Source organism: Lethenteron reissneri, chromosome 61 (assembly GCF_015708825.2).
Source record: "Lethenteron reissneri isolate LAM-NWPU_2019-01 chromosome 61, ASM1570882v1, whole genome shotgun sequence".
Lineage (NCBI taxonomy): Eukaryota > Metazoa > Chordata > Hyperoartia > Petromyzontiformes > Petromyzontidae > Lethenteron > Lethenteron reissneri.
Window position 1 is genome coordinate 898866 of NC_083839.1, and position 72089 is coordinate 970954.

Below are 72089 nucleotides of genomic sequence, written 5' to 3' on the forward strand. Positions count from 1 at the left end.
GGTTGCTACTGGAGGGTTAGGGAGATCTTGGCGTACGCGTCGATCACCACGCGACGCGGCGGCCATCACCGCCACGCCGGTGAGCCGAATGTTTTACAAGGCTTCACGTTAGCCACAAAAGGACCGACGGACCAATGCTGGTTCCTCTCGTCCGTGACGACGCGGAGGGAATGGTGGCGGTGAGTTCTAGCGGGGGTTAAGAGGAACGAACTGCCCTCGGAGCGAAGCCTAAAACGACCGCGATGGCCGCGCATCGTACGTAGCGCAGCGTCGCCCCCCCCCCCCACCATCCGCCACCTCACCCGACCATCGCCCGGCTCCGTGAGTGGGGGCGAGGTGTACCACCCACGTCCGTCACCTAAGCCACTCCGCGAATCCTCAGGGCCCCCCCCCCCCGGGCCCCCCCCCCCCGGGCCCCCCCCCCCGGGCCCCCCCCCCCCCCCCCCCCCCGACGGCCAGGGTTGTTGCCGCGATATCGCGATACTACGACACGTCGCACGATGTCAAGAACTGCCGTAATCGTATCGTCTGTTTGGATTTTTTTTTTGCCTGCTGCACAATACCGTCACCGATTTTTATATATATGTATACGTTTAAAAGTAAAAATTCCTGACCCCCAATGTTTACAAAATACCAATAATTGTTGACAACAGCAATTAAAGGTCTAAACAAAAGAGCTGTTGCCCAGGAGACCGGAGCACTGTAAAATGTTTGCTGGATACACTCACGGCGTTTTCTGACAGCGTATGCATTGCAGATTGTACAGCTGCAACGACGAGAGGGCTTCGGTTGAGCGAACCGTCGAGGAACAACCCTTTAAGTGCTCTGTAATCGTGCCTGGAAGTACGTCGGAGGGAGAGCAAAGTCGCGACGTAAGCAAAAGGCGGCTCAGTCGCAAGCGCCGAGGGAACGGGCGTCGCGATCGTCGCCGGGGGGGGGCTCATGAAATTCAACAGCCGCACCGCATCGGCAAAGGGATTCTATCGCAGCAAACCCCCGCTTGGAGCGGATAGGACGGAGAGGCTGACCCCTTCCGTGACCCCAGCGGACACAGCAGGGCTCACATTCTGTGGGTAGTCGCGCTGGAACTCCATTCGAATCGCACGCGGTTCGGTGGTGGTGGAGCGGGTGGTTCTGTGACAAATCGGGTGGTGGGTGGGGGTTGTTCAACCCCGACCCCAACCCTTGACCCCAAACCCATCCCTCAACTACAACACCAAGCTTAACCGTGAACCTAACTGCAAACTTAACCCGCGCGAGACTCTAACCCCCCAATCCTCTATTCCCAGCAGACGCAAAGCGACAGCAATGCCTACGTGCAATTCTTTGCTTTGGCCACCGTCGGTTAAGCGCATCGCGGTCCGCTTGCTCACATTGGCCTATTGCGGCATCGCGTATAAAGCAGTCCGAAGACTCAGGGGTGCGTGCAAGAAGGGAAGATGGGAGTGGTGGGGTGGGGTGGGGTAGGGTAAGGGTGGTTGGGTGGGGTAAGGGTGGGTGGGATAAGGGTAAAGTAAGGGTGGGTGGGGCAGGGTGGGTGGGTGGGTTGCAGGGGTGGGTGGATTGCAGGGGTGGGTGGGTGGGGCAGGGGTGGGTGGGTGGTTGGGGTGGCGTTGGGTGGGGTGGGTGGAGTTGGGTCGGTAGGGTGGGGTATGGTTGGTGGGTGGGGTAGGGTGGGTAGGGTGGGGTAGGGTGGGTGGGATAGAGTGGGGTAGGGTAGGTGGATGGGTTGGGGTGACAGGAGTGATGGTGGGGGTAGGAGAGTGGTGGTCGGAGAAGGCAGTGAGATGTGGGTTGAGTGGCTGCGCCGGGAGGGCGAGCCAACCGGCTCGTGGTTAACGTTGCGCGGTGGGTTGGTGGCGAGACGAGTTGGGGGGGGGGGGTGCCACGACGTGGTAGTAGGAGGTGAGCGGCGGGTGATGGTAGTCGCGGGGTAGATGAGCGTCGGGTGGGTAGAGGAGCCCAAGCGGTGGGGGGCACGGTGGAGCGCGGCGGCTCTCAGAGGGGGGCGGCTGTGAGTTTGGCGGCGGCCTCTTCCTCGGCGTCGGCGCGGTTCGCCTGCAGCTCCGTGAGCGTTTTGGCGAATGACGTCCACTCGTCGGGCCGCGGCACGGCCACGTGCTGGGGTCGCCACGCACAAGAGACAAAAGGGCCCCCCCCATCCCCCCAGGCAGCCCGTCAACACACAACGTATTGTCTGGAGCGAGCGCCAAGTGCCGCCAACGGCCACCGCCAGCACCGCCGACACCGCCGTGGAGAACAGTTCCCGGCAGCAAAGATGCCACACGCACAAGTACAACGCAAGCACCGGAAATGCCGACATCGAGATTGAGAACTCATTTTTTGAGAACGGGTTTTTGTGCGTTCAGTTTGTTGTCCATCCCCCACGCCACCGACTTGGCGCGGTTGGCTACGTACGGCGCGAAAGAAGTTCAACGTACACACACGTGCATGCAACAGCAGCAATAACGGAATCTGCCGTGATACCACCATCACCACCACCACCAGCAGCACGACCAACAACACAAGCAGCACCACAATAACTAATGCAGGCAATAACAGCATCATCACCAGATTAAACTATACAAACTATACAAACTATAAACTGATGGATAACTTTGAGAAAAATCCACTCGACCAAGGGGGGAGAGACGCGCAAACTCCAAATATACAGCAGGCGTCAGAGTCGGGAGCGAGCCCACGGCCTCTGACATACAAGGCGAGGGAAGTAACATCTCGTCACCGTGTCGAGATTTGATCGCAGCAAAGGGCAAAAGGCTCACAAGGGCTCGCGTGTATGCATGTGTGTGTGTGTGCATGTGTGTGTGTGTGTGTGCATGTGTGTGTGTGTGCATGTGTGTGTGTGTGTGTGCATGTGTGTGTGTATGCATGTGTGTGTGTGTGTGTGCATGTGTGTGTGTGTGTGCATGTGTGTGTGTGTGCATGTGTGTGTGTGTGTGCATGTGTGTGTGTATGCATGTGTGTGTGTGTGTGCATGTGTGTGTGTGTGCATGTGTGTGTGTGTGCATGTGTGTGTGTGTGCATGTGTGTGTGTGTGCATGTGTGTGTGTGTGCATGTGTGTGTGTGTGCATGTGTGTGTGTGTGCATGTGTGTGTGTGTGCATGTGTGTGTGTGTGCATGTGTGTGTGTGTGCATGTGTGTGTGTGTGCATGTGTGTGTGTGTGCATGTGTATGTGTGTGCGTGTATGTGTGGGGAGCGGTAGTGTAGCGGTTAGCGCGCTGCGCTATGAACCTGGCGACCCGGATTCGATTCCCGCTCACAGCTAACACCAGTGACGATTATCTGAACCGGTCCTGAGCCTCCCCTAGGTCGACTCAGCCTTAAATGAGTACCCGGTGCGGTGTGTAAACATCGCCACTGGGGAGACAAAGGCGGTCGGGCGTGATGTTGGCCACCCACCCCCTCGTGTGCCGTGCCGGCCTTCATAGGTGCTCGCTAACAGCACTTGCCCCTACAGTCTGTTAAGGCACAGGTGGTGCATCAGCCAGGTGGTGCATCAGCCAGTCATCTCGGTCAGTGGACCCGTGGCACCTGGGTCTGCCCCGTGACCTCCTGCCAGCGGGCGTTCGACACTTCACGTGGCCTCAAGGTGCACTTGGCCTGGCACAAGCGTCGTGGTGACGTCACCACTTAGTGGCGAATGGCGGTTGCTGTTGTTGTTGTGTGTGTGTGTGCGTGTGTGTGCGCGTGCGCGTGCATGCGTGTGTGCGTGCGGGGCAGCGAGGCCTCACCTCTCCCACGTCGTAGATCCACAAGCGGCCCTCTGCATCACCGACGGCCACCTCGCGGCCCGACTGGGCCCAGCGCACGCGGTTCAGCGCCGGCGCCCCGTCCAGCACCACGCTCGCCGTGGGCACCTGCAGGAGGACAAAGACAAAGATCCCCCATGTAGCCTTTCAACGGACCTGGGGCGAGCGCTCTTAACGAGTGGCACCTATGAAGACCGGCACGGCACGAGAGGTTTGGGTGGACAGCGCCGCGCCCGGCTGCCTCTGTCTCCCGAGCAGGCGATGTTTACCACACACCGCGCGCCAGGTACTCATTTGAGGCCGACTCAACCTACGGGAGGCCCAGGACCGGCTCACATAATCGTCACCGGTGTTGGTGGCCATGGGCGGGAATGGAGCTCGGGTCGCCGGGTTTTGCAGCTCGGCGCGCTAACCGCTGTCCCGCCGCTCCTCCATTGCGGGAGAACTTAAGGCCAAGGTCGCAGCCAAAGCCGCCGCCACCACCATCGCACTCCGCCAATGCTTTGTATCCTGCAGCCATTGCTACTGCTACTGCTGCACGGGAGTCGTGCGGCAAGCTCCAGCGTCTGCCCTGGCAGTCTCATCCCACCATCTCGTCTGCTCTCGGATCTTCTCTTCCCCACGGTCGCCGGACTCGGGGAGACCGCTCCGGTGCCCGTGTCTCGGTAACGGACCCAACATGCATCTAACCCACCAACCCACCAAGCGCATCTACGACACTCACTTTCGCCACGTTCTCTACCGGGCAGTTTATTTTAATATTCATTAAAGTGTTAATTGGGCCACTTCCAAATGATACCAATGATTACCCATAACTTGAAAGTGTCTGAAATGTACGCCCAAAGTCGCAGACCCCCCCCCCCCCCCCCACACACACCACCGTCACCCGATCCCACACGGCTGGAGATCAGTCGTGCTCGGTGACATACGATCACGAGAAGAAAACGTAACATAATCCTCAGTGCTAGACTAAACGGACTTGTGTTTTTGTTTACATGCAGTCATTTGTGACTTTGGCCATGACCATATGGTTGAGAACCCGGTGAAATCACCTGCTGCCGAAACCCGGATTCGAAGCCAGGTTCTCAGCGATGCCGGCACAGTATCTTTGACACGGCCATTATAAATAAACTATTAAAACTATTTTTATTTTACCAGGTCAGGTCCCAGCGAGCAATATAGGTCTTTCAGAAGCGACCTGGCCACAAATGATAGCTCAACGAAGTTGTTTGTCACGTGGAGAAAAATCCACGTGACCACGGGGAGAGACACACCGGAAACTACAAATATACAGCAGGCGTCAGGGTCGGGATCGAACCTACGACCTCCTGTATACCAGGCGAGGTAGTTAACATCTCCTAGCCACCGTGATAATGACGATATGAGAGAGAGAGACACCACAAACTACAAATATACATCAGGCGTCAGGGTCGAGATCAAAACCACGACCTCCTGTATACCAGGCGAGGTTGTTAACATCTCCAAACCACCGTGATAATGATGATGAGAGAGAGACACCGCAAACTCCAAATATACATCAGGCGTCAGGGTCGGGATCGAACCTACGACCTCCTGTGTACCAGGTGAGGTTGTTAACATCTCCTAGCCAGCATCGCGAATCCCCCGCCACCGAGCCTCCCCAGCCCACTCCTCCTCTAGAATCGCGCTCCAAACGCGATTGGCTCGTGCCGGCGGCGCGTGCCGGCTCGGCGTCTCCCGGCACGGCCGATACGACGGGGGCCTCCCGGGGGAGGGGGGGGTGGGGGCGCGCCGACCTCGGTGTCGTTGCTCAGGTTCCAGAGGTCCAGGCGGCCCATGCCGTCCACGCAGGCGAAGAGCGCGGGGTGCGTGGGCGACCACGCCACGTCGTACACGTAGTCCGAGTTATCCTCAAACGAGTACAGCGGCTTGTTGCTCTGCGATCGCACGCACGCACGCACGCACGGGGGTGAAAAAACGCGTCAAGCGAAAAACTGTTTGGGCACAAATAATGGAGTAATGATGAAGTTTGGCAAGATAAGACGTACTACTGCTACTACGCACACGTGCGGCGAGATGGCGGGACTAATAACCGAGGGTACGTCGCCGCGTTAATGTACCGCTCGGCTGCGCAGCTCAACAAAGTAGTTTCTGTCGACCGCTCAGAAACCGCGTTATAACGGTGCGTGTGCCATGTTACAATGGAGGGGAGGGGGAGCGCTTTCCGCAATTTATCGGAGCGCGTCCCCCGTCACTGCGGCGCGCGTCCTGTGTCACGGCGGCGCGCTTGCCGCGTCAAAGCGTCCCCCCCGTAACAGCGGCCCGCGATAAGTGCTCCCTTACAGCACGAACAGCACTGCGCGATAAGCAAGGACTTAGCGCAACACGCACACAGGAAGCGCACCGAGCGCCGATCTAGCCCGTGGATATTTCGAGGGTCCGCGCCGTGCGACGCACTCTGGCAGGAGGGCACTCACCTTGGTGCTCCACAGCTTGACCGTCCAGTCGAAGGACGACGTCGCGAAGAGGTGGGAGAAGTCGACGGGCCCCACGGCGGCATGGCAGGCGATGCCCGTGATGGGGCCCTGGTGGCCCTCAAACATCTCGCAGATGCCAGCCTTGCTGCAAGAACAGCGACGGGGCGGGGGAGGGGGTCAGGACGCCATCCGTGGTTGCTACGCCGCCACACGTGGCGGTCTCCAATCCATCGGCGAGGGTCAGAGGTCGCAAACGGGTTTTGATTCCTTACCCGTACCCGGCCGCACCAGGGTCGCAAACGGATACCCGCACCCTACCCGATACCCGGCTACCCAGCCTACCCGTACCCGTACCCGGCCGCACCAGGGTCGCAAACGGCTACCCGGCAGGGTACGGGTAGCCGGGTATCGGGTAGGGTACGGGTATCGGGTACCCGATTGCGACCTCTGGCGAGGGTTGGGTTGGATCACCGCACACGGATGCCGTGCGGAGACTCCCTGCCCGCCAGGTGTCGGGGAGGAGCCGTGTATCCTGGCTCGCTGGGAGAAGGCGGCACGGCAAAAAAATGTGGACTAAAATCCGTTCTGTGACGTACGGGATAGAAGCGTTGCCCCCTCGCACGCGAGGGTTTTCTCTGGGTGCTCCGGGTTTCCTCCCACATACATAAACACATTAATTGGCCAAAACACCTTCATATATAGAGGACTGCAGAGCTTTGGGGGGGGGTGGGGTAGGGAATTTGCTGTTGGCTCATCGCCTGGCTGCATTTCCCGCTTGTCTCTGGTTCCTTCTCGCACCCACGGAGTCGTTGTTCTCACTCTCCGAGAGGTAGCGCATACCGTGCTGTGCGTTACAAGTTTAAATTATTATAATTATCATTATACAGTATTTACTTGTTATTCACAAACTTGCTATCCACAATCTTGGCTTCCCGCGAATCGCATCCGGAAGACTACAAGACTGCGTTGAGAGAAAGTGATGAGAGATAAAGTGATGAGAGAATAGGTGATGAGATAAAGATATTATAATGTTCATGTATTTAATAGCCTATTCATGCACTTATTTAAGGAAATTCATTTCAAAAGATCGAGGTTTTCCTAGGCCAATATCATTCTCCGTGAAATTTCTATTCACAATCATCTCCGAAATGTTATCCCTCGCGAATAACGAGAGAATCCCACATACAATTATAATAACGAGGGAATCCCGTGTACAATTATAGTGGCCGAATTCCACGCACGGCCAGTGCTCTCCAATCACCGTAGCCCAACCTCTCACAGCCCCCGTCCTCCTTGCTCATGCGCGCTCATGTTGCTTGGCGCAACACTGAGCCAGCAGTAAAAAAAACATTCCACATTCCCATAGCAGGGGCCAGGTTTCTCTTTAGGCCTCTCTCCTGATGGATGATCTGCTGGTGGCGCGTTGATTCACCCCACTGATTCAACGGATTTGTCCAGATTCAGGGCTCAGATTCCACGCCAAAAAAAAATCGATTCTGGTGAATGTGGCAGCCTCTACTGCTTTGCTTTTGGGAGCGGGGGGGGGGTCGCATGAATCTATTACCAACAACATATGAAACAGCGAACACATTTCCAACGGCAATCGGCAAATGTCGCGTAAGCTTCGAGAATCGATACGTAACGACGAAGAAATGCATCGTTGCACTCCGTAACAACCACCTTTGACCTTCTACGAAGAGGTCCTTAAAATTGATCAACCCCAGAGGTGTGATGGGCCGAGCAGCCCCGAAGCAGGAAATGGAATCGGGCCCTTCTGGCTTGAGACCCGGAGGCGTTCACCGTCACACGACTGGAGGATTGACGGCCGGGGAACCAGGAAACTCGGCACGGTTCCGATATAACTCGCCACCGATATTAAGCCTCGGCCAGGAATCAAACTCAGGTGGCTGGGGTCATCGTGCCGTGCGCGAACCTCTGATCTCCCACCGTCATTGTGGGAAGTACACATCAACTTAAATTAAATGGGGCCATTCGAACCCCTGGTCATTTGCTGATCAATTTCCTAATCTATTCAAATAATTAACAATATATTCTTAGGCACTACTAAGTAACTTTATTACCCATTAGCAGATTGAAGATCGCTGCCTTCTTGCCAAGGAAACGCTTGACAATGAGACGTGAACTCCAAGGGCTCTTCCTGATTAAACGTGAGATTAATTGACTGTATAACCACTGCTCTTACTTAATTGGAACAACCAACCTCACCCCCCGCCCCTCAACAGGCAGACAAATGCCCACTTGCTGTGTTCACCTTGTGCCACACAGGAGGGCAAAAGATGACATTGGGGAGGGTTCCTGAGGTTAAACACAAAAGTCTGGTATCGTTACTAATCCTTCCTAGGTGTCAACGCACCACGGTCAGAACCCTTGCCACACTGCATTCAGAACCCTTGCCACACTGCATTCAGAACCCTTGCCGTACCGCATTCAGAACGCTTGCCGTACCGCATTCAGAACGCTTGCCGTACTGCGTTCAGAACGCTTGCCGTACTGCGTTCAGAACGCTTGCTGCGCCGCTGGAAGTTTAAAAGCTCAAACTCTGTTCGTAGGGACTACTCAAGACTTCATAACCATCGCGCTCACACCAGAAAAGCACCACTTTGCACCAAGCTAATAGGACACAGTACTCACTTGTCCTGGGACTCATTTCCGATTGGGGCCGGCTCCTCCTGTGACCTACCCAGGGACTCGCTGGGCCCCGGTTGCTTCGTATGTATGTTGAACTTCTTTCGCACCGTACTTAGTCAACCGCGCTAATCCGAAGTGCGATTAGCAGTTCTAAATAAATTAGTTTTCAATCTAGATTTCTAAGTGCACAGATCCAGTGGCTTCCTAATATCGGAAAAGCATTCCAGATGGCCGCAGAGGCGCACCTGAAAGCCACTGCTGCGAGGATGACCGGAGTTTGCGCGATGATGGTTTATGCTCCTTGACAAGATCGTCGCCCTGTACCAGGCCTCGTCGTGAATGTCACAACAACGATGCAAAAACACCGCCGGGCTCCGCGGAATGCCGAGGCGGTGGAGGTGTGGTAGGGAGGCTGCGGTGGGGGGGGGGGCTGCGGTGGGGGGGGAGGGGTGGCTCACCTGCCGTGCCGTGACGCCGTGTACACCGAGCCCTCCTCGCTCCCCACCACGAAGTTGTTGACGTCGCCGAGCGGGAAGGCCATGCACGTGACGGCCACCGCCTTGGACTGCTTGTGAGACAGCTCCATGCTGTCCTGCATCGGCCAACGATGATGACGATGAAACGCAAAGTGGGGAGCGGTAGTGCAGCGGTTAGCGCGCTGCGCTACTACCCTGGTGACCCGAGTTCGATTCCAGCTCATGGTCACCAACACCGGTGACGATTATAATTATCTGAACAGATTCTGGGCATCCCCTAGGTCGACTCAGCCTCAAATGAGTACCTGGTGCGGTGTGCAGTAAACATCGCCACTGGGGAGATAAAGGCGGCCTGGCGTGGTGCTGGCTATCCACCCCCTCGTGTGCCGTTCCGGCCTTCATAGGTGCTCGCTAACAGCACTTGCCCCGACAGTCTGTTCAGTCTATCCGGGGGATCTTTGTCGTTGTGCGAAGATAAAGACAAAAGTGCTACAGCACTATTTTTTTTTATAGGTAAGGCCCCAACTACTGAGCTGCATGACTCGTTTTCAGAAGCAACAACGCCAGCAGCAGCACTACCAACAACACAAGCAGCACCACCAAAACCAGTGCAGGCAGCAACAGCACCATCACCAGATTTAAACTTTCCCAACAATTTTTATTTTACCAAAAAAAAAGCCTCTATTATGGATGATATTGGTCGCGAAAGCCTACGTGTGAAAAAGGCCCACTGAGCAATATTACTGATTTTCAGAAGCGACCTGCCCACAAACGATAGCTCAACAAAGTGGCTTATCACGTGGAAATTTATAGCAGCCAAATAATCTAAACGCGTGATGTTGATTGTATATGTGGAGGGAAAAACCGGAGCCGGAGAAAAATCCACACCACGGGGAGAAAGGCAACGTTGGAATTGAACCCACTACCTCCTGCATACCAGGCGAGGTAGTTAACATCTCACCACCGAGGTGCCCATACAAGCCACGCAAACTCCAACCTCGTTATAGCCCTTTTTAAAGACGTGTGGGGGCAAATGCTGTTTCACGCTGACCAGCGCGGTCAAATATGGTCAAACAACTCCAACAAATTTCGATTTAAAGCTTTCGTGACTGCAGGGATTCATCTTCTTGGTTCTTTCGGCAAAGTGACGTAGAAGGGAAATATTGTATCTTCTTTACGTACCTTCTGCAGCCAGGCCACCAAGATTATATGGCTTGCCAAAGATACATAAAGAAGATACAATATTTCCTTCTACGTGACTTTAGCGAAAGAACAAGAAGATGAACTCCAACAAAGATAAAGTCCCTCCTCCACGTACAGCCTTTGCAAGACCGTTGGGGGCAAGTGCCGTTCGCGAGTAGCAGCACCCATGAAGGCCGGCGAGGTACGGGGGGGGGTGGGCGGCCAACACCATGGCCGGCCACCCTCACTGCTAATTGTTACTCAATTTAGGATGAATCGACCGAGGAGAGGCCCAGAAGCAGTTCACATGTTCACCAGCGTTATCAGTCGTGAGCAGGAATCAAACTCTGGTCGCCGGGTTCGGGTGCCACCACCAAAGAACCGACCGGCCTGAACTGGATTCCCAGTCACGGCTGGCATCAGCTGCGAGTGATATCTAAACGAGTCACCCCCCCTCCGCCCTCCAAGGTCAACTAAGCCTTCAATGAGTACCTGGTGCAAGCGTGCAATACATCAGTGCTGGGGAGACGCAAAATGTGGAAAGGGCGTGGTACCGGCTAAACCTCGAATTGGCAGACTCGGTGATATATTTATGACTAGCTTTACGACCCGGCTTCGCCCGGGACTTGTGGATTCACCACGCCCGGCTGCCTTTGTGTCCCCAGTGGCGATGTTCACACACCAACACCAGTTACTCGTTTGAGGCTGAGTCGACCTAGGGGAGGCTCAGGACCAGTTCAAATAATCGTCACAGGTGGTGGCCGTGAGCGGGAGTCGAACTCGGGTCGCCGGGTTCGTAGCGCGGCGCGCTAACCACTACACTACAATGCGTGACGCTTCCACATGCGCGGGTCACGTGACAGATTTGACGTCACAGCTCACTTGCCGTGCAAAAAATATATGTATTTATTGAACTCCCCCCCCCCGCCCCCCCCAATGGTGTACAGTCTGAAAAGTACCCACATGGCAAATTTCAAGTTTGTTGCATGTCGGGAAGTACGCGAAACATCTTGAACAGACACATAGTCACAACTTTGCCTTTTATATGTATGGAGATTGATATGCGATACACCGCTGACGTACGTGGTGTACGGACTTGGTGCTTCATCAGCGTCGATGCGCATCACCTGCCAGCGTTACTCGAGTGCCGCATGACCTGAATGTTGTTTTTCCTCGAGCGCATTTGCTACTCGAGCTGCCGCAGTGCTACTATGTATTCGCTGTAACAAGGTCCTCCGTGGGACATTCTTGCAAAACAGCTGACGGCTGAACATTTTGTTACCCGCGTCAGCAAATAAAAACTAGCAAACAAACGAGGATATTCGTGTCTAGATTCTTTGGGTGGTAGCATCACAACACATTCCTACACTATACTCGTGTGTGTGTACGGTACAACAACAACCGCCGTTCACCACTAAGTGGCGGTGACGTCACCACGGCGCTTGTGCCATGCCAGGTGCACTTTGAGGCCACGTGAAGTGTCAAAGGCTCGCTGCTGACAGGCGGTCACGGAACAGACCCGGGTGCCATGGGTTGACTGACAATTGTGTGGTGTTGACAGTCCATGAGTGGGGAAGGGGGGGGGGTCTCACCTGGGGCTGAGAGAGCATGTCAAGATTCCAGGAGCACATCTTGCCATCGGTGGAGACGCTGATGAGGTTGTGAGCATTTTGAGTTCCCAGGACGTTGACACAGTAAACTGGATGCTGTACACACACACACAAAGACCCCCCGTATAGCCTTGACAGATTCTTTGGGCAAGTGCTGTTTGCGAGCACCTATGAAGGCCGGCACAGGACACGAGGAGGGTGGTGGCTGCGGTTGGCGTGGTGGCAGAGGCTGTGTTTGCCTTGGCTGTTGTTGCCATGCTGGGCGGTGGCTGTGGTTGCTGTGGTGGGCGGTGGCTGTGGTTGCTGTGGTGGGCAGTGGCTGCAGTTGCCATGGTGGGTTGTGGCTGTGGTTGCCGTGGTGGGCGGTGGCTGCGGTTGCCATGGTGGGCAGTGGCTGCGGTTGCCATGGTGGGCGGTGGCTGCAGTTGCCGTGGTAGCGGTGGCTGTGGTCCCCGTGGTAGCGGTGGCTGTGGTTGTGGTTGCTGTGGTGGTACCAGCTGCAGCGGTTGCCATGGTGGGCGGTAAATGCAGTTGCCGTGAAGAGCGGTGGCTGTGGTGGTGCGGTGTGCCTCCCGTACCGTGTGTGCGGCGGCCGAGAGAGGCGTGCGCTGCACGGGCGTGCGCTTGTTGGAGCGGTTGTCCCACAGCACGATCTGTCCCGAGTAGGTGCCGCCCACCACCAGGTTCGGGTGGAAACGCGCGAAGCAGGCGGACATCACCGACGACTGCACACACGCACAGTGGCACACACGCACAGTGGCACACACGCAGGCATGCACGGGTGGCAGGACACACACACACAGCGGTACACGTACGCACAGCGGTATGCATGCACGGCGGCACACACACGCATGGCGGCAGTACACGCACGGCGGCACACACACGCACACACACACGCACACACACGCTGAAACACACACACCCAGACGGCGGCACACACAGACACACATACAGCGGCACACACGTACGCATGCATGCACAGCGGAACATGCACACCCACACGGCTGCACATGACTACTATAATGTAACGCGCGTGAAGCCACTCCACATGCCGCACTCCCCCACCCCCCCCCCCCGTCATTTATATTCATGAGCGGGTGGATTTTTACACTCGCGCAGAATGTCGAGCGGAAATCATTCTTTTTGCAAATTCGCTTAACGTTTGACGTCCAGCACTTGAGACAAAAGGTAAGTCTCATTTATGCTTCTACATTATGGTAAAATAGACATTTCCCGGTGATTTTCCAGATATTTGATCGAATTCCAATTTATTTCAACTCCAGCGACCGAAAGCAGAAGAGAATAAAGTATCAGAGCAGTGAATTTGAGCAAATTGAAGGTCAGTTATATACTGTGCTAGTGACATGAAATCAGGTGTTTTATGACATAGTTTTGTGCAAGATTCACTGCCATTACCATTTACACAAGATACAATTATACTCTGCTCAATTTTTTCGTAAATATCACAGCTTCCGTCCTAGGACGGGCAAACAGGCTGGCACATAAGACACCAACAACAACCGCCATTCGCCACGTAAAGTGTCACAGGCATTGTGGCACACACACACACGGTCAGAACAGACAAAGATCTCCCATTAAGCCTCCTAGACTTGTTGGGGAAAGTGCTGCTAGCGAACACACAACTAGGTCAGTACTGCGAATAGCGTTGATTGTTTTAACCAGAAAAGCACCGCCGATTAAGCAAGAATCGTTCTCAGGAGGGTCACGTTCGATTGAGGTTTCAGCACAATTCCACTCGTGTTAGTGTGGATTAGCGTGCGTGCAGACTGGAGGACCTAGACAAAAACCCGCCCACTCAACTCTGACATTTCCTGGGCCACCCCACGGCACACGCCTGGTGCACCTGATAGCCGCCATGGTGGTGAAATGTTAACTACCTCGCCTGGTGTACAGGAGGAGGTCGTGGGTTCGATCCCGACCCTGACACCTGCTGCATATTTGGAGTTTGCAGTGTCTCTCATTATCATCATCACGGTGGCTAGGAGATGTTAACTACCTCGCCTGGTGTACAGGAGGAGGTCGTGGGTTCGATCCCGACCCCGACGCCTGTATTGTTAGAGTTTGCACGTCTCTCTCCCGGTGGTCGTTTTTCGTTTTTTCCCCTCCACATTTACAATCGACATGTGTAAAGAGTATTTGGCTGCTATAAATTCCACGAGATGATAAGCCCCTTCGTTGGGCTATCATTTGTGGCCAGGTCGCTTCTGAAAAAGAGCTACATAGCTCAGTGGGCCTTACCTGGTAAAATAAAAATCGTTTCGATCAAATAGTTTATTCTAGATTGAATTTAGAGATTTAGTTATTTTAATTTTTAGTTTTCACCTACGTGACTTTACCGAAATAACCAAAGAGTATGTTTCAATAGTTTAGTTTATCCCCAGACAGTGTGCCATTCCAAGCATTGCACATTGGCACGGTGGTCGCACGCACGCTGGCACGGTAGCACGGTGTGGCACGCACCTGGCAGTGAAAGATGTACTCGGGTGTGGACTTCTTGAACTTCATGTTCCACACGAGCGCCACGCCGTCCGGCTCGTTGGGCGCCGCCTCGTTGTTACTGTACGAGGACACGAGGAGCTCCGGGTACTGCGCTCGCGCGGAGAGGAGAGCACGCACACACACACGCACACACACACGCACGCACACACGCACGCACACACGCACGCACACACGCACGCACACACGCACGCACACACGCACGCACACACGCACGCACACACGCACGCACACACACACGCACACACACACGCACACGCAAACACACACACACGCACACACACACACGCACACGCAGCCCGCCATGGTCACCACAAGACCGTGCCGATCTTGTCAAGGAGTATAAACCATCAAAGCGAACTCCGGTCACCCTCGCAGCGGCGGCGGCTTTTGGCTAACCATCGAACAGACGGTGGTCACCGCATCGCGTGCTTTCAGATGCGCTTCTGCGGCCGTCTGGAACGCTCTTCCTTCCGATATTAGGAAGCCACTGGAGCTATGCACTTTAAAATCGTCTAGATTAAAAACTCCTTTCTTTAAAACTGCTTTTGTTTTGAGATTGTTGTCCTTTCCCAGCACCTCCGATTAGCAAGGTTGACTACGTACGGTGCAAAAGAAGCTCAACATACATACATTACGAAAAAAACTATTTTTATTTTAGCTGGTAAGGCCCACTAGGCTATATAGCTGTTTTCAGAAACGACCTGGCCACAAAAGATAGCTCAACGCAGTGGCTTATCACGTGGAAATGTATAGCAGCCAAATACTCTAAACACACGGGGAGAACGTGCATACTCGAAATACACAGCAGGCGTCAGGGTCGGGATCGAACCCAAGACCAACTGTATAGCAGGTGAGGTAGTTAACATCTCGCCACCACGGTGTGCACATCGATCGGAGAGTGGTCACATCTGGGTCGGTGACGCGGCCAAGTAGTGGCGCTTCAGCCACTTGTTGCAGAGGTTCAACTGTGTGTACGTGTGTGAATACACACGTGTGTGAATACACACACGTGTTAGCACACGTGTCTGAGCACACACGTAGTGTAGCGGTTAGCACGCAGTGTTACGAACCCGGCAACCCAGAGTTCGATTCCTACTCACGGCAGTATAGCTGAACCGGTCCTAGGCCTCCCCCCAAGATTGACTCCACCTTAAATTACGACAGGCCGCGGTGTGTATAAAACACGAGCACCGGGCGTGGCGCTGACAACACTGCACCCTCGTGCGACCTGCCAACCCCTTCATAGGCGCTCGCTAATAACACCTAACCTGACAAGCCTGCCGAAGGCTCTACAGGGGACCTTCATCTGTTGTGTGTGTGTCAGAGGTCGCAAACGGGTTTTGATTCCTTACCCGTACCCGGCCGCACCAGGGTCGCAAATGGGTACTCGTTCCCTACCCCTACCCGTACCCTACCCGAAATGAGTGACAAACGGTTACTCACCAGTGACTCACGGCCTACCCGTACCCGGCCGCACCAGGGTCGCAAACGGGTACCCGTACCCAGGCGGGTACGGGTAGCCGGGTATCGGGCAGGGTACGGGTATCGGGTACCCGGTTGCGACCTCTGTTGTGTGTGTGTGTTTTTGCCAGCACCTGTGGGGACCAGTCCATGCAGGTGACGATGCGGTGCTTGCACCAGTGCTCGTCGTAGAACTGCCGCTGCATGGACAGCTTCACGCCCGCCTGCATCTCCCTGCACGCAGCGAGGGCCGCCAAGTACTCTGATCATTATTATTATTATATCAGATATTTTTCCATTTCAAACCTTTCGTGACTGCAGGGATTCATATTCTTGGTTCTTTTTTCTACGCGACTTTACCGAAAGAACCAAGAATATATATCAGATATTATATAGTTATTATTTATTTAGGATCGTTCACTCAGCAAAGTCTCACCGAGTCATTTCAGGAAAGTCCTGCTAGGTCTTTCAAAGTTTGGTCTGCAAAGAATTCATTAAATTATGCAAAAAACTGAATCAACCAAACGCTTCACCGATACAGCCGAGGGCTCGGAGGCTTGCTCCCGTCTAGCTATCGTGGCCGTGCCCACCGTTGTCGCCTGTTCACGGACGGCGTCCACGTGCGTCTCCAAAACGAAACCGGAAGAAAAAGTTAAATAACTTAGCAGTACCGAGGCTCCCACAAGGCCATGCGGGAGGGCGTGTGGCACAGTTTGGCGCCAGGTATCGTAGAGCGCGGTCGTGTCGCTACGCTTCTCTGCGGTGAGCACGTGGTTAAAAACAAAAGCGCTACTACGCCTCTCTAAATAAAAGGTAAGCCGAGCCGTTTGCGTGTTCCGAGATTCAGCGGTGAGCAGGACACCCGTCCTGTAACTTGCAGATGTCTCGGAACGGGAAAGGGTTAAACAAAAGCTTTGCTGGCTGGCTGGAGGGAGCAACGGACCGGTCACGTCCAAAGGACGTGGGGGCCTGCTAGTCTCAATAAATACCAAACCTGCATTCTAGAAAGGGATGAGCGCATTTGTGTACAATGGCGCTAGCTTAACATCGCATCTCAAGGTTGTAAGCAGCACCTGCAAATGGGATGCTGGCGGGGGCGGTGGCGACATACGACGGATGGATAAAACACAAACTATGCAGCCGTGCATGACGACGATAAAGACGATGATATTCCACCATTGGTACCTCATTTGCCAGCAAAAAATATGATAATTGGTTTTTTTACCCTCTTATCTGGCAACAAAACTGACACCTTTTTTACGAGGAGTCATGTTTGCATAGACCACAATACTTGCAGTCATAATGCAAACAAAAAACATAACTCTGATAATGTATGCACTGTCCTTGAAGTTGATTGGTCCACACCCGAGACAGCTTTCCTTAGAGCCTAGTCTCACATGGTGCTGGACCAGATGACGCAAAAAGGTGCACAACTCAAAGACAATGCACCATCAGAGTATGAGAGCTCGGGGTAAGCATTTACACCATTGGAACCTCATTTGCCAGTAAAAAATATAATTGTTTTTTTACCCTTTTATCTGGCAACAAAACTGACACCTTTTTTTTACAAGGAGTCATGTTTGCATAGACCACAATACCTGCAGTCATAATGCAAACAAAAAACAGAACTCTGATAATGTATGCACTGTCCTTGAAGTTGATTGGTCCACACCCGAGACGCCAAAAGGCGTCATCTGGTCCAACCCATGTGAGACTAGGCTCTAAGGACGATGATATTGATAACGACGATGACGACGACAACGATGGCGGCGCGCACCCCTCCTTCTCCAGGCCGTCGCGGCCGCTGTAGTCGAAGAAGATGTCGCCCTCCTCGGCGAGCGCACGCTCGATGATGCGCGTGCTGCGCGTGAAGAAGCCCAGGAAGTCGTGCGAGGCGAGGATCTGCTGCTTCTCTTCCTCGGTGAGCTCGTGCGTGGCAGCTGGGACGACACGGCGGCAACGCGCGGGGGCGGTTCACGGGGTGACGATTCGGGGGTGGACAGCAGTGGGGGTTGAAGGGGTAAGGGTTAGAATTCGGGGTTTGCAGAGCACGGTAAGGGGTAAGGGTTAGAGTTAGGTGTTGGCACAGCGGGGGAGAGTAGAGGTTAGGTTCAGGGTCAGGAGGTGGCTCTGTTCTGACGACCGTTCCCGCTGGTCAATCGGTGGAAGCCCATCACTGGGCACGGACGAGGCGGCGTCGAGTGCCGGGCAGCGCGAGAGTAAGGTCACCCGCGGCGACGGCTCGTTAGTAAATACGGTGACGTCGCCACCGTCACGACACCGGGGCGGAGGGGGACACGGTGCGCAGCCACGAGACGATAGCTCTTCGTGACGAGCTCCTCACCATCCTTCTCCTCCTCCTCCTTCTGCTCCACCAGCGCTTCGGGCTCCGAGGAGGGTTTCTGCGCCGCTACCTCCTCCTCCTCGTCCTCCTCGTCTGGCACCAGAGAGGATGAGAGAAGGCCGATGAGGGTGAGCAGCAGCAGCAGCGTGCGTGAGCACGTGACAGCGTGTGTGTACACGAGTGTGTGTGCGTGTGTCAGGCGTGTCGGGCGTGTCGGGCGTGTCGGGCGTGTCGAGCGTGTCGAGCGTGTCGAGCGTGTCGAGCGTGTCGAGCGTGTCGAGCGTGTCGAGCATGTTGAGCATGTTGAGCACCTGCGGGGTGGCTGGTGGGGAATGGCGTCTGCGTCTCCTTGGCGTAGGTGACGAGCTCCCGTGGCGGGAAGTCCACCTGCGTCACCTTGGCCAGGCCCAGCTTGTGGCCTCTCCGCCTGGGGGGGGTTGCAGCATCCCACACACAGGGCCGGCCGACGCGCGCCACAACACACCACCCAACGCACACAACACCATGCCCATCCCACACACAGGGCCGGCCGACGCGCGCCACAACACACCACCCAACGCACACAACACCATGCCCATCCCACACACAGGGCCGGCCGACGCGCGCCACAACACACCACCCAACGCACACAACACCATGCCCATCCCACACACAGGGCCGCCCGACGCGCGCCACAACACACCACCCAACGCACACAACACCATGCCCATCCCACACACAGGGCCGGCCGACGCGCGCCACAACACACCACCCAACGCACACAACACCATGCCCATCCCACACACAGGGCCGCCCGACGCGCGCCACAACACACCACCCAACGCACACAACACCATGCCCATCCCACACACAGGGCCGGCCGACGCGCGCCACAACACACCACCCAACGCACACAACACCATGCCCATCCCACACACAGGGCCGGACCACGCGCGCCACAACACACCACCCAACGCACACAACACCATGCCCATCCCACACACAGGGCCGGCCGACGCGCGCCACAACACACCACCCAACGCACACAACACCATGCCCATCCCACACACAGGGCCGCCCGACGCGCGCCACAACACACCACCCAACGCACACAACACCATGCCCATCCCACACACAGGGCCGGCCGACGCGCGCCACAACACACCACCCAACGCACACAACACCATGCCCATCCCACACACAGGGCCGGACCACGCGCGCCACAACACACCACCCAACGCACACAACACCATGCCCATCCCACACACAGGGCCGACCGACGCGCGCCACAACACACCACCCAACGTACACAACACCATGCCCATCCCACACACAGGGCCGGCCGACGCGCGGCACAACACACCACCCAACGCACACAACACCATGCCCATCCCACACACAGGGCCGACCGACGCACGCCACAACACACCACCCAACGCACACAACACCATGCCCATCCCACACACAGGGCCGGCCGACGCATGCCACAACACACCACCCAACGCACACAACACCGTGCCCATCCCACACACAGGGCCGACCGACGCACGCCACAACACACCACCCAACGCACACAACACCATGCCCATCACACACACAGGGCCGGCAGACGCGCGCCACAACACACCACCCAACGCACACAACACCATGCCCATCCCACACACAGGGCCGACCAACGCACGCCACACCAAGCCGTGCCATCCAATGCACACAACACCATGCCCATCCCACACACAGGGCCGACCAACGCACGCCACAACACACCAACCAACGCACACAACACCATGCCCATCCCACACACAGGGCCGACCAACGCACACCACACCAAGCCGTGCCATCCAACGCAAGCAACACCACGTCACCCGACACACAGAGCCGGTCGATGCAACACGCCACACCGCACCATATCACCCAACGCACACAACACCACGTCACCCCACACCGCAACCATGCCACGCACACACACCAACGGCGCCACACGACCCAACACACATCGACACACACAGAGACCACCGCACCATCCCACACACGCAGCACCACACCACCACACAAAGACACAGTAAAGCACGATCCCACACACACACACACCACCGACAAACACACAACACCATGGAGTTAACAACAGTCATAATGTCTTTTCCACCCCAGCTCTTCACGTATTTTATCTTTAGCCATGGGACTGTTTCGCCGAAAAAAAGTGGCTTAAAAAGTTTGTTTTGATATCGTCCTGCTGACGATCCAGGTCACCCTCGCAAAGGAGACTCAGCATCTCGCTTTGGGTGCTCACCTGGGTGAAATAAAGGTAACTGACGAGTCAGGCACAAGTGACCGTTGTGGATATGAAAAAAAATCGCGATTATCCGAGTCGCGTCATAATAACGCCATCAGTACTAAAACGAAACTCTTTGTTTTTTACCAGGTACGGCGCACTGAGCTATACATCTCGTTTCCAGAAGCGACCTGGCAATAAATGACAGCCCAATGAAGTGTCTCATCACGTGGAAATATATAGCAGCCAAATACTCTGAACGCGTGATGTCGATTCTAAATTTGGAGGGAAAAACCGTAGGACCCGGAGAAAAATCCAAGCGACCACGGGGAGAAAGAGAGACACGCAAAACTCGAAATATACAGCAGGCGTCAGGGTCGGGGATGAAACCCACGACTTCCTGCATACCAGGCGAGGTAGTTAACAACTGGGCACCGTGGCGTCAGCAATGGGGGCATCGCGTCGGCGAGCGGCGTTAGAAGCGGACGCCACAAAACTCCTCCTGAGGGCCACTTCAAAATGCCTCTCTCGTTGGCACGCCACACGCTCCGCAGAGGTCGTCTGGCGCTGTGTGCTCTCTCGTCGCTTGGAGTCTGTGGTCTCTCGCAGCCAAGCAACGGCAGATCACATGACCTATATATTTATTTTTTTGAGCGGAACAGTGCCAAAGCCTACGAGCGGTGAAAAACGCATTCTTCACCTGCGCCGTCACCAACTGCAACTCCACTACACGACAGGAATGAGCGATGTTGAACGAGCGCGTCAAAGCGATGGAAACTAAATGCCTTTTGCCGGCGGTGGCAGCTCTTGCACAAAACGCCGGGATGCCGAGCAACTGCGGCACGAATGAAAATACTAAAGCGCAAATTTTAATATTAAATGCGTCGTTAAACACCCCCACCACCCGACACAGCCAATGAGTGAAGTTTTGGCAAGTAAACAAAACGTGCCAATTAGTTACCAGTTCAGCACTCACCGGTTGTGCGTTGGGAGGGTAAACCCACAACAACATTTACAATTCGAGTACCGTGACGTTACGCCAGTCATTACAGCAAAAAGCCTCATCCGGCGACAGCCTGAATTGTGGGGAAATTCCTCCCGTTTCGGTCTTAAATCGAGGTGGGGGGTAAATGTGACGTAGTCACTTGTGAGCCAATCAGGCGCGAAGACCAGAGGGGACGTGGGGGGGGGGTGTTAATGTATTACATGTGAAGCAAGGCTAATGAAGACCAACAACGCCAAGCTGGTGCGCGTCCAGCGAAGCGTCGCAGCCAGGGAGAGAACAAGCTACAAATACAGGAAGCCTGATCACGTGGGCCACGTGTGTGCGTGTGCCATGTGCGAGCCGGCCCTTCTCGGTGGGCAACACGGCAAGAACGAAGGAGCGGGTAAGAGAGAGAACGCGCAGATGAGAGGAGAGAGAGATAGCCAGTGGGTGAAAGAGTGAGGTAGGTGAGAGAGAGTGAGGCGGGTGAGATGACAGTGGGTGAGAGAGAGTGGGTGAGAGAGAGTGGGTGAGAGAGAGTGGGTGAGATGACAGTAGGTGAGAGTGGGTGAGAGAGTGGGTGAGAGAGAGTGAGGTGGGTGAGATGACAGTGGGTGAGAGAGAGTGGGTGAGAGAGAGTGAGGCGGGTGAGATGACAGTGGGTGAGAGAGAGTGGGTGAGAGAGAGTGAGGCGGGTGAGAGAGAGTGGGTGAGAGAGAGTGGGTGAGAGAGAGTGAGGCGGGTGAGGGAGAGTGGGTGAGAGAGAGTGGGTGAGAGAGAGTGGGTGAGAGAGAGTGAGGCGGGTGAGATGACAGTGGGTGAGAGAGAGTGGGTGAGAGAGAGTGAGGCGGGTGAGAGAGAGTGGGTGAGAGAGAGTGAGGCGGGTGAGAGAGAGTGGGTGAGAGAGAGTGGGTGAGAGAGAGTGAGGCGGGTGAGGGAGAGTGGGTGAGAGAGAGTGGGTGAGAGAGAGTGGGTGAGAGAGTGGGTGAGATTAGAGTGGGTGAGAGAGAGTGGGTGAGAGAGAGTGAGGCGGGTGAGATGACAGTGGGTGAGAGAGAGTGGGTGAGTGAGAGTGAGGCGGGTGAGATGACAGTGGGTGAGAGAGAGTGGGTGAGAGAGAGTGGGTGAGAGAGTGGGTGAGATTAGAGTGGGTGAGAGAGAGTGGGTGAGAGAGAGTGGGTGAGAGAGAGTGAGGCGGGTGAGATGACAGTGGGTGAGAGAGAGTGGGTGAGAGAGAGTGGGTGAGAGAGTGGGTGAGATTAGAGTGGGTGAGAGAGAGTGGGTGAGAGAGAGTGAGGCGGGTGAGATGACAGTGGGTGAGAGAGAGTGGGTGAGAGAGAGTGAGGCGGGTGAGATTAGAGTGGATGAGAGAGAGTGGGTGAGAGAGAGTGGGTGAGAGAGAGTGGGTGAGAGAGTGGGTGAGATTAGAGTGGATGAGAGAGAGTGGGTGAGAGTTAGGGAGAGGGCGAGCGGGCGAGACAGTGCGAGAGTGCGTGGCGACCCGAGTTCGATTCCCGCTCACGGCCAACAGCAGTAACATTTATCTGAACCGGTTTTGGGCCTCCCCTCGGTCGACCTTAGCCCCAAATGAGTACCTGGTTGCAGTGTGTAAACACCACCACTAGGAAGACAAGGACGGCAAGGCGTGGTGCTAGCCACATGTGCCATGCCACCCTTCACAGCTGCTCACGAACAGCACTTTCCCCAAAAGTATGTTAAGGCTATACGGGGGACTTTTATCTTTGAGAGTGGGTGAGTGAGTGCGAGTGGGTGGCAGAGTGAGTGGGTTGGACGTGCGAGTGTGAGAAAAGCAGCGGTGAGGCAGCGAGAGAGGGAGCAACGGCCGAGAGTACAAGCAAGCGCAGAGGTGCGCGAGTGAACGGGTGGGAGAGAACGAGCGGGTGAGAGGGAGCAAGCGAGCGAGCGATGGGATTGCGAGGGAGAGCGAGTGAGCAGGTGGAAGTGAGTGAGCAGGCGTAAGAGAGCCGGCAGGAGAGGGTGGTGGGCGAGTGGCAGGGAGCGAGGCGAGTAAGCGGCGGGAGGGAGCGAGCGATACCCTGACTCAGAGTCTGCGAGGAGCTGTAAAACCGTGGGGTCAGAGTCCCACTGCAGGGTCCTTCCGTGCGCAGCGTGAAAACGTAACCGCAGGGTTAGTGGGTTAGTAGAGCGGCGCAAAAACACTCGCAGCAGCAGCAGCAGCACAAACAAAGACAAAGACCCCACCCCGCATAGCCTTAACAGACTGTTGGGACAAGTGCTGTTAGTGAGCACCTATGAAGGCCGGAACGGCACACGAGGGGACACGGACACACAAATACATAGACGTGCACATCGAGACACGGACACACAGAGAAACAGGCGTACTCAGATGCAAAGACAAAGATCCCCCGTAAAGCCTGGAACAAACTGTTGGGGGAAGTGCTGTTAGCGAACACCTATGAAGGCTGGAAAGGCACACGAGGGGGTGGGTGGCCAGCACCACGCCCGGCCGCCTTGGTCTCCCGAGGGGCGATGTTTACACGCCGCACTAGGTACTCATTTAAGACTGAACCGACCTAGGGGAGGCCCAGGACCTGTGCAGATATTCGTCACTGGTGTTGGCCGTGAGTGAGAATCAAACTCGAGTCGTCTGGTTCGTAGCGCAGGGCTAACCGCTACGCTACACACACACAGACAAGACTCGTTACGCAGAACGGAAGCGTTCGGTCGCTGCACCGGTCTGCCCAGATTACGGTGCCTCGCGTTTCCAAAACACCGAGCAGTGACCACCGCCGTAGCCATTGACAAACGCCGCCGTCTAACGCAGATCACAACAACGTCGGCTCGGTCGGAGGAGAGGGAACGTGCATTTGGCATTCTTCTTCGTCCGGCTCATGCTGACGTAGAGTGGCAGCTGCAATTTTACGTCGAGGTGACGGATGAGCCGGATTTCGTGCGGAGTCAGGAGTGGGCAAAGTGATGAGTCATCGCTGCTGTGACGATGCCTCCCTCGTTCCTTCGTATTTGTGAATCGAGTCGTTGTATCGTCATTATATGTTCGTCGAATTAGGTATTAATTTGCCAGCATTTACCTCTTCATGCACACATGGTTGCCTAGTACATCGTCTTGACATGCCCTTGCATTCAGACGATGATGGTGATAAATCATTATAAACTACTTTTTTTATTTTACAAGGTAAGGCCCACTGAGCTGTATAACTCAGAAGTGACCTGGCCATAAATGATAGCCCAATGAAGTGGCTTATCACGCGTAAATTTATAGCACCCAAAAACTCTAAACGCGTAATGCTGATTCTAAATTTGGAGGGAAAAACCGAAGGACCCGGAGAAAAATCCATGCCAACACGGGGAGAAAGACAACGCAAACTCCAAATATACAGACATCGTCAGGGTCGGGATCGAACCCACGCCCTCCTGCATAACAGGCGGGGGAGTTAACATCTCCTCGCCACCGCGGTGCCATGAATACAGTCCAACAAAAAACCCCACCATCGACACGGCGCGGGGAGGCCTTCATCCAGCAGTGCATTGACAATGGCCTGTGAGAGTGACAATGCAGGCTGAGCATTGTGGGATGGCGAGTGGGACGGGGCTCCGGTACCTTCCGGCGGCCACCGTCTCCATGGACTCCTGGCTGCCGGCCTCGCTGGGCGTGCTCACCGCCTTGGACAGCGTCGGCGAGTCCTGCACCGAGGCTGTGGACAGATGCACGCGGTCACGCGGGGAGCAAATGGAGAGCACACAAGCGCAAAGCACACGCGCAGAGAACACACGCGCGGAGCACACACACGCAGAGTACACACACGCGCAAAGCACACGCGCGGAGCACACACCCGCGGAGCACACACACGCAGAGTACACACACATGGAGCAGGCACACGTGGAGCACACGCACGCAGCACACACGCGGTGCTCACAGGCACGGAGCACACACGGGGTGCACACACGCACGCAGCACACACGCGGTGCTCATAGGCACGGAGCACACACGGGGTGCACACACGCACGCAGCACACACGCGGTGCTCACAGGCACGGAGCACACGCACGCAGCACACACGCGGTGCTCACAGGCACGGAGCACACACGGGGTGCACACACGCACGCAGCACACACGCGGTGCTCACAGGCACGGAGCACAAGCGTGGTACACACACGCGCGGAGCACACGCAAAGCACGCGAGCAATGGATAAATATCGTTTGCAGGCAATTGAGAACTGGCTGGCCTCATGTGGTCACGGTCCGTATGAAATAGGCTTTATGAATTTAAGACATGGGCCATATGAATTTAAGACGTGATCCGGATGAAATTTAGTCGAAGGCCGTATGAAGTGACGACGTTGGCTGTGCGAAATGAAGTTGTGGGGGCAGCATCCAGGCCCAAGGGCCCCAGGTCCACCCCAGGACTCATCATCACCGAGGAGAGGGAGGGAGGTGTTGCTGGTGGGTTGCGTACACAGCGGGGCATCGGCGGGAATCCCCATGCTCTGCAGGAGGGCGTCCGTCTCCCTTCGCTTCTTTTCCAGATCCGACTCATCGGGCGCCGGCTCCTTCTTGACGTCCACCTGCACAGGACACCGGCAACGGCGCCAGAAAAACACCCAGAGTTGGCACGGCAGCTCAGGAGACACCGAGCCGGCAGCAAGCCGAGAAGCCTGCGGTTTGAATGCAGGTTTCGGCTATTCGCGGTTTTACACACGGGTTCTCGATGGTCACAGACCACCCCTCCGCCCCGTGGCAAACGACCGCGTTCAGGATTCTTTCACTCAAATTCGCCTCGTTCCACGTGACGCGCACACACAGAGCGCGACGCACTACTCGTGAACGGGAATGTCTTCGACATGAAGCAGACTGCACAATTGGAATAAAAAATTGTCACGAGCCGTAGAGGTTCTCCTCCTCCGCGCCAGTCTCACCTCCTTCTTCTTGCGCTCCTCTTCCTTGCGCTTCTTCTCCTCGCGGATCTGCGCCAGCCGCTGCTTCTTGCGCTCCAGCTCCGCCTTCAGCTCCGCTTTGTCCGACATCGTCACCGTCTATTCCTGTCACTCGGCACGGGCGAGAGGGAGGACGCGGAGACGGAGGTTCCGGGTTGAGTGGCGGTGAGGGTGACGCAGAGAGGGGGAGATCACAGGGAGAGAGAGGAGAGGAGACGCACAGAGACATCCCCTTGCGTTATTCGGATCAAGGTCTCCCTGTCCCTCTGCTAAACATGAGCTCAACCTATGAGACATCTCCTTTACCAGTGGCAAAATAGAGTAATAGGTTTTTACCCTTTCAACTGGTACAAAAACTGACACCTTTATACAAGGCATCATGTACCAATCAACTTCAAGGACAGTGCATATCATAATCATTATCAGAGTTGTTTCTTTTTGTTTGCATTTTGACTGCTTGTGTTGTGGTTATTGGAAACATGATGCCTTGTATAAAGGTGTCAGTTTTTGTACCAGTTGAAAGGGTAAAAACCTATTACTATAGGAGCTCAACCAGCGGTGGAAATTACACGTTCCCAAAATGGTGGCCCCAGTCACGTCATGGAATGATCATCGCTGGCCTAAATTTAAGGCGATGAATCTCACCGATTCAACACGTAAGCTTTCGTGACCAACATTATCAATAATAGTTGTCGTCTGATGATGCTGGGTGTAATTACTGGCGAAGCGTCGTACTCGAATTGTAAATGTTGTGGGTTCACTCTCCGACACCTCGGTGTGCTGAACTAGTGTAGAGGAGTACAATGGGGATGTGACGTCAGGTGTGCCGTTCAGTGCGATGACGTCACGTCTCCTAGGGTACTTAAGGGAGACCCCGTGACGTGAGCGGGGTCACTGTGGGAACGGGTAGAGTACGAAGGGTGAAGAGGGAACCAGTGGGTAGAGAGAGGGATCGAGTAGTGAGTCTGGGGAGAAGCCGGTGGTAGTAGCCGTAGAGGTGCTTCTCTCTCCGCTCGGTGGAGTCGGCAAAGTCCACGATCCGACACGAGAGAGAGAGACCGGAGCTAGCCGGCAGGGACCCGGACTCAGAGTAGGACCCCTAGCCCCTGGGAGTTGTGTACCCTGCTGTGTTATTGATAAGCTTTAATAAACCCTGGCGGAAGCCCTTAACTTACCTCCGTCTCCGAGTACGTCCGTCGGAACTTCTCTACACTCGTATTGAATTTGCACGTTTTATTTAATTGGCTGTGTCGGGCAGTGGCGGGTTCAACGACTTATTTATATTCACGCGATCTAACCAAAAAAAACCTCGATTATGGATAATCTAAACTATGTATTGCGTTGTTAAATAAAGACAACCCGTATGAAAGGTTTAATAAAGACAATCCTATCATAAAAGGGCTGCAACGAGGGTAAACCCATCTCACTGTGGCACCCGCAGTTAAAAACTATGAATCTCAATGGAGCCACACACGGTTAGATGAGGACAATGAATCTCACTGTTGGCAAAGGGCAAACCTCGTGGCTGTTTTGACATTCATCAATAAGAATAAGCCGTCACAAGATTACATGAAGTCGTAAAAAAAAACACCATACGATGAAATAAAGGCACATAACGTGACCGCGAGTACGGTCTCACTGCTCGCAATATATAAATTAAGAAAATCTCAATTAAGGAATTCTCAATGTGGCTTAATTGTATCGACCCAATGCTCGTTGAAGCCATACATTATGAATGACAGTTGAAGACAGTATCACAGTATTAAAATAAAGTCTTTCACTTCGGCCAAATCGAATGTAATGGTTAAAGACATTTAGACCATTGTTGTTATCGCCAAAGAATCTCATTGTAGAATTAAAGTTGGCCTAATGAGTTAAAGGCAGCTTCGCATTTGTTAAACTAAACTACGTTTATTTTACCAGGTAAGGCCCGCTACGCTACGTAAATCTTTTTCAGAAGCGTCCTGGTCATCACAAATGATAGCTCAACTTAGTGACTTTTCACGTGGAAATGTATAGCAGCTAAACACTTAAACGCGTGATGTGGATGCTAAATATGGAGAAAAATCGGAGGACCCGGAGAAAAATCGGCACGACCACGGGGTGAGAGAAAAACAAAACTCCACATTTTGCAGCAGGCGTCAGGGTTGGGATCGAACCCACGACCTCCTGCATACCAGGCGAGGTAATTAACATCTCCTAGTAACCGTGATGATGATGATGAGAGACACGCAAACTACAAATATACAGCAGGAGTCAGGGTTGGGATTGAACCCACAGCCTCCTGCATAACATGCGAGGGAGTTAACATCTCCTAGCCACCTTGATGATGATGAGAGAAAGAGACACGTAAACTCCAAATATACGGCAGCAGGCGTCATGGTCGGGATCGAACCCACGACCCCCTCCATACCAGGCGAGGTAGTTAACGTCCCCTAGCCACTGTGATGATGATGAGAGAGAGACACGCAAACTTCAAACATACAGCAGGCGTCAGGGCGAGGATAGAACCCACAGCCTCCTGCATACCAGGCGAGGGAGTTAACATCTCGCCATCACGGTTAAATAAATACATTTAGCGAATTTCTGGTTGAACACATTCTAACACTGGTTAAATAAAGACGCACCGTGGTTAAAAAAAAGTAATTTTCGCCCACTGCTAAAGGCGTGGTTAAATACAGTATTGTCCGCCCCTGTGGTGTGTGACTGTCACACCACGGGGTTCGCAGTCAATATCTTAAGCACGCCAGTCAGTGGTTAAAAAAGGGCAGTGTCGTGGCCAATGCATGCGTTGGGTCAAATAAACACCAGGTTGAATAAAGGGCCGTCTCGGGGTAATGATACGCAGTGGTCAATGAAGAATAATCCCACGGGCAAATGACAGGCGATGGTTAAATAAAGGAGTGGTCAAATAAAATGGTTAAATAAAGAGAAGCTACGTGGTAATAACAAGCATTGGTTAAACTAAGCAGTGGTCAAAGAAAACGGTTAAATACAGGACAGCCTCACGGCAAAGGCATTCGATGGTTAAATAAAGCAGTGGCCAAATAAAATGGTTAAATAAAGGGCAGCCCCGGCGTGCAATGGTTAAATATGGAGTGGTTAAATATGGGATTGGCGCGGCAACGCGATGGTTAAACAAGCGCGGTGGTTAAATAAAGGCCGGGGCGTCACGATGGCGTTGTCGGGCAGAGGCTAAGCAATTGACGAGAGAGAGAGCGGAGTGGCTACGAAATAAAGGAGGAGAGGGCACCCGTGGGCGAGTGAACCGGAGGAGGGAGGAGGAGGAGGACGATTGGGTCCGGGGCCAGAGGGCCGCGAAACGAACCTGCGAAACTCCTCGCAACGCGACGTCTCTCGTGAAGAGCGAGCACCGTCAACAACAACAACACCACCACAACAACACAACAACAACACAACAACAGAGTACACAACAACAACACAACGCGCCACAACGGGGACGCGAAGTGCCACAACTGACACCGCCCGTCCCACCTCAAGATGGAGAAACACTGTACCTCTGCCGCTTCTGGAAGGCGTCTGCCGCTTCTGGAAGACGTCTACCGCTTCTGGAAGAATGTCTACCGCTTCTGGAAGACGTCTACCGATCATGGAAGATGTCTACCAATCATGGAAGATGTCTACCGCTTATGGAAGATGTCTACCAGTTATGGAAGACTGCTACCGCTCACGGTTAGATTGTCTACCACTTATGGAATACATCTACCGCTGACGGAAGATGTTTACCACTTATGGAAGAGTGCTACTCTTTCCGGAAGACGCCTTATGGAAGATGTCTACCGCTTCTGGAAGACGTCTTCCGCTTCTGGAAGATGTCTTCCGCTTCTGGAAGACGTCTTCCGCGGCGTCGGTAATCAATCTTCCGGCAGACGTTCACAACTTCTTGAACGAGGTGGCGGGTGGTGTTTGTGGTTAAAGACGTCTTCTGGAAGTGAAATATCTCTTCCGGAAGATTCTACCGAGATCCCCCAACAACCCCCCAAAAAAACGGCGTGACGAGGTCAAACGGTGGAGGGCGGAGGGGTGGGGGCCTCGAATTTTATTTCCTAGAGCGGATGAGGTCGCAATGCCGAACGTTCGCGCTTCCCCATTGGTCGAGGGCTGCGCACGCGCACGGCTATTTGACCAATGGGACGCCGCCGATCGCTTACCGGCGCTGGCAAATACAAAAGGCCGCGTGACGTTTTTTTAAAGGGACGGCGTGCAAAGTGTCCTTAAATTCGCCTTCACAACGTAGACGCTCGTTTGTAATAAACTTTTATATACACAACTTTCATATATATATACACAACTTTCATATATATATACTGTACACACAAAGGCGCTATCGAGTGCCGAGGTAACCACAGTAACAAGGTTAACCCCAGCCCCCCAGCCCGTTATCCACACGCAAGCCACATCGCCCACAGTAAGGCCCGCGCCTACGTTTCATAACGCATCGGGATGCACCCTTCAATATTAGTTTTGTGTCTCTGTGTGTCTCTGTGTTGTGTCTCTCTGTGTGTCTCTTTGTGAGTCTCTGTGTGTCTATGTTGTGTGTGTGTTGTGTGTCTCTCTGTCTCTGTGTTGTGTGTCTCTCTCTGTGTGTCTCTTTGTGAGTCTCTGTGTGTCTATGTTGTGTCTCCCTGTGTGTCTGTGTTGTGTGTCTCTCTGTATGTCTATGTTGTGTGTCTCTCTGTGTGTCTGTGTTATGTCTCTCTCTGTGTCTGTGTGTCTCTCTCTGTGTTGTGTGTCTCTCTCTGTCTGTGTGTCTGTGTTGTGTCTTTCTCTGTGTATCTATGTTGTGTGTCTCTGTTGTGTCTCTCTGTGTTGTGTGTCTCTCTCTGTGTGTCTATGTTGTGTGTCTCTCTCTGTCTATGTTGTGTCTCTCTATGTGTGTCTGTGTTGTGTGTATCTCTCTGTGTGTATATGTTGTGTGTCTCTGTGTGTCTGTGTTGTGTCTCTCTCTCTGTGTCTGTGTGTCTCTCTCTGTGTGTCTGTGTTGTGTGTGTCTCTCTGTGTTGTGTGTCTCTCTCTGTGTGTCTATGTTGTGTGTCTCTCTCTGTCTATGTTGTGTCTCTCTATGTGTGTCTGTGTGTCTGTGTTGTGTGTATCTCTCTGTGTGTATATGTTGTGTGTCTCTGTGTGTCTGTGTTGTGTGTCTCTCTCTCTGTGTCTGTGTGTCTCTCTCTGTGTGTCTGTGTTGTGTGTCTCCCTCTGTGTGTCTGTGTTGTGTGTCTCTCTCTCTGTGTCTGTGTGTCTCTCTATGTGTGTCTGTGTTGTGTGTCTCTCTGTGTCTGTGTTGTGTGTCTCTCTCTGTGTGTCTGTGTTGTGTGTCTCTCTGTGTCTGTGTGTCTCTGTGTTGTCTCGCTCTGCTTGTGTGTCTGTGTGTCTCCGTGCCTGTGCGTCGTATTCTATTACTTAATTTATTTTCTTTCTATGTGACTTCACCGAAAGAACGAGTCTTTGTTTTCTGTTGAACAACAAAAGCAAAAATCGAACACCAAATGATTAAAATATCGGGTGGGGAGAGGGGGGCTGGTCTTTATCTTTGTGGGGGTTTGACCATATTTGACCGCGCTGGTCTCAGTGCGCCGTTGGGGAAGACGGCGAACATAGATGTTGCCACATAGTGCAGTACAACAATGGGGTTGATGCTCTGTTCGGCTTGGGGTAAAAGCCCTCATCCAGCACAGTGGACTGGCAAGGTCTGGCGTACACACCACGCTACGTGTGCTACAGATTCTTTCACCCGACAGCCAGTCAAAGGAGTTTGAATTTCTACTGGTAGGAACCTCCTGGTTACACCAGCCCACAGGGGATCATTGTGTCCGTCCGTCTTGCATCCAAAAATGGGAGGGGTGGGGCTGGGTGGAGAGGGGAGGGAGGAGCTGGTGGGGAGGGGAGGGAGGGGAGGGGCTGCGTGGGGAGGGTGGGGCTGGGTGGGGTGGGGAGGGTGGGGCTGGGTGGGGTGGGGATGGTGGGGAGGGGTGTGGGAGGGGAGGGTGGAGAGGGGCTGGGTGGGGAGGGGAGGGTGGGGAGGGGCTGGGTGGGGAGAGACTGGGTGGGGAGGGGCTGGGTGGGGAGGGGCTGGGTGGGGAGGGGCTGGGTGGGGAGGGGCTGGTCACCCCGTGGTGCCCTTATAAAACTCAACGTTTAGCCTACTCACGCCGGCTTGTGCCCGCCCTCACAGTCGGGCATATTTGCGGAATACACCACGCCGCCGTTGACCCTGGCCATTGACCGAGCAACCCGACGTTCCTACCAGCTCCCTCCGCAGGAATGTGTTGTGTCTGCTTGTACATGTCCACGTCGTGATGTGAGCCACTTTGGTGAGCTCATCGCGTGCGATATCCGGGTCGCTTCTGAAACAGAGCTGTAGCTCGGTGAGCCTTACCTGGTAAAATAAGGAAAAACAATTCGACTTAAAACTTTCGTGACTGCAGGAGTTCATATTCTGGGTTCTTTCGGTAAAGTCACGTAAATATATATTTTTTAAAATAAAGACGTCTGATGAAGACCGCTTGTGTTGCGATCGAAACGTCGTGGGTTTTTTGCTTTTATTATTTTCAATTTATAAAAAAAAATGTTTGACGTGACTTTACCGAAAGAACCAAGAATATAAGAAAAACATAGTTTACTTTTAGTGCCGTGGCCCTCGCTCCTAACAATGGGCTACACGGTGGCGTTGGTATTCAAATGGGTCACAACAAGCTGTGACCTTGGTATGTAGGAGGTCGTGGCTTCGGTATCGACTCTAACGCCTGCTGCTGTATATTTGGAGTGTGCGTGTCTCTCTTATCACGGTAGCTAGGAGATGTTAACTACCTCGCCTGGTGTACAGAAGGTCGTGGGTTCGATCCAGACCCTGACGCCTGCTGCATATTTGGAGTTTGCGTGTCTCTCTCTCTCATCATCATCACGGTGGCTAGGAGATGTTAACTACCTCGCCTGGTACGCAGGAGGTGGTGGGTTTGATCCCGACCCTGACGCCTGCTGCTATATGTTTGGAGTTTGCGTGTCTCTCATCTTCATCATCATCACGATGGCTAGGAGATGTTAACTACCTCGCCTGGTATACAGGGTGTCGTGGGTTCTATCCCGGACCTGACACCTGCTGCTGTATATTTGGAGTTTGCGGTGTCTCTCTCCCCGTGGTCGTGAGTTTTTTGTTTTTATAAATTTTATTTTTTATTATTTTTATTTTCTTATTATTCTATCTACGTGACTTCACCGAAAGAACCAAAGAATATGAATTCCTGCAGTCACGAAAGTTTTAGGTCACAATTGAGTATTTGGGCTGCTTGTGAATGTCCTCGTGACAATGATAAGCTGCTGCCGCCCCATTGAGATTATCGCTTTTTACAACCAGGACGCTTCTGAAATAAGTAATACTTATAAAATGTTTTTTTAAAAACACGCTTTAATGAAATGTCCTAGTAATGGCAGAACTCCACGACTCCAGGAAGTGGCCCCGAAGCTTGCCATAACGTCAGGGACCGTGGCCAATTACAGCCAACGTGAGTTGAGCGTGGACAATTAGACCCAAGCCAAAACATAACATATAAAAAATAATGTTTAAAAATATATATATATTTTATGATAGAATATATTGTTGTCATCAGTTTCACATAAGTATACCAAGTTTGCAGTCGATACCACATGGGGAAGTGGGTTAAAATTGAGTTACAAGATTTGAGGATACGACAACAACAACAGACGGAGTGAGTTCATAGAAAGCGTGTAAAAAAGATTGTTAAAAATATTTTTTTATGATAGAATATAGTATTGTCATCAGCATGACATAAGCATACCACGTTTGCAGTCGATACCACATTGGGAAGTGGGTTAAATTTAGCTACAAGATTTGAGGATACAACAACAACAGACAGAGTGAGTTAAATAAAAAAAAAGCGTGTAAAGATCTGCGATGCACAAGTGGCTCTTATAACCCTGCTGAAATGAATAGTTTAGATGGAAATCTTGGTGCACCACATCCTCCACGTTTGCCGAGTGTCTCGTTGCCACCACAAGGTGGCGCTCATTGCAAAGCCTCAAACTCAAGGTGGTTCAACCTCGACCTGTGCACGTGTAAGTCGCCTACCACGTGGTTGTACAGATAGTCCCCGAGTTACGATATTTCGATCTTACGATGGCGATACGACAAAATTGTAAAATGCAGACGACGGACAGAATTTTGGTGAATACAGTACAATATGATACGTTACGATACGTATGATACGTAGCTTTAGCGATTTCATTTTAGGGTTACCACGATACGATACGTTCAATGCATGTTTAAAGTTTTTTATTTATTTAGCAGATAGGATTGTTTCCTGAAAAAACGTTCTATTAAATTGCAGTTCATATAGGTAGGCTAAGAATTTACCTTGTTTTTTACTTTACATTTTACTGTGCAATACAGTATTGTAATTCATAAATACATACAGTATATAGTTTATACAGTACGGTACTGTATATTGCTCTGTTTTGCTAAATTATCCCCATTCTTTAAGACTCCTGGGTAGGCTAGGCCATCTTCGACTTACGATATTTTCGACTTACGATGGGGTCGTCGTAACGCATCTCCATCGTAAGTCGAGGACTACCTGCATTGTAATGAATTACGGTAATTCATTGCGGATATTAGGGGTGTCTTCCCAATATTCGGGTTTATTATTTAAAAAAAGACGAAAATATCAGGACTTAAAAGCGGATTATATCGAATGATTCGGGGGGGGGGGGGCAATGTTTTGTTTCGGATTTATGTGTGAAATAATCCCGTTCCAGGAAGTATACTATCGACTCCGTCTACAGTACTGAATTAGCACACTTCACAGCAAAGTGGAAGATGACATTAAAGATAATCCACGGTTGCGACATCGTGGTCATGCGACCCAAACTTTGTAAATCCATAGAGACCCATCGGGACTCGTAGAAATCCATATAAAAACAAAGAAACCCCGTAGAGATACATGAATCAGGACCTGTACATTATTGAGACTGCAGGAATCCGATGAGCTATAAAGCTATTTTATTCACAGGTGTGCAGGGTGGGCGGGTCACCGAGTTACAACATCCAAACAATACAACAAAAACACGACAAGGGGTACAAAATAGTGAAAATGGTAAGCGAGTCACTAAATATAAATACTTGTTTAATTTTTTTCGTAAGTCCGATTTATCAAGCTTAGGGAAGGCAGCAAAAACAACAACAGTCCCAGAGCACACACCAAAATAACAACGCAAGCCACAGTGCGAATTTGGCCACGCAACCCAAACTATGAACCACCAGGTGACCCGCTGTAGTCTACGGAGGAGCAGGATGAACGGCGACACGACACAAACTCTCTCTCTCTCTCTGCTGAAGCTCTCTCATCGTGGCCAGCAGCAGAGGCATCGAGCTTCTGAACCACATTGCCCTGCGTAGAAGACAGACATACATACACAGTGACTAATAACACATTCCTGCGGAGGGAGCTGGTAGGAACGTTGGGTTGCTCGGTCAATGGCCAGGGTCAACGGCGGCATGGTGTATTCCGCATGAGGGCGGGCACAAGCCGGCGTGAGTAGGTTAAACGTTGAGTTTTATAAGGGCACCACGGGGTGACCAGCCCCTCCCCAACCAGCCCTACCCCTCCCACCCCCCACCCAGCCCCACCCTCCCCACCCAGCCTCTCCCCACCCTCCCCACCCAGCCCCTCCCCACCCTCGGGGGGCAGGGGGTCAGTGAAGTTACAAACAGCAGAACGATACAAACAAAACGATAGGGGGTACACAAATATACAAGATGGTAAAGTGACTACATCATTAGACCTCCTTTGCCAGTACCAAAGTATAATAATATTATTGGCAAAGGAGATCTAATGATGCAGATGCTCACCCCGAGCCCTCATTACTCTGATAGTGCATTGTATTTGAGCTGTGTATGCCTTTTGGCGTCCTCTGGTCTAGCACCAATTGAGGCGAGGCTCAAAAGAAAGCTGTCTCTGGTGTGGACCAATCCGTTTCAAGGACAATGCATATATTATCAGAGTGTGTTTTTTGTTTGCATTTTGACCACAAGTATTGTGGTTAATGAACACATGATTCCTTGTAAAAGGTTTCAGTTTTGTTGCCAGAAAAAAGGGGAAAACCCTATTATTATTATTATTATGGTAAAGCGAGTCACTAAATATGAATACAGGGACTCGTTCGGTTCCAGAGGTCTGTACGTAAGTCGATTTGTTCGTAAGTCCAACTTTACTCCTGCCGATTCCAAACACGTTGTACGGCGTGTACACTAAACAAGGCGAATGGCTTTAAAAGTGTCATATTCTGTAGATGTAGATGCCACTGGTTCTTCATGTTCTACAGATAGAGATGCGACGACCACTGTCTATTGCGCGGCGGTTGAACTTACGACTCTCGGTCCAAACAGGCAACTGGACATACGGACCAGGTTTGTTCGCATCTCTGCAAATTCGTAAGTCGAATGTTCGTAAGTAGAGGACTCCCTGTACGTAATCAATTCAGCGGGGAGAGCGAGTTGTAATCGGAGGTGCGCCTCCTTTTCTGCCGTCCGTCCAGGGTCAACGCCGGACAGGAGATGCCGGCGGTGCGGCATGTGACGCGCGTGCGCTCCCTCTACCGCCGGCTGCTGCAGCTGCACCGCCACCTCCCCGTGGAGCTGGCGGAGCTGGGCGACCGCTACGTGAAGGACGAGTTCCGGCGCAACAAGACGGCCGGCCCGCGCCTCGCCGAGCAGTTCCTCGCCGAGTGGGAGGCGAGTTTTTCCCGTCGGCGACGTTGCCGCCACCACCGTTGCCACCACCACGATCGCCAGTACCGCCGCCACCACCACCACCACCATTACTCGCACATTGTTGCTACCACCACTACCACCGCCATCACCGCCGCCACCATCACTCAAACATTGCCACCACCGCCATCACTGGCACCGCCACGATCACCAATACCAAGAGCCACCATTCGCTACTAAGTGACGGTGACGTCACCACGGCATCTGTGCTAGGCCAGATGCACTTCGAGGCCACGTGAAACATCGAAGGCTCGCTGGCAGGAGGTCACGGGACAGACCCAGCAGGTGCCATGGGTTGACTAACTGAGATGACTGGTAGATGCACAAAGCTGTTCCCCCTACTGTGCCGACTTGCTGTTTTAGCCGCCAGGCGCTCAGCTCGTTGGTGTGAGCGTCGCTCCTCCGCCCTCCGTTGCTGGAGGGAAACTGCTTCCAACTGCCCAGTAGCTTCCTTCATGAGCTTCCTCCACAGAGGCCGATCTGGTATATGAGTCATTGGCAAGTCCACTCAGATCCATATACTCTCGTGCCACATCATTCCATCTCTTCTCTAGCCCGTGCCGTGCCTGTTTTTTCCCCTCTGTCCGGCCAAACAAAAGCTGTTTGGGCATGCGGTGGTTTGGTAAGCGGGCTACATGACCCAGCCAACGCAGCCTTTCCTGCTGGAGGAGCTCACCGATGGAACTGTGTCCAGATCTTTCAAGGATTTGTGAGCTCCTCCAACAATCCAGCCTGGTTAAACCCAGGATCGTAGGCAGGCCATCCTTAATGTTTCTAACCGGCGTAGATGTTATATTAGGGGTGTCCACGTTTCGCAAGCATAACCATGGTCGAGAAGACCTGAAGCTTTGTGTGGAGCGACAGACCAGGTAGCTTCTACACGGCATTACGCTGCCAATGAAAAGACAATGCCGCTCGATTGATTCGGAGTGAGACCTCTGCTGCCAAACTGAAACTGGTCATAAGCACATTGCCAAGGTATGGAAACTTCTCCACTCCCTCCACAACTGCCCCGCCAACAGGGGGTTGAGTGGGTGGAGTCTTTGATGGCAAAATACCCAGGCAGGTGCTTAGTTTTGGAGGGGCTGATGGTAAGGCCCCACTTCTTAGTAGCACGCTCCAGGTTCAGCAGCAGCACCTCCAACTCCTCTGAGTGAGCAGCAATCGCCGGATCATCAGCATACATTACATCCCTCGATCACACCCGGACATTGATCAGCCTCCCATTGTATCTGTACTAGATGGAGATTCCTCTGGTACAGCCATGGAAAGTGTATATCACTACGTGGTCGACAAATATGTTAAATAATGTCGGAGCCAAAGGACATCTCTGTCGCACTCCATGGTGAACAGTGAATGGCTCTGACTTCCAGCCACGTAGCTTTACCCGAGTCTGCTCACCATCATGAATTTCCTTAATGATTGTGAGCAGAGAGTCAGGGACTTGGAAAGCACAAAGAACAACCCAGAGCCCAGGCCTATTGATGATAGCATAAGCCTTGACCAGGTCAATAAAGCTGAGATGTAGGTCCTGTTGGAATTCCCTACACCTCTGCTTAAGCATACGGACAGAAAATATGGTGCCTGTGCGAGACCGCCCTGGCCTGTAACCACATTGGGGCTCCGCAAGCCTCTACTCAGCCACCACCACCAGCACTCCCACCATCATCACCACCAATTCCACCGCCATCACCACCATCATAGCTGCCACCACCAGGATCACTGTAAACACAATCATGAACACATTGCTGCCACCGCCATTGCAACAATCGCCATCACCGCCACCATCTCCACCACCCCCTTCACCGCCATCGCCGCCACCACGTACCTGTCAACCCCTTATCAGTGCCTTATTACAGACGAATTCAGACCTTATTGGTCACCCCGTGCCCTTATAAATCTCAACGTTCATCCGACAAAGCCCCATCACAAGGGAGAAACACAAACAAATAGACAAAAGATTTGTTGCCCGTATTGAAACGGCTGTACGCCATATGGACCTGAAAACTCAATTGCCCTGTACAAGAATTCGGGTAAACTCTATGGGTAGACACGGTATGCCACCACCACCATCACCACCTATGCCATAAACGCCACCACAGAAAGTTCTCCACCACCGTCGCCACTTACGCCACCAACACCACCACCACCACAATTGCTGATTTTGCCATCATCACCGCCACAAGCACCCTTACCATTGCCGCTATCAACGCGAACATTATTGTCGTGTTCTTTGGGTTTTTTGGTAAAGTCACGTAGATAGGTTCAAAGAAAATAACAAAAAAAAATGCGTTATTTTCTTTTAACCTATCTAAGCTTTCGTGACTGCAGGAATTCATCTTCTTTGGGTCTTTCGATAAAGTCACAAAAATATATATTTTTGTTATTTTTGGTTATTTTCTTTGAACCTATCTACGTGACTTTACCGAAAGACCCAAAGAACACGAATTCCTGCAGTCACGAAAGCTTTAAGTCAAGATTATTGTCGAGGCTATCTCTGTCATCGTGATCACTGCCACAATCACCATGTCAGAGTGTCACACTCACCGTCTGTAATCCATCACTGTGGAGGCAGCAGCGAGGGTTGGACATGTTTACACACAGCACTAGGTTGAGGCTGAGTCGACCTAGGGGAGGCACAGGATCGATTCAGAAAATCGTCACCGGTGTTGGCCGTGAGCGGGAATCGAACTCAGGTCGGCGGGCTTCGTAGCGCAGCGTAGCGCTAACCGCTGCACCACCGCTCCCCCAACACACACGCGCCATCACCTGCATACGAAATAAATAGTTTTCGCGAACTAGGAAAATGATGAAGACGTACAATTACCCCGAGGTCAATTACTTTTGCAAGGCACACCTTTTATATGGGTAGCAGACATTCATTGGGACCTTTAATTATTGCGTTTGTTACTTTTTGGAATAATTTGTTCTGGAAAGAAAATCTGTAGGAGAGCCAAATTGAGTGTCGGCTCTGAAGATGCGACGAAATATTTAGCAAAACGCACCCGAGGCCGTCGCTGCCAGGCGTCCTTTCACGTTGGAGGCGCATTGGTGTGGTTGTCCATCGGCCTGTTCATCATAGGCTTTTGCAAACAGGACCATTATCAACATTGCGTTCGTTTAGCCGAGCTAACCTCGGGACCAGGTTCCATCTCCTGGTTCTCTTCAGCCGAGTCTGGCTTGCTAAACAAATGCTGCTGGATCGTCAGGTGTCGTTGGCAAGCGCACCCCGTTGCAATAACACGTGGTAAGCCAGCAGAATTAGAGTAATAAGCCCGCTCAATAATATTGATGTTTTAAGCCGATAGGCTGATGGACTAGAACATATATTATTTACGTGGCGGCACGGAGTAGAGTTTTCTTTGCACAGCGATACCTCGGTTTACGTCGGGGATGTACAGACATGTGTTGAACTTCTTTCGCACCGTACGTAGCCAATCGTGCTAGTCGGAGGTTTAGGGGAAGCACAACAAACTACGCACTAAAAGCAGTTTTTAGGAAAGGAGTTTTCAATTTAGATGTAAAAGTGCATAGCTCCAGTGGCTTCCTAATATCGGAAGGAAGAGAGTTCCAGTGGTGGAAGCGCGTCTGAAAGTGCGCGATGCGGTGACCGTCTTCGTTCGACGGTTAGCCTAAAGCCGCCGGCTCCGAGGATGACCACGGGGATAGAGAGGGGGAGAGACACGCGCACTCCAAATATACAGCAGGCGTCAGGGTTGGGATAGAACCCACGGCTTCCTTATTTTTATTTTTATAGTTTTTTTTATTCACTTTATTTTTTATGATTATTTTTCTACCTACGTGACTTTACCGAAAGAACCAAAGAACACGTTTAACATCTCGCTAACCGTGGCGCCATTATCGCCCCCTCGCGACCCACGCAGATGATCGCGCGGAGACGGGCGGGGGGGAGATAATGAAGCAACCCGCTGCGCCACCGTTTGATGTCCGATTATTGACGCGCGCGCACACGGAGGGTGAGGGCCTCGCAAGAGGCGGCCGGGGAGCCCGCGTTGGAAATTCTAACGAGGCCCCCGCCGTCGCGCGAGCCAAATCAAGTTCTCCCGCTCGCGGGTCCTTCCAGTCGATTTCTTTCGCTTCTCTTTTCATTCTGTCCGCTTACATCCGCGGGGGCATTTTTGTCTCGCGAAACCGAATTACACGCTCTCCCTCCCTCTCTCCCGAAAACGCGGATTTTTGTCAAATTACAGAATTTAAATCTTTAAATTTACCCGGGAGAAATCCCGACGAGCTGTGAAGAAGCTTCTTTTTTTCTGTTGGCGCAGGATCGCCCACGCAGAACTCCGGGGGATTTTTCCGTCTCCGCGATTTTCCCCGCGCCCGGGGCTTTTCGGCAGCGGCGTTAGCGGCGGCGGCGGCGGCGAAGATTTTCGTTCGCGAAAGTGCCCCCCACCACCCCCCCCACCCACCCCCCACCAAATATTATCGCGACCCTAAATACGGCTTAAGCGCGGCCACCGGTGGATGGGGGTTGGACAACGACGGCCGTAATTCCCTCGACTAATTGAAAATGCGTCTCGTCGGCTTTTGATTTTTTTTTCTTTTTTCTCCCCCCCCCCCCGCCCGGCCTTTCCCTTTGTAAAGGAATGCATCGATCGTGCTATTGCTCCACGCCGTCACCAACCACCACCCCTCCATCAGTCAATATCCAAGAGCGAGCGGGAAAGGTGGGGGGGGGGGTATTATTAAATAAATAACGGAATAGCGATCGCCGCATTTCTATCGCCGCTCGTTCGGCCGCTAATGAGTTTTCGATGATGCCCCCCGCGTGAATGAGAGGCCTCTCACGGCAGTAAATTTTGCGGAGCGGTGGCGGTGGTGGTGGTGGTGGGGGGAAGTGGTGGGGGGCAGTGGTGGGGGGCAGGGGGGGGGCTCCTGCAACAGGTACGGCCACCGCCGCTCGCTCGCTCGTGTCACCCCATTGCCGCCGGTGAATTTGTGGTCCAATTATGATCGTAAAGAGGGAGCCTGACTGGCAATTCGTCACTTGTTTATGTGCTTCGCGAGGGGGGCGATAATGGCGATAAATAAATGCGCTCGCTAGGCAGAGCGAGCGTGAACAAGCGAGTGACGCGGACGGCGGTGGGGGGCCGCACGTACGTTCTGGGGTTAGGGTGTACCGTGTGTGTACTGTGTGTGTGTACTGTGTGTGCTGTGTGTACTGTGTGTACTGTGTTTGTACCGTGTGTGTACCGTGTGTGTGTACTGTGTGTGTGTACCGTGTGTGTGTACTGTGTGTACCGTGTGTGCGTACTGTGTGTGTGTACTGTATGTGTAGTGTGTGTGTGTACCGTGTGTGTACTGTGTGTGTGTACTGTGTGTGTACCGTGTGTGTGTACTGTGTGTGTACTGTGTGTGTGAACCGTTTGTGTGTAGTGTGTGTGTACTGTGTGTGTGTACTGTGTGTGTACCGTGTGTGTACTCTGTGTGTGTACTGTGTGTACTACGTGTGTGTACTGTGTATGTGTACTGTGTGTACTGCGTGTGTGTACTGTGTGTGTGTACTGTGTGTGTGTACTGTGTGTACTGCGTGTGTGCACTGTGTGTGTACTGCGTGTGTGTATATACTGTGTGTGTGTACCGTGTGCGACTCGCATGCCCTTTTGTTTGGAATGCATCGACTGCGACCGCGTGTCGCTGATGTTAGCCGTGGCCCAGAATCGAGCTCATGTACCTAAATCACTTTCAACGAAAACGACACAAGTTGGGCTTTCTTTTCAACATCACGAGTTAAAAGCGCTCTGACACGGGGAACTTGAGTTTGATTCCTAGCCGTGGCTAACGCGAGCGATGAGCGACATCTGAATCGTTCCTGGCTCCCCCTTTCATCAACCCACGGTGACCAGCGCGGTGAAGTATGGCACAACCACGATACCTTGCTGATCTCATAAACCACCATCACGCAAAACTCTGGCACTCATCCTCACAGTAGCGGCGGCCTTTGTCTCGGCCATGGAACAAAAACGGTCGTCGCGTCGCGCGCTTTCAGATGCACATCTGCGGCCGTCTGGAACGCTCCTCCCGATATCATCGAGATTGCAAACTCTTTTCTTAAGAACTGCTTTGTATGATTAGTTTGTTGTCCTTCCCCCGCACCTCCAATTAGCACGGTTGGTGACGTAGGGTGCAAAAGAAGTTCAACGTATGAACATACAATGTACATACGACCAGATAACGCCTTGAAGAACCGATAGTTTCAGTTTCATTTATTTGGTATAGCCCTGTGAGCCATTCGGCTCTTGAATCGGGTGCAACCACAACAAATAAAAAACAAAAACATGAACAAAAAACATCTTAAAGTGGCTATGCCATCGCTGTGCAAAAATCCCAGCGGGATGCAAGTCAGACAACAACAACAACCACAAGACAACTTAGATTAAAGCCATCATTCTAACTCCGTACCACAACAAACAAACATGGCCAAACCAAAAAACTTTTCGAAATCACCAAAATAAAGCCAAAAAAGCAATGTAACAGTGATCATAGGAACTGTGACCGAAATTTCACAATAAACGACATAAACAACATGTACCACCAAACCCTGCAGCCATAGCTGGCTGCATGAGTCACTCCACAACAGCAGGAGCATCAGTAGGAGTATCAAACATTTTCAAATGCACCTTTAAAGATCAGCACACTAAATCAAAACACAGATCATACTTTGCAGCGGTCATCCGGAATGAAAACATTTGATTTCAGGCCACTGAATAGCAGTGGCAGCTAGGGGTGTACAACTCCTCTAGAGCAGTTTTGAGTGAAGATCTCACAGGTAGTGATTCAAGTTGCAGTTTATTGGCAATTGAATTCCAGATCCTGGGGGCCTCAATAGCAAAGGCCCTTCCTCCAGTATTTGTACGGCAATAAGGAATGTGCAGCTGGTAAATGAGCGAAGACCTTAGGTCACATTTGTTCTTCGAAACTTGCCTTGTGTTTTCATAATCGGCCTCCGCTTTGCTCCCTCCCTCCCACCTGACACCCCCAACCCTCCACAGGCGTACGCGACCACCCTGCAAACGCAGGTGACTCAGGATCCGGGTCGGGTGATCCGGCCCGGAGCTTACCTGAACGACGAGCACCTGTCCAACTTGCGCGAGGAGCAGGTGGAGCAGCTGTACGAGCTCATGCAGGCGACCACCGCGGCCCCCGGCTCGCAGGACTCGCGGAACGGAGCGCCGGGCGGAACCGGAGCGGCAGGGCCAGCCTCGTGAGCCGGGCGGATCCCGCCCGCTCCGTGTCGCGTCTTGGACTTTCTCGGGGATTAAAGGGGGGGGGGGGTGCAAGGCCTGGTTAGCGAGCGCCTATTAAGGCTGGCGTAAGCACATCAGAGGGCAGGATGGCTGGACCTACGCCCGGCCGCCTTTTTAGCTTTTCTCCTCCGATGCTTACTCAACTGCAGCGGCAAGGGTTGTCACATCGAAAGGTGCGCAGAGAAACGGAGGGCTCTCACGGGTCGACGAAAATCTCCCAGTATTGTGTCGAGTGAGGCGTGGATCGTTAATGCGTCATTGTTATCGTTCAGCAACTGTTCAAACACCGGGGAACTTTGAATGTCCCGGGAAAGACTCCCAGATTGCCCGGCTTACGGCAGCCGCAGCCTCGCCAACGAGAGGGAACGGGTCGACGACCGTAGGCGTGCCGGCTGATCCTTGAAACCCCCACCCCGTGGTACAAAAACAGTCTACTAAACGAGTGTTCTACCGGCGCGACTTTCCCATGTAAATGCGACGTAGTTTCTGTACCCGCCCGCTTCACCGGGTTGTCTACCACCCCCCCCCCCCCACATTAACCGGGACGCGTCGGGTACATGCGGCCTGGCGGATATTCGCGTGCTGCTGTTTTTTTGTCAACCCGAAATTTTTCGGCAGTGGGCCTTTCTTGTGTACAGCAAAAAAAATCTAATAAAGCTATTTGAACAAAAATTTACGTTCCGTTCCCGCTATCACGCCCCCCCCTCCCCCACCTTGATTTCCCCTCCTTTTCGTGGAATGGGCTCATCTGCGTCGTGGGGCTTTGTCGGTCCTAGCGAAGGACGACGACCACCTGGCTGTGTAGATGCTGCCCAGCATCGCTGTAACTGGGCCTGCGTTTTCGTTACAATTGTCTTCAAATTAAGACCTTTAATCTGTACGTCTCAAAAACCATCTGGGGACTCTGCCGACAATGTAGAAAGCTGAAATTTGGTACGCGGGTAACTTTTAGGGCACAAACAACAGGAAACATCCCCCAAATCTCGATTTTAAGTGCCCCATAAACACGTTTTGTGCGTGGTGTCATTCAGAAACCGTTCAAAATTTCAGATTGCGGTTTTTCTTTTGATAGAGCGTTAAACAGCAAATTAAATTAAAGTGAGAACCATTGTTTTATCTTATTGTTTTTTTATTTTGGATTCAAGTGGTTTTGAACAAGAATACTATTTTATGTTGTTCAAATCTGAATAATTCGAAAATGGTAAAAGGAGCTTCCCTTCACAGACTATTAAGTTAATTATTTTGTGTTCTTTCTAATATAAGAACAACGGAATCTTTAACTTGAGCTGTTTCCAATGTGTACGTCTTTAAATATAAGAAGTTGAATCAAGTCGACAATTTTTGTGGTTATATCTGCGCAAAAATACACATTGTAGGAGTAGCTGTTAGTGTCTGATAGTGGATAAAAAAATTTTTTTATCAGGTACGTTATTATATTTAGCCAAAAGTTTGTTGCCTGGCGAAGACAAGCTTCATGAGCGAGTACTAAAGCGACTGCTACACGTGCCGGCCGAATGAGACGAGATCCGTGAAGCCGAGCTCCCCGCCATCGGCGTGTCTCGAGATGTCACCTCCCCTCGCCTGCTGTGCACGGAAGCCGTGGGTCTCGAATCCGAGCCTGACGACGCCTGCTTGTAAATTTGGAGTTTTTTGCGAATCTCTCTCTCGCCGTGGATTTTTGTCTCTGGTTCCCTCCGGTTTTTGCCCCTCCACGTTTAGAATCAACGTCACGCGTTTAAAGATAATTTTGGCTGCTGATATTTCCACGTGGCACATCACTTAGACCAGGGGTGGGGAACCTTTTTTTATTTTTAGATTTAAAGCTTTCGTGACTTGACCGAAAGAACCAAGAAGATGAACCTTTTTTATGCCAAGGGCCATTTGGATATTTATAACATTATTCATAATATAGGTTTTTGGGTCAGATCGCGTTATTTATAAATGTGTCGTAACCCTCCACCACCCGACACGGCCAAACAGTAAAAAATGTGTCACGTTTTCAAAGGACAAATTAATTTACTTCTTTAGCCCACCTATATTATGAATAATATTGGTCGCGAAAGCCTACGTGTTAAATATAACATCGTTCGCGGGCCATACAAAATTATCATCTTGAAAAGTAGCCTGTTATATTTGGTCAAACATTTAATTCACTCACCCCTAATGTGATGGCTGGAACTGCTTCTCTCTGGCGAGGCGTGTGATGTTGTTAGCTGGTGTTGATGATGATGTTGCTGCTACTCGCAACTGCTTTTCCAGGTTTGCTCCGAGATTTATTGAATTTCGAGTCCCGCCTGCGGTTGCCTTGGCAGGGCCACACCAAATGATTTCGCGGGCCTTGTATGGCCCGCGGGCCGGACGTTCCCCACCCCTGCCTTAGACTATTGTTTGTGGTCAGGTCGCTTCCTGAAAAAAAATCGATAGTAGCTTGGGTGGGCCTTACCTGGTCAATGAAATGGTTCTGTTTTAGTTGAAATCACGGCCAAGAGGAGTTGCGCTGAACTGCGGTCGTATTTAAAGAAACACGACACGTTTGTCAATAACTATCAACAATTTATTTTATGTTACCAGCTTAGGCCCACTGATCTCTGTAGCTATTTTTCAGCAGTGACCTGGCTAGCTCAACAAAGAAGTGGCTTGTCGTGTGGAAATTTACAAGCAACCAAATAACACTCTGAACGCGTGACTCTGATTCTAAACGTGGAGGGAAACCCCCGGGGGATCCGGAGAAAAATCCACGCGGCCACGGCGAGAGAGAGGCCATACAAACTCCAAATATACAGCAGCAGGCGTCAGGGTTGGGATGGAACCCACTGCCTCCTGTATACCTGGTGAGGTAGTAAACATCTCCTAGCCACCGTGATGATGATAATGAGAGAGACACAAGGAGATGAGGTCTATTGAATAGGAGAGGTGTTGCAGCACACGACGACGATGATCTTGACGATGATCTTCAAACGTCGCCACTGCTGCCTGTTGACTCCGTCGAGAGCCTGCAGGCTGTGTGGTCTGAAGTTAAAAGGTTTCTGTCATCGGCGTCGGGGAGAGAAACACGTGGACTCAGAAACTGCGATGGGCGTCCAAAATGCAGTGGGTGTCTGTTAGCCACATCTAGCCACAACAAACACACTACACCACTAACAACAACAATCACTACACCACAAACACACTACACCACTAACAACAACAATCACTACACCACAAACACACTACACCACTAACAGCAACACACTACACCCTGAAACACATTCCTGCGGAGGGAGCTGGTAGGAACGTTGGGTTGCTCGGTCAATGGGCAGGGTCAACGGCAGCGTGGTGTATTCCGTAAATATGCCCAACTGTGAGGGCGGGCACAAGCCGGCGTGAGTAGGTTAAACGTTGAATTTTATAAGGGCACCACGGGGTGACCAGCCCCTCCCCACGCAGCCCCACCCCTCCCACCCCCCACCCAGCCCCACCCCTTCCACCCCCGCCCAGCCCCACCCTCCCCACCCAGCCCCATTCTCCCCACCCAGCCCCTCCCCACCCAGCCCCACCCTCCCCACCCAGCCCCTCCCCACCCTCCCCTCCCCACCCAGCCCCTCCCCACCCAGCCCCACCCTCCCCACCCAGCCCCTCCCCACCCTCCCCTCCCCACCCAGCCCCTCCCAGCATAACGGACACAATAATCCCCTGTGGGCTGGTGTAACCAGGAGGTTCCTACCAGTATAACAAACACACTACACCACTCACAACACACAAACACACGACACCACTAACAACACACAAACACACTACACCACTCACAACACACAAACACACGACACCACTAAGAACACACAAACACACGACACCACTCACAACACACAAACACACTACACCACTCACAACACACAAACACACGACACCACTCACAACACACAAACACACGACACCACTAAGAACACACAAACACACGACACCACTCACAACACACAAACACACGACACCACTCACAACGCACAAACACACTACACCACTCACAACACACAAACACACTACACCACTAACAACACACAAACACACGACACCACTAACAACACACAAACACACGACACCACTAACAACACACAAACACACGACACCACTAACAACACACAAACACACGACACCACTCACAACACACAAACACACTACACCACTCACAACACACAAACACACGACACCACTCACAACACACAAACACACTACACCACTCACAACACACAAACACACTACACCACTCACAACACACAAACACACTACACCACTCACAACACACAAACACACTACACCACTCACAACACACAAACACACGACACCACTCACAACACACAAACGACCTCGCCTGGTGATGCCAGGTTGCTTCTGGGAAAGAGCTACGTAGCTCAGTGGACCTTAGCTGGTAAAAAAACAAATTTACCTTTAACCACATCCAACCACTCGCACTGACCGGTGTGGTGAAGTATGACCAACCAACGCAGAATCAACACGACGTGGCGATATCTTCATCCAGCAGTTGATTGGAAGCCGTGAATTATTATTAGTATTAACAGCAGGGTATTATTATATCAGCAAGCTATCATTAGTATCTGTGCCTCGACTCGGTCTTGATAAAGATACCACAATGAGCGCCACTCCAGCCCTCATTAGATCCGGGGAGGCGTATCGATTATAACTTCACTCAAATATTCCCCTTGCGTAAGGGGTTGACCTTAATCATCATGCTAATCATCTCAACCAGGGTGTATAAAACATTGACCACTTCGTGGGGATTCAACGCCAACAGTATACGGCTACTCTACAAGTAGTCGAAGGGCAGTTTTCGTGATGGTGGGGTAAAGTGTGAGTAACTGCCACACTCTGTCAAATACTGTCTGGCCGGCCTGGAAGAGTAGACCAAGTACCCTCTTGAGCTCCCCCTAGTGGAGGCCCCTTCCGTCAGCAGCAGCAGCAGCAGCAGCGACACCGATAGGCAATTGCAGGGGCTGAGCCTTTGACCCGCTCTTGATGCGGCCATCACAATGGAAAGCCCGCTCTCAAGTGTCTGGTCGACGTGGAAGAGTAGACCAAGTACCCTCTTGAGCTCCCGCTCGTGGAGGCCCCTTTCGCCAGCAGCAGCAGCAGTGGCACCGGCAGGCAATTGCAGGGGCTGAGCCTTTGACCCCCATCGCAATGCCCCCCCCCGCCCGCTCTGTTCATTAAACGCGGATCGCCTATTGATTCTCACGCCACTCGATTATCCCTCGCCTCGGCGGTGTGACAGGTTTGGCACCCACAGCAGCAGCACGGGGGCCCAGGGATCCAACCCGGTGGGACACAATTCAGCGGGTCCGTGCCGTGAATGATTTTATGGGCATATTCATTTTTCACCGATTCGGCATCGTCGCGTTGAAAACCTCTCCACGGCACGGGGGGGGGGGGGGGGCACGGCCACTGGTCCCAGATCACGCTCGCCCTTCTAAGGCGATTTGTTTAATAGGTGCTCGCAAACTCCCAGCTGGTGGCATCTGACCGTTGGGTTGTGGCCGGTGGGTTGTGGCCGGTGGGTTGTGGTCGGTAGGTTGTGGCAGATGGGTTGTGGCCAGTCGGTTGTGGCTGATGGGTGGTGGCCGCTTCGATGTGGGATGTGGCCGATGGGACCTGGCCCATGGGTTGTGGCTAGACAGTTGTGGCCGCTGAGATGTGGCCGGTGGGTTGTGGTCGTTTGGATGTGAAAGGATCGCCCAGCCAAGCGGAGACGACTTGGCCAAGGTGTCGAGCTGGCGTCCTGCCACTCCACCATCACGAACCTCACTGATCTCGTCCACCTCAACTCGTTCCAAACTCACGAATTGCAACGGGGAGGGGGGGAGGAGGGGAGGGGAGGGGTGGGTGTCCATAACGCGTCCGTGGCCCCCTCCACCCCCCTTTTCTCTCGCCACCTCCCTCGCTCTCATCGCCGCCTTCTCGGCCGCCGCTTGACGTGTTCCTCGCGAGGGGCCGCGGCTCCGTGACAGCCGCCCTGACGCACGGAACTCAAGTCTCGCCGAATGGATTCGCGTGAAATCGCGACTCTCGCCGCCCCCCGGAGGAACACGCGGGGGGGGGGGGCACCGCGACCGTCACTCGGCGCGTCACCGCCGCTACCACCACAACCACCACCACTACCACCACCACTACTACCACTACCACCACCACTACCACCACAACCATCACCACTACCACCGCCACTACCACCACTACCACCACCACTACCACCGCCACTACCACCACAACCATCACCACTACCACCACCAACACTGCCACTACCACCGCCACTACCAACACTGCCACCACCACCACTACCGCCACCACCACGGCCACTACCGCCACTACCACCACTATCACTACCGCCACCACCACTGCCAGCACCACCGCCGCCACTACTATTACCGTCACCGCACCACCCCCCATCCCCCCATCCCCCCATCCCCCCATCCCCCCATCCCCCCCAGATCACTTTCCCATTATTTACTTTCCTCCCAATTCCTCCGGCGCGCGGGCGGGCGGGTGAGTGAGTGGTGGGTGGGTGGGGGTGAGTGGTGGGTGGGTGGGGGTGAGTGGTGGGTGGGTGGGGGTGAGTGGCGGGAGAGTGGTGGGTGGGGAGAGTGGTGGGTGGGTGTGAGTGGTGGGTGGGGGAGAGTGGTGGGGGTGAGTGGTGGGTGGGGGAGAGTGGTGGGTGGGTGGGGGAGAGTGGTGGGTGGGTGGGGGAGAGTGGTGGGTGGGTGGGGTGAGTGGTGGGTGGGTGGGGGTGAGTGGTGGGTGGGTGGGGGTGAGTGGCGGGAGAGTGGTGGGTGGGGGAGAGTGGTGGGTGGGTGTGAGTGGTGGGTGGGGGAGAGTGGTGGGGGGTGAGTGGTGGGGTGGGGGAGAGTGGTGGGTGGGTGGGGGAGAGTGGTGGGTGGGTGGGGGAGAGTGGTGGGTGGGGGTGGGAGAGTGGTGGGTGGGGGAGAGTGGTGGGTGGGTGGGGGAGAGTGGTGGGTGGGTGGGGGAGAGTGGTGGGTGGGTGGGGGTGAGTGGTGGGTGGGTGGGGGAGAGTGGTGGGTGGTGGGGTGGGTGGGGGGAGAGTGGTGGGTGGGTGGGGGAGAGTGGTGGGTGGGTGGGGGAGAGTGGTGGGTGGGTGGGGGGAGTGGTGGGTGGGGGAGAGTGGTGGGTGGGTGAGGGTGAGTGGTGGGTAGGTGGGGGAGAGTGGTGGGTGGGTGGGGGAGAGTGGTGGGTGGGTGGGGGAGAGTGGTGGGTGGGTGGGGGTGAGTGGTGGGTAGGTGGGGGAGAGTGGTGGGTGGGTGGGGGTGAGTGGTGGGTGGGTGGGGGAGAGTGGTGGGTGGGTGGGGGTGAGTGGTGGGTGGGTGGGGAGAGTGGTGGGTGGGGGAGAGTGGTGGGTGGGGGAGAGTGGTGGGTGGGGGAGAGTGGTGGGGTGGGGGTGAGTGGTGGGTGGGTGGGTGGGGGAGAGTGGTGGGTGGATGGGGGAGAGTGGTGGGGTGGGGGAGAGTGGTGGGTGGGGGAGAGTGGTGGGTGGGGGTGAGTGGTGGGTGGGTGGGTGGGGGAGAGTGGTGGGTGGATGGGGGAGAGTGGTGGGTGGATGGGGGAGAGTGGTCGGTGGGGGAGAGTGGTGGGTGGGTGGGGGTGAGTGGCGGGATAGTGGTGGGTGGGGGAGAGTGGTGGGTGGGGGTGAGTGGTGGGTGGGGGTGAGTGGTGGGTGGGGGTGAGTGGTGGGTGGGTGGGGGTGAGTGGTGGGTGGGGGAGAGTGGTGGGTGGGGGTGAGTGGTGGGGGAGAGTGGTGGGTGGGGGAGAGTGGTGGGTGGGGGAGAGTGGTGGGTGGGGGTGAGTGGTGGGTGGGGGTGAGTGGTGGATGGGTGGGGAGGAGTGGTGGGTGGGTGGGGGAGAGTGGTGGGTGGGGGAGAGTGGTGGGTGGGTGTGAGTGGTGGGTGGGGGAGAGTGGTGGGGGTGAGTGGTGGGTGGGGGTGAGTGGTGGGTGGGGGAGAGTGGTGGGTGGGGGAGAGTGGTGGGTGGGGGTGAGTGGTGGGTGGGGGAGAGTGGTGGGTGGGGGAGAGTGGTGGGTGGGGGTGAGTGGTGGGTGGGTGTGAGTGGTGGGGGGGGTGAATGTTCTCCCCCACCGCCCCGCGTTTCAATTCCCCGTTCTGATTGCGCCCCGCGCCCATCGCGTCGTCTCCGGGTCGGCACTTGGGGGGGGACAGAACACAGGAAAAAATATAGAGACGCGAAAAGTCCCCGGTGCTCTGATAGCTGCGACGCTCGAAAATGTTCCACGCTGCTGAAGCCGAGTCCACACCCGAGAGCGATCGGTTGCGTGCAACTTGAGCGAGCGAGCGGCTGTACAATCGGAAGGATCGGAGTTCAAATCCCGGTTGGCGGGTCAACTCAGCCCTATCGTCATCTTTCTGGGGTCGATAAAATAGATACTAATTTGCAGCGAAGTCAACACAGCGGCTGCCCTCTGGATGGACTCGTGCCCACCGCAAGAATGTGGAATTTCCAGCACTGACTCAGGCCTGGAAACAATCTGTAAGCAATGCTCATTCGAATAGCGGTAATTGACTGTTTTTTAGTTAAATTGCGTACATTAAAATGCGTCGTTAAACCCGTTCCCACCCGATAGAGCCAATTGGTGAAGGTTGTCACATAAACAGAACGCGCCAATTCGTTACTACTTCAGCACACCGGTTGTGTGTTGGTAGAGTAAACCCACAACATTTACTATTTCGAGTACGACGCTTCGCTGGGCGTTACAACCACCAGCCTCATCAGGAGACAGCCTGGCCGTCGTGGGTTTAATCTCCAACACAACCGGTGCGCTGAACTAGCAACGAATTGCCATGTTTTTGCTTTCGCGACAAACCTCACTAATTGGCTGTGTCGGGTGGTGGTGGCGGTGGCGGCTTTAACAACACGTGTTTTTTTTAACGATCAGACGAGAAAGATGCTCGGTCTTTCGGCACTTTGCTTCGTTCATCATGTCGTTTTTTGTTTGTATTTTTTTCTTCTTGGTTCTTTCGGTAAAGTCACGTAGAATGGAAATAATAAAATAATAAAAATAAAACATAATAAAATAATTCTCACGACGTTTCGGACACAACGCAAGCAGCCGTCCTCAGGTGGAGAACAGGTCTGTCGAGAAGACAGTCATTCAGATTCTGTCTTCTCGACAGACCTGTTCTCTACCTGAGGACGGCTGCTTGCGTTGTGGCCGAAACGTCGTGATAATTATTTTATTATGTTTTATTTTTATTATTTTATTATTTCCATTCTACGTGACTTTACCGAAAGAACCAAGAAGATGAATCCCTGCAGTCACGAAAGCTTTACATCGAAATGTATTTTTTTTTTTTTGCTTATGTGCCCCCTTTTCTAAAATCATTAGTCCCATTGTGTCTTACTGAGTCCATAGACACCAACAAGAAAAAAAATCACCCTCAAAAACCCATCACCAGATCCCCTGCTTTAGTCACAGTACACAAAGCACTCTCGGTAGCCCAACGCGTCGAGAAAGATGCGACACCCCCCGTCAACTGAGCGTACCGGAATTCAAGCCAAATTTTGGCAGAAACGACACGTTAACCCAAAAGAAAGACCTCATATGTGAATAATATTGGTCGCTAAAGCCCTCCTACGACTTCTACAACGACCACTACTGGGATCTTAAATCCACTGCGACTTGTTTTGACTATAAACCATTTTAAAAGGGGGTGGGGGGGGGGGTTCTACCTTTCCTTGGCGGCGTGGGAGCTGTGGGGTTGTGTGGTGGTCCCTGCTGGAACATTTTACCGATAGAAGCCGCACCTCGGCTGGATTTTACACGCCACATCTCGGGGGAGCGGCTTTGTTGCACGAAGCCATCAACAAAACAACTCTTTTTTTTACGTTATTATTCTTTTTTGATAGCAAGTAACACACGCTGAGCTGTAAAGCCGGAGCATCCGACAGTCATCTCAGTTGCAACAATGCATGACGCCTGGGCTCTGTCCTGTGAGCTCCTGCCAGCGAGCCTTCGACACTTCAGCCCTCGGAAGACAAAGGCGGCCGGGCGTGGTGATGGCCACCCACCCATCCCCTCGTGTTGCCGTACCGGCCTTAATAGTTTTACTCGCTAACAGCACTTGCCCCAACACACCTTGAAAGGCTATGCGGGGGGTATTTGCCTTTGTACGTAGAGTTATATGCCAGTCATCTCAGTCACCTCCGATTGGCACGGTTAGCTACGTACGGTGCGAAAGAAGTTATACATACATACAGTTAACGCATAACACGGCGGTAGTTGTTGCTGTTGCTGTTGTTGTTGCTGTTGTTGTAACATGGGGTGGGGAGCGTCGCGTTTGTGCATGCGCCCTTCAAGGTTTGCTTCGCTAGAGACGAACACTCTGAATGGAATCCGTTTTTTAAGAAGTAATATTTAAAAATACTTTTTTTTTTAACACGCTTTAATGAAATGTACCGTACTGGTAATGGCAGAACTCCACGACTCTAGGAAGTGGCCCCGAAGCTTGCCACAACGTAAGAGACTGGTGATTTACAGCCAACATCAGTTGAGCGTGGACAATTAGACCGAAGCCGAAACATAACTTCTAAAAAAGATGGTTTAAAAATATTTTGCTCATTATTAATGATAGAATATAGTATTGTCATCAGTATGACATAAGTATACCAAGTTTGCAGTCGATACCACATTGAGAAATGGGCTAAAATTGAGTTACAAGATTTGAGGATATGACAACCACGAGGGTTGGTCCGTCGTAAACAAAACTAAAACAAATGTACACACCGCAAATGACTCAATTGCGATAACAAAGATCCCCCGTGTAGCCTTAAAAGACTGTTGGGGCAAGTGCTGTCAGCGAGCACCTATGAAGGCCGGCACAGCACACGAGGGGGTGGGTGGCCAGCACCACGCCCGACCGCCTTTGTCTCCCCAGTGGCGATGTTTACGCACCGCACTAGCTACTCATTTGAGGCTGAGTCGACCTAGGGAAGGCCGAGGACCGGCTCGGATAATCGTCACCGGTGTTGGCCGTGAGCGGGAATTGACTCGGGCCGCCAGGTTCGTAACGCAGCGCGCTAACCGCTGCACCACCGCTCCCCAATTGGTATAAAATACAACACGCAGTAGCAGCAGCAAGCATCGCCCTTCGACTGCAAAACCTTGGCAGGACCCCCGCCTGAACACAATTCACGAGATTCGGTGAAGCATTTCCTGAGGGAGATGAACAAGTGTACAAAAAATAACAACAACAATAACTTGTCAGCCGCGGCCTGGAATCGAACTCAAGTTGGCGTATTCATAGCGTAGCGCGCTAACCATTGCGCCACCGCTCCCTTCCGCCTCCAAAACAAATGTTCATACGTGCACAAAGCTCCCCCGTGTAGCCTTCACAGACTGTTGGGGCAAGTGCTGTTAGCGAGTAGCAGCACCTGTGAAGGTCGGCACGACACAAGGGGTGGGGGTGGGTGGCCAGCGCCACGCCCGACCGCCTTTGTCTCCCCAGGGGCGATGTTTACTGCACACCGCACCAGGTACTCATTCGAGGCTGATTCGACATGGGAGCGGCCCAGGACCGGTTCAAGATAATCGTTGCTGGTGTTGGTGGCCGTGAGCGGGAATCGAACTCGGGTGGGATGGGTTCGTAGCCACAGCTTATTTGGAATCACGCAGCAGCGGCAGCAAGAACATCGTCCCACGATTGCGAAAACCACTATCGTGAAAAGGAGCCTTGAGACTCAGTGCGCCACCGCTCGCCACGTACACGAACACGCACGAACCTTCACCACGACGCTCGTGCCAGGCTAGGTGCACGTTAAGGCCACGTGAAAGTGTCGAACGCCCGCTGGCAGGAGGTCACGGGACATACCCAGGTAGGTGCCATGGGTTGACTGACCGAGATGACTGGCCGATGCACCGCGCACGAACGCACATGCACACACGAACGCACAGACACACACGAACGCACAGACACACACGAACGCACAGACACACACGAACGCACAGGCACACACGAACGCACAGGCACACACGAACGCACAGACACACACGAACGCACAGACACACACGAACGCACAGACACACACGAACGCACAGACACACACGAACGCACCGGCACACACGAACGCACAGGCACACACGAACGCACAGACACACACGAACGCACAGACACACACGAACGCACAGACACACACGAACGCACAGACACACACGAACGCACAGGCACACACGAACGCACAGACACACGAACGCACACACCGCATCACCGTCGCTTAGAGCTTCGCTGTTGCCCAAGCGATTACGTCTGGTTCGAGACGACTTCAAGTGTTCACTTATTTTTGTTTGAATTTATATAAAACCAAAAGTCACAACATTTACTGTGCCGTACTCGTAACGAATCGACATGCTTTGTTTGTGTTTTGTTTACGCGACAAACCTCACGAATTGACCGGTGTCGTGGTGGTGGTGGGTTTCACGACGCATTCATATTTACGCGATCCAACCCCAAAACAGACCCCTCTATTATGAATAATATTGCTGGCGAAATCCCCACCACTACTGCTACGTGTTAAACCACGCGTCCTCCGACTGCGTATCTCGCTGACATCTCCACCGCGCTGCGTCCACTCTCGACCCCTCGTCGGGATTGTGCGAGCAGCCCGAACGCAAAGCAACAGTTGCCATCAACATCGACGAACATCTTTCCCCGTCCGGGATCGACGTCTCTGCAGGGCCTCTGGCTGGCAACGATGGGGTGGTTGGTGGTGGTGGTGGTGGAGGGTGGTGGTGGTGGAGGGTGGTGGTGGTGGAGGGTGGTGGTGGAGGTGGGTGGTGGTGGAGGGTGGTGGTGGTGGTGGGTGGTGGTGGTGGTGGTGGTGGAGGGTGGTGGTGTTGGTGGTGGAGGGTGGTGGTGGAGGGTGGTGGTGGAGGGTGGTGGAGGGTGGTGGTGGAGGGTGGTGCTGGTGGGTGGTGGAGGGTGGTGGTGGAGGGTGGTGGTGGAGGGTGGTGGTGGAGGGTGGTGGTGGAGGGTGGTGGTGGAGGGTGGTGGTGGAGGGTGGTGGTGGTGGTGGTGGAGGGTGGTGGTGGAGGGTGGTGGTGGAGGGTGGTGGTGGAGGGTGGTGGTGGTGGTGGAGGGTAGTAGTGGTAGAGGGTGGTGGTGGTGGAAGGTGGTGGTCGTGGTGGTGGTGGTGGTGGAGGGTGGTGGAGGGTGGTGGTAGAGGGTGGTGGTGGAGGGTGGTGGTGGAGCATGGTGGTAGAGGGTGGTGGTGGAGGGTAGTGGTGGAGGGTGGTGGTGGTGGGTGGTCGTGGTGAAGGGTGGTGGAGGGTGGTGGTGGTGGTGGTGGAGGGTGGTGGTGGTGGTAAGTGGTGGTGGTGGTGGTGGAGCGTGGTGGTGGTTGGTGGTGGTGGAGGGTGGTGGTGGTGGGTGGTGGTGGTGGAGGGTGGTGGTGGTCGTGGTGGTGGAGCGTGGTGGTGGTTGATGGTGGTGGAGGGTGGTGGTGGTGGAGGGTGTTGGTGGGGACCTCTATCCTGATCATTCACCCCGGGGTGGGAATGGGGGGGAGGGGTTTCGCCCATCACATCGTAAAACCCTTCACAAAAATAAATGCATCGGAATTTGTTATTATTATATATGGTTCTGTTTTTTTTGTACGCATCGACCGCGCTGCCAAAACGTAGTGGCCACGCGTTTGCTGTGGGGGGGGGGGAAGAGGGGTAGGTGATAACTCAATCAATGAGCGCCTTCTGTTGAGCAAAGAAATCATAAAACTTATGCGGCGGGGAAAACGAAGCAAATGCCTCGAACGGTAATGTATCGCACGCTATGGATTTTCGCCGTTGAATTTTTTTTTGTTTGGCCGTAGCTGCGCGCGTGATGGTGGAGGATGAGGAGGAGGGAGGAGGAAGAGGGAGCAGGAGGAGGTCAACAACAAGAAGAAGCGACGGTTTTTTTACGATGGTGCGCTGATTCGAAATTGAGCGGAAGGATGACCAACTCTGAACGATCGCAGTCGCAATCCGTTGCGACTTGCGAGACATTAATGACAATCGCACCGCCACGGCTTTGTCAATTCGCGTATTCATTCCCTCCTACCCCATTGGAGGCTGAGTCGACCTCGGGGGAACCCCAGGGACCGGTTCAGATAATTGCCACTGGTGGTGGCCGTGAGTGGGAATTGAACTGGGCAGAGCCGAGTTCGTGGTGCAGTGCACTAACAGCTACACTACCGCTCCCCGCCCCATACAAGACAGAGATCCCCCGTGTAGCCTTAACAGACTGTAGGGGCAAGTGCTGTTAGCGAGCACCTTTGAAGGCCGGCTCGGCACACGAGGGGGTGGGTGGCCAGCACCACGCCCGGCCGCCTTTGTCTCCCCAGTGGCGATGTTTACACATCGCACCAGGTACTCATTTTAGGCTGCGTCGACCTAGGGGAGGCTCTGGACCGGTTCAGATAATCGTCACTGGGTGTTGGCTGTGAGCGGGAATCGAACTCGGCGCGCCGGGTTCGTAGCGCAGCGTGCTAACCGCTACACCACCGCTCCTCAAGCGCACACGCGCACACGGACACCCACAACTGGACACACACGCGCACACTCATTGTTTACGTGTGAGTCATTCACAGCAGCAGTTCCCGTACCCCCTGCTGCTGCTGGCCGCACTCGCCCTGGCCGCCCGGTGTAATGGTGACGCCTCCCTCTGTGCCGCTAATGAAGCTAATTGTCAAGGCGCATTAAGCGAGAGCCGTTTCAGGGCCGCTGCCCCATGGGCTCGTCGGAATGTCACAAGTCACTTCCAATCAAGGACGTAGCCATGGAGTCAACATTGGGGGGGTCCAAATCTTCCAGGGGGTCTGGGGGTTCCGTCCCCCCCCCCCCCTCCAGAAAAAAAAATCTAAATTTGAAAACGAATTTCCTGCCATTTTCTGTCTAAAATATTTTAAAAATTCACTAACACATAGGATGGACTTTTTATTTCTTTTTTACAATGTCTACAAGTGTATTGTATTACATTGCTCTGTTTTTTATTTTTTACCATTTCTTGTGTCATTGTATGTAATGGCAGAGATTAGGGATTAATAAAGTACAACCATAACCACAATCATTAACAGAAATTTATTTTATAGCAATGTATTGGGGGGGACATTTTGAACATATTTGAATATTGGAGGGGGGGATGGATGTGTCCCCCCCCCCCCCCAATATTAATTGCCACCACCGGAGGAAGCAGAACGAAGTTTGACGTGTGGCAGGCAGGGAAGGGCCTCAACATTCGGCAACGTCATTCTGGTGTGACCACGTGCTTGTGTGTGGTGTCTCTGTGTCTCTGTGTGGTGTCTCTGTGTCTCTGTGTGGTGTCTCTGTGTCTCTGTGTGTGTGTGTGGTGTCTCTGTGTGTGTGTGTGGTGTCTCTGTGTCTCTGTGTGGTGTATCTGTGTCTCTGTGTGGTGTGTGTGGTGTCTCTGTGTGTGTGTGTGTGGTGTCTCTGTGTGTGTGTGGTGTCTCTGTGTCTCTGTGTGGTGTATCTGTGTCTCTGTGTGGTGTGTGTGGTGTCTCTGTGTGTGTGTGTGTGGTGTCTCTGTGTGTGTGTGGTGTCTCTGTGTCTCTGTGTGTGTGTGTGGTGTCTCTGTGTCTCTGTGTGGTGTCTCTGTGTCCCTGTGCGTGTGTGTGGTGTCTCTGTGTGGTGTCTCTGTGTCTCTGTGTGGTGTATCTGTGTCTCTGTGTGGTGTCTCTGTGTCTCTGTGTGGTGTCTCTGTGTCTCTGTGTGGTGTCTCTGTGTCTCTGTGTGGTGTCTCTGTGTCTCTGTGTGTGTGTGTGGTGTCTCTGTGTCTCTGTGTCTCTGTGTCTCTGTGTGGTGTCTCTGTGTCTCTGTGTGGTGTCTGTGTCTCTGTGTGTAGAGGGGAGCGGTAGTGTAGCGGTTAGCGATGCGTCCACGAAGGCCGGAACGGCACACGAGGGGGTGGGTGGCCAGTAGCGCAACGCCCGACCGCCTTTGTCTCCCCAGTGCCGATGTTTTCCACGCCGAACCAGGTACTCAGTTGAGGCTGAGCCGACCTAGGGGAGGCCCAGGATCTGTTCAGATAATCATCACCGGCGTTCGTGTCCGTGAACGAGATTCGAAGTCGGGTCGTCGGGTTCGTAGTGCAGCGTAATGCTAACCACCACACCACCGCTCCCCCACCACCACCAGCGCCACGCCGGTCTTATTCTCACTCGCGTGCCCGCGCTCTGTAATCCACTGGCTATATTAATATCTACTCTGTAGCCCGGCACGCCTCGGGAGAGGAGTCGTGTCCAGTGGCGTCTGGGGGGGGGGGGTAGCTTAACAAGGCCGTGTTTAACGTGCGAATGGCTTCACGATGTTGAACACACAGATCCCATTTGCTCATTGCCAGGGCACCCTAACATTTGCCTGCCGCGGATATCGTGTTTGAGCCGATCACCACTCGGTCAACAACGCCCCATCTCCACCCCCCCCCCCCCCCCCCGCAATGAAATTGTCACCCCAGACTCTTTGCTCAAAGGGTTCCATTATTCCTCTCCTGCTTCTTCCTTTTTTCGTCTGGATTAACAGCAGCAGATTCAACAGACGCATTTTCGGGTGCCGTTCTCCACTCGATTGTCTGTTGGGGAAGCGGGAGTGTATCTCAGAGGTCGCAAACGGGTTTTAATTCCTTACCCGTACCCGGCCGCACCAGGGTCGCAAACGGGTACCCGTACCCGGCTGGGTACGGGTAGCCGGGTATCGGGTACCCGGTTGCGACCTCTGGTGGATCTCCGTGTCGGATTCTTCCTTTAAAGACAGCGGCGTCCTCGTCGTCAGCGACCGGCGAGTTTGACGATTGCGACTCGGTGGTTTGGGATTCGCGGGCCGCGTCACTCGCAGCGTCTCGCCGAACCTCGCAAGGCCCTCGCTGTTCGCGGCCTTCGAGGCGGCCGCATCGGCCACGTGGCCACGTGACCCGCTCCCGACTCGGTCGACAGCGGCTCGCGCTCTCTCGCCTCCACCCCCAAGCTCTCGTTCGTGATGTTTTGTGGCGTGGAGCGAGGCGGCTGCTACGACCCAGGAGGGATGGTGGCAGAGGTCGCAAACGGGTTTTGATTCCTTACCCGTACCAGTACCCGGCCGCACCAGGGTCGTAAACGGGTACCCGTACCCAACCCGATACCCGGCTACCCGGCCGGGGGGTATCGGGTAGGGTGCGGGTAATTCGCCAGAATGTTGAGGCTCTGCTCTTGTTCATTTTGGCTAGGGGTTAGAGCTTGTGGGCTCAGCCAAACTGCGACTGCTGAGACAAGTGCGCAGTGTGGGAGAGAGGCGCGGACGGAAGTGGTGAATAATAAAACAATGGGGCCGGTTCCACGCGCGGACTCACCGCTCTCACCTCGTGCTGCTGTGCGGCCCGGTCCCCAACAGGCCACGGACCGGGACCTGTTGGGGAGCCCTGTTCTCGAGCGGGGGGGGGGGGGGGCGGGGGTCGACAATCTTGTGCCTCCTCCCACAATGCATTGCGGGCTCTTGATGTGCTGTTGACCTGTTGTCACGGAATTCTCAAGGAAAATGCCTCTTCTTCGTCGGTAGTGGCAGAACATGCTTGCCAACAAGGGCACTCCATTGATTTTGATAACGTTGAAGTGTTGTGTACAACGAATCATTACTGGCAAAGACTAATTAGAACATCCATTGAAATTGAGAGAAATATAAATAACTTTAATCGCTCTGACAGCTACAGGCTTAGTGCCGCTTGGAAGCTTATTATTTAATAATACACATTGCAATTCCTTATAGGGGAAACAAATACTAATTAACTGATTACTAACGTAGCATATAATTGCAATAACACACATTACAGCTAATTACTCATCTACAACTCATTACTAATCGTAACAATAGACTGATTACCAATCTTTTATATAATTACAATACCCCCCTCCGACTCAAATCGTTGCACCTGATGAGTTGAATGATGGCGTCACCCTGCTGCTGATCTATTTAAGACCAGGAGCAAGTGAGTGCTTCACCATTCTGGCGAATTGCCCGATGATGCTGGATGCAATTACCAGTGAAACGTCGTACTACTCAAACATTGTAAATGTTGTGGTTTCACTCTTCAACACACCGATGGGCTAAAGTAGTGAACTATTTGTCTTTTATCAACGTGACACTTTTTTTGCTGATTGGCCGTGTCGGGTGGTGGAGGGTTACGACACATTTATAAATAACGCGATCTAAACCCAAAACACCTTTATTACGAATGCCTCTTCTTGTTGTAATCGGTTGACCCGCGCCTGCCCTAGAGGGCATTTGGCCTACTCTTCCACACTTGGTCAGACAGTATTTGGAAGAGCGTGGACATTACCCACACTTTACTCCACCACTACTCAGACTGCACATCTGTAGAGTACCCATGCCCTGTTGGGTTAAATCCCGCAAAGTGGTACCTATTTTATTCACTCTTGAGAAATTATGATGATGATGATTATTATTACTTGAGTCAACTCCTAACCAATAATTGAACTCATATCCTTGGGGACCGTCCATAAATGACGTCACGCACCTAGGGGGGGGGGTCAGACATTTGTGACGATGTGTGACGAGGGGGGGGGGGGGTTGAGAAATGTGACGTCACATCAAAATGCGCAACTTTAAATAAATATAGACAACACGTTCTACTTAATTAAATATACTTTTTAATAAATGTTTTCTCCTACAACATCAGAGTGCAGCGCTACATTAAATGCGCACTACAATGACAATAGTTTAAAGCGATTTGAAGCATGTTTTTTTTTTGGGGGGGGGGGGGCAGAGCTTTTTGTGACGCCGTGTGACGATGGGGGGGGGGGGGGCTCAAAAATCGTCCAAATTCGCGTGACGTCATTTATGGATGGTCCCTTGAGACTGTAAGTCCACCACATCAACACCCGGGGTGATGGTTAATATATGTATGACTTTTCTGGAGGCAATTGGTTTATATATGATTAAATAATAAGAACACATTTTTTCGTCTTCATTTTACAGACAATAGGGCAATTCCCCCTGATACTAATTATACTGCTGCCATGGCAACTGCTGTTTGCGAAGCTTTCGTGACTGCAAGGATTCATACTCTTAGGTTTTTTCGGTAAAGTCACGTAGGTAAAAAAGTAAAAATAAATAATAATAAAAATAATAATAGAAATTATAATAGAAATAAAATAATAAATCACGACGTTTCGGAGGCAACACAAGTCTCCGTCATCAGGTGGGACCGTCACAGCTAAATTTAATTTTTTACCTACGTGACTTTACCGAAAAAACCTAAGAGTATGAGTGTCTATTAAGTTCAGCAAAAAGACAAAGATAAAGATGCCCCGTATAGCCTGAACATGCTGTTGGGGCAAGTGCTGTTCGCGAGCACCTATGAAGGTCGGAACGGCACACGAGGGGGTGGGTGGCGAGCACCACGCCCGACCGCCTCTGTCTCCCCAGTGGCGATGTTTACACATCACACCAGGTACTCATTTGAGGATAAGTCGACCTAGGGGAGGCCCAGGACCAGTTCAGATAATCGTCACTGGTCTTGACCGTGAGCGGGAATCGAACCCGGGTCGCCGGGTTCATAGTGCAGCGCGCTAATCGCTACTCGATGCCACACACACCTCCAGCTACACACACACACACACCTCCAGCTACACACACACTTGTAAACACCTCCAGCTACACACACACACACACCTCTAGTTACACACACACACCTCCAGCTACACACACACACTTGTAAACCCCTCCTGCTATAGACACACACACCTCTAGTTACACACACACACCTCCAGCTACACACACACACTTGTAAACACCTCCTGCTATAGCCACACATACATCTAGATACACACACACACACCTCGAGCTACACACACACACTTGTAAACACCTCCTGCTATAGCCACACATACATCTAGCTACACACACACACCTCCAGCTACACACACACACTTGTAAACACCTCCTGCTATAGCCACACATACATCTAGCTACACACACACACCTCCAGCTACACACACACACTTGTAAACACCTCCTGCTATAGACACACATACATCTAGCTACACACACACACACTTGTAAACACCTCCTGCTATACACACACACACACCTCTAGTTACAAACACACATTTGTAAACACCTCCAGATATACACACACACACCTCTAGTTACACACACACACTTGTAAACACCTCCTGCTATAGACACACATACATCTAGCTACACACACACACCTCCAGCTACACACACACACTTGTAAACACCTCCTGCTATAGACACACATACATCTAGCTACACACACACACACTTGTAAACACCTCCTGCTATACACACACACACACCTCTAGTTACAAACACACATTTGTAAACACCTCCAGATATACACACACACACCTCTAGTTACACACACACACTTGTAAACACCTCCCGCTATACACACACACACATCCAAATATAAATACACACATACCTTGAGCTACACACACACTTGTAAACACCTCCTGCTGTCGACACACACTCCTCCAAATATAAACACAACAGCCGCCGTTCACCGCTAAATGGCGGTGACGTCACCACGGCGCTTGTGCCAGGCGAGGTGCACCTTGAGGCCACGTGAAGTGTTGAAGGTCCGCTGGCAGGAGGAGGTCACGCGGAACAGACGCAGGTGCCACGGGTTCCAAATATAAATACACAGCCCTCTAACCATAGCCACAAAGACAAAGATCCCCCGTGTAGCCTTAATAGACTGTTGGGGCAAGTGCTGTTAGCCAGCACCTATGAAGGCCGGCACGGCACACGAGGGTGTGGGTGGCCAACACAACGCCCGGCCGCCTTTGTCACCCCAGTGGCGATGTTTACACACCGCACCAGGTACGCATTTGAGGCTGAGTCGACCTAGGGGAGGCCCAGGACCGGTTCAGATAAGCCTCACTGATGTTGGCCGCGAGTGGGGATCGAGCCCGGGTCTCCAAGTTCGCAGCGCAGCGCGCTAACCACTGCACTACCGCTCCCCACCAACCAAACCACACACATCCCTCTCGCCATACCCCCACGTACACACACATCTAGGCTACACGCACACACGGCGCGTTTTAAATATATATTGGCAGTAAGTAATTAATGGCTGTTGAAGTGATTTGGCTGTTGGGAGTGGAGGTGGTGGGGGGGGGGGTGATGGAGTCGTTTGGGGGGGATGGAGGGAGGTGGAGGGGGGTGGAGGGACTGTGTGTGAGCCCGGGGGGGCGGGGGGGGGCTCTGGCCAGACTCGGACAGGGCCGGGGGAATCGTCCCGAGCCGTGAGCCGCTGATTGTGCGTCCACACGCGCACCTGCTCCCACCCCCCCCATCTCTCTCTACCTCCCCCTCTCTACCCCCCCTCTCTACCCCCCTCTCTACCCCCCCTCTCTACCCCCCTCTACCCCCCTCTACCCCTCCCCCTCTCTATCCCCCCTCTCTACCCCCCTCTACCCCTCCCCCTCTCTATCCCCCTCTCTATCCCCCCTCTCTACCCCCCCCCCTCTACCAATCGCCGCATTACAATGGGCGGCACGACGGCAGTAAGTACGACTGCGTCTGGACCAGCGTGGTGAAGTATGGTCACAAACACCTCCATCCCGAACCTCAGCTGCGGGAGGAAGGGCAACAACCCCAGCACAAGAAGCAAGTTGCACGGGAATTAGTTTTCAATCGAGATTATTTACTAGTGCACCGCTCCAAGGGCATCCTAATACGGGAAGGAGGCGCATTCCAGACGGCCGCAGAAGGAAGAGCGTTCCAGACGGTCCAGCATTCGGATTTTTGACCAATGTACGTGTGTTGAACTTCTTTCGCACCGTACGTAGCCGACCGTGCCGATCGGAGAGAGAGACAGGGGGGTTATTCATCCGAGGGGACCACCCCCAAAGGCAGTTTGTTCCTCTTTTAAATTTGACGAGTAGGTGGGTGGGAGGACTGCTGTTATCAACTTCTCACGGACTCCATAATCGCGGAGTGTTTGCCTGGGTGGTATCGCCTCAATGCGAATGCACAATTCTGGCTGTCACCTGATGAGACTGCACCTTGTTGTGACTACCTACACAACGTGAAGGTACCCGAATCGTAAATGGTGCGGTGTGTGTTACTCTCAGAGGTCGCAACCGGGTACCCGATACCCGTACCCTACCCGATACCCGTACCCTACCCGATACCCGGCTACCCGATTTTTGTCCCCCCCCACCTCCCCCCCATCGTCACACGGCGTCACAAAAAGTCAGACCCCCCCCTCCCCTCAAAGCTCTGCCCCCCCCCAAATAAATAAAACATGCTTCAAATCGCTTTAAACCATTGTCATTGTAGTGCGTATTTCATGTGGCGCTGCACTCTGATGTTGTAGGAGAAAACATTTAATAAAAAGTCTATTTAATTAAGTAGAACGTGTTGTCTATATTTATTTAAAGTTGAGCGTTTCGATGTGACGTCACATTTCTCACCCCCCCCCCCCTCGTCACACATCGTCACGAATGTCTGACGTCATTTATGGACGGCCCCTCATTGCCTGTGTCGGGTGGTGGTGGCGGGTTTGACGACACATTTATACGGGAATAGGTTTTCCCCCTTTTTTCTGGCAACGAAACAGTTGTATGGAGATGTTAAAACACCAAACTGAAACCTTTGACAATGAATCACGTGGTGCATTAACCACATTCACTCTCCAACACACCGGTGGTGGGCTGAAGTAGTAACTATTTGGCGTTTTCTTTACGTGACAACTCCCTTACTGATTGGCCGTGTCTTGTGGTGGAGGGTTTCGACACATTTATACTTACGCGATCTAACCCCCCCAAAAAAACCCTCTGTTATGGTAGATTGATGTCAGCCACTGCCAGGAATCAAACCCACGTGGTTGACTTCGTCGCCCATTGCCACGAACCACTATGCCACCACTGCTCAACACACAAAGACCCCCCCCCTCCCCCAACGTACAGCCTTTAACAGACTGTTGGGGCAAGTGCTGTTAGCGAGTAGCACCAATGAAGGCCCGCATGGCCCACGAAGGGGTGGGTGGCCAGCACCCTACGCCTGGCCGCCTTTGTCTCCCTAGCAGCAGCACTGACGTTTATGCACCGCGCCCAGGTACTTATTTCAGGCGAAGTCGACTTGGGCGAGACCCGGTATCGCTGGAAGCATCCGCCGCTGTTATTTACCGTGAGCGGCGCAGCGCGCTAACCTCAGCGCCACCACTCCTCGCGTAAAATACGGAGGCGCGCGTGCGCAGACTTTGAACGAAAATACACGCGCACGCCTTTCTATTATCGGTACATTTCGGTTACAAGATTGCTCGGAAATCTCTCTCTCTCTCTGCTCCTTCATGAGAAGTTTTCAATTCCCCTCCCGCATCTCGACTGATTTCAATAATAATAACAACACGAATAAGTTGCACCTGCCTGCCTCCCTGAGTTTGCATGCTCTCAAACACAATCTCACAGCCGCCCCCCCACCCACTCACCACCACCACCTTGACATTCGTAAGAGCTCGAGGGGAAAAGATGAAATGTGATGGCGATTGTACCCAAGCATGATTGCTCACGTCATTCTCAGATGGTGCAATCATCAGAGCCTATTATCTGAGTCGCTTTTGGTTTTTTTATGGGGGGGGGGTCTTAGGCTTCATGATTGACAATTTAATTTATTGGGGGGCGCGGAGGGGGGGGGGGCGGTGATGGTGGTGGTGGTGCCGTGGCAGGGTGGGACTTTTAAAAATTAAAATTATAAAAAAAGTGTTGAGACAACGTCACTTATCATTTCCCGCTTCACTAAGTAATTCTCATTTTCTTTCGTCAATTAATTATGGACGTGTAACACTTCACTTGGGGAATGATGTTTTAGTAGACGGAGTATTATTATCATCACTACCATACAGCGCAGAGGAGAGACAGAGAATGTCATTATCGTCCGAATTGAGTCGCCTGAAGAAATGCAGCGACGATTCAATTCCACCCGACCGGTGGCCCCGAGCCGATGGTGGACATTCCACATTCCCATGGTGGTGGCAAGGCCATTTGGATGACGCCCTGGAGCAGCCAGATAAAATATGGACAAATGGGGGGGAGGGTCCCGTGGTGCGTGGGGGAGGGGAGTGGAATGCGCCTACTTCCGGGAATCAAAATTGATTTGATGTAAATTAAATATTAATTGCATATCCGTGCAATATCGAATGAATCTAAAATGAAAAATAAATCAAGATACGTTTTTATTGACAATTTGACGCTTTGGAGAAAGAGAGAGAGAGGGAGAAAACATCTAGAAATTGATCGAAACAAAAAATGTGTTCACGTTTTTGTCCACGTGTTAGTTTTGATTCATCCCGTCAGTGGTATCGTTCACAGTCGCCCAAGAACCGCAGACAACGCCGGAAAGCAGCAGCAGCTACCAACAATTTGTTGCCCGAGCTCTGCGGTCCTCGGTATATATGAAGATATTCATCAGCCAATCAGTGGGTGTTTATGCACACGTGGGACGGAAACTGAAGCACCCGGAGTGAGAGCTATTGCTGTTGTTGTTGTTGTTGCAAAAACCGGGGAATGCACAAACTCAGAGGCGACATGCGGCACGGCAGTGAATACTGAGCACACCTTTAGAAGATGTTAATCAATATTACTTGGTGGTGCTGCTTCTGCTGCTGCGTTGGCAGTGGTGCACAAGCAACAAACAACAACAACAGCAGCAGCAAAATGGGTACCTGGTGCAGAGGTTTAGTAAATATCGCCACTGGGGAAACAAAGGCAGAAGGGCGGGCGTGGTGATGACCACCCACCCACCCACTCGTGTGGCGTACCGGCCTTTGTAGGTGCTGTTACTCGCTAACAACACTTGCCCCAACAGTCTGTTACAGCCTACGCGGGGGACCTTTATCTTTGTCTCTTCTCATTCTGTCATCATCTCGAGCGCCTTGAGTGAAGGCGCTCAACATATATACATCTATTTTTATTTTATTAATTTTAATTTTTCACCTACGTGACTTTACCGAAAAAATTTAAGAACATATATACATCTAACATCAGATGAGAAATAAGATTTAGGGCAAAAAAAAAATCAACGCACTTTTTTATACATTTACATTAAAAGTTCCAGGCAACGGGACCTTCACGTGAAAGAATGTTAAACGCTGCTTCGTCTGCGGTGAATTGGGCCGTCCGCTCCTATCCCGTCCCCTGCACGCACGCGGCTGGCTCCACCACTCCGCTCGGGCTGGAGTCGAACGTTCGTGAACTTCACCAGAACACCGGCACGCGTTAGGGCCTGTAGGATGTGCTTGTATAAAGGGGCCCTAAATATAAAAAACACAAATATTAATATTAAAACAAATGTTTAACTCGCATAGTAAAGTCATTGTATTTTTTTCCCATTTGCTACGCAGCCGGACAACACGACAAATCGCTAACCTTAAACACCCGGTCGTTCGTAAAAGTTGAAGGCAGTATAGTACTATAGTAATAGGGCAAGTGCAGAATCATTGAACCGGAATTGATAGCTTGAAAGCATTTTAGCGCGGGGCCCTTGAAAGTGCGGGGCCCGTAGCTACTGCATGTGTAGCTACTACATACGTAGTAGCTACTTATGTAGATACTACGTATGTAGCTACATATGTAGTAGCTACTACACATGTAGCTACTATATATGTGGTAGCTACTTATGTAGCTACTAGACATGTAGCTACTTTTGCTACTAAGTTAATCCGGCACAGGGGGGGGGGGGGGGGTGGTGCGGCCAGCTACAGCAACAACTAAGACGTGGTAGTCGTCATCGTAATGATGATGTTGATGAGAAGAATTGAGGTTTACAAGGCGCCCTTAAACAATGTCTTGCGTGGAACGGAGGAGAGATACGTGAGAGGTAAACCGGAGAGAGAGACTAAGGAGACGAGAGAGAGAACGAGAGAGAACGAGAGAGGCCGTGTTAAACACGTGGCGGGGTCTTCAGCTTCTGCAGCCGTCTGGAACGTTCTTGCTTTCGATATTAGAAAGCCACTGGTAGCTGAATTTCGATTTAAAGCTTTCGTGACTGCAAGGATTCATCTTTTTGGTTCTTTCGGTAAAGTCACGTAGAAGGAAAATAATAAAAATAAAACATAATAAAATCATTCTCACGACTTTTCGGCCACAACGCAAGCAGCCGTCTTCAGGTGGAGAACAGGTTTATCGAGAAGACAGGGTCTGCCAGACCTGTTCTCCACCTGAAGACGGCTGCTTGCGTTGTGACCGAAACGTCGTGAGAATTATTTTATTATGTTTTATTAATATTATTTTATTATTTCCCTTCTACGTGACTTTACCGAAAGAACCAAGAAGATGAACCACTGGTAGCTGTGGAGGAGGAGTGTGGAGGAGGGTGGTGGAGCGAGGAGGAGCAGCGCTTGGAGCCCTTCCAGTAGCCGCGGCTTCCTCGGTTTATGTGCAACACTAAATAACAGCGGGCACGTTTATAATAGCGCGCGCATTGTGGCAATTTATAAGAAGCCGTTTAATTTGGCAAACGCGTGTTTAACTGTGGACATAAATGTGTAAATAAGAGGGTGCAACAACAATAAAAAAACTGCCCAGTTTACGGGACATTTATCTCTGATGAATTGGGTGGGTGGGTTGGGTGAGCCGAGTCGGGGTGGGGGCCGAAGGCTGTCTGTCTGTCTGTCTGCCCTACTGCCCCTCGAACAATGGGGAGCTGAGGGCAGGGGGTGGGGGAGGGGGCAGGGCGGGGCATGGACCTCCTGTATACCCGGCGAGAGAGTTAACATCTCCTAGCCACCGTGATGATGATGATGAGAGAGAGAGACACGCAAACTCCAAATATACAGCAGCAGGCGTCAGGGTCGTGATCGAACCCACGACCTCCTGTATACCAGGCGAGGGAGTTAACATCTCCTAGCCACCGTGATGATGATGATGAGAGAGAGAGACACGCAAACTCCAAATATACAGCAGCAGGCGTCAGGGTCGGGATCGAACCCACGACCTCCTGTATACCAGGCGAGGGAGTTAACATCTCCTAGCCACCGTGATGATGATGATGAGAGAGAGAGACACGCAAACTCCAAATATACAGCAGCAGGCGTCAGGGTCGGGATCGAACCCACGACCTCCTGCACACCAGGCGAGGTAGTTAACGTGTTGTCTCCCATCAGTCAGCCTCCCTTCTCCGGCACCAACCAGGCTCAACACCCCGGCGAGTTCACCTGGGTGCGTGCAGGGGGTGGTTGTAGGACGCCGAGGTCAGCGAGACACCCGGCGGAAAAGTTTCCGGGACTCTTGATCAGCCCGAAACCCGGGTGGGTGGGGGGGGGGGTCTCTGTCAGTGTAGTCGCTGAGCCAACAGATGAACAGGA

General features: G+C 52.8%; 2 protein-coding genes across 5 annotated transcripts; one reads left to right on the forward strand and one right to left on the reverse strand.

Annotated features, from left to right (window-relative positions):
* Positions 1-445: 445 nt before the first annotated feature.
* LOC133358194 (cytoplasmic dynein 1 intermediate chain 2-like) lies at positions 446-30177 on the reverse strand. Of its 4 annotated transcripts, none has more exons than XM_061576416.1 (17): positions 30156-30177; positions 26620-26742; positions 26160-26268; positions 25305-25398; positions 23760-23819; positions 18782-18897; positions 18471-18563; positions 17904-18066; positions 16261-16360; positions 14627-14752; positions 12724-12870; positions 12128-12241; positions 9336-9469; positions 6229-6373; positions 5548-5688; positions 3755-3880; positions 446-2121 (listed from the first exon to the last, which is right to left on the reverse strand). In XM_061576416.1, exons 2-17 carry the CDS (start codon positions 26725-26727, stop codon positions 1999-2001), a joined length of 1899 nt encoding a protein of 632 aa, XP_061432400.1. In that variant the 5' UTR covers positions 26728-26742; positions 30156-30177; the 3' UTR covers positions 446-1998. The 4 variants fall into 4 exon arrangements, with proteins under 4 accessions (XP_061432400.1, XP_061432399.1, XP_061432398.1 ...); XM_061576415.1 differs by having other exon boundaries at positions 30133-30160; XM_061576414.1 differs by lacking the exon at positions 30156-30177 and adding an exon at positions 29966-30126.
* A 651-nt stretch (positions 30178-30828) lies between these two features.
* LOC133358302 (succinate dehydrogenase assembly factor 3, mitochondrial-like) lies at positions 30829-45376 on the forward strand. The gene is made up of 3 exons (XM_061576558.1): positions 30829-31066; positions 37207-37402; positions 44452-45376. Exons 2-3 carry the CDS (start codon positions 37226-37228, stop codon positions 44665-44667), a joined length of 393 nt encoding a protein of 130 aa, XP_061432542.1. The 5' UTR covers positions 30829-31066; positions 37207-37225; the 3' UTR covers positions 44668-45376.
* Positions 45377-72089: the final 26713 nt, after the last annotated feature.

Bases quoted from the DNA above. Each gene is read 5' to 3' on its own strand.
- LOC133358194 (XM_061576416.1), bottom strand. From the start codon at position 26,727: ATGTCGGACAAAGCGGAGCTGAAGGCGGAGCTGGAGCGCAAGAAGCAG. The intron at 23,820-25,304 runs GTACCGGAGCCC...TGCGCACGGAAG, and splicing joins GAGACGGTGGCCGCCGGAAG to GACCCTGCAGTGGGACTCTG. The intron at 2,122-3,754 runs GTGAGGCCTCGC...TGGCGACCCCAG, and splicing joins GGATCTACGACGTGGGAGAG to CACGTGGCCGTGCCGCGGCC.
- LOC133358302 (XM_061576558.1), top strand. From the start codon at position 37,226: ATGCCGGCGGTGCGGCATGTGACGCGCGTGCGCTCCCTCTACCGCCGG. The intron at 37,403-44,451 runs GCGAGTTTTTCC...AACCCTCCACAG, and splicing joins AGTTCCTCGCCGAGTGGGAG to GCGTACGCGACCACCCTGCA.